Source organism: Cajanus cajan, chromosome 5, assembly GCF_000230855.2.
Source record: "Cajanus cajan strain Asha chromosome 5, NIPB_CcT2T_4, whole genome shotgun sequence".
NCBI lineage: Eukaryota > Viridiplantae > Streptophyta > Magnoliopsida > Fabales > Fabaceae > Cajanus > Cajanus cajan.
Window position 1 is genome coordinate 8,619,095 of NC_138521.1, and position 71,651 is coordinate 8,690,745.

The 71,651-nt window shown below is 30.9% G+C and overlaps 1 protein-coding gene and 2 long non-coding RNA genes across 3 annotated transcripts; 2 read left to right on the forward strand and 1 right to left on the reverse strand.

Annotated features, from left to right (window-relative positions):
- The first annotated feature begins 9,216 nt into the window (after positions 1-9,216).
- LOC114916336 (nudix hydrolase 15, mitochondrial-like) lies at positions 9,217-17,409 on the forward strand. Its single transcript, XM_083074875.1, has 10 exons — positions 9,217-10,787; positions 11,019-13,162; positions 13,750-13,821; positions 13,911-14,116; positions 14,192-14,229; positions 14,323-14,431; positions 14,516-14,539; positions 14,622-14,690; positions 16,080-16,199; positions 16,277-17,409. Exons 6-10 carry the CDS (start codon positions 14,423-14,425, stop codon positions 16,385-16,387), a joined length of 333 nt encoding a protein of 110 aa, XP_082931001.1. The 5' UTR covers positions 9,217-10,787; positions 11,019-13,162; positions 13,750-13,821; positions 13,911-14,116; positions 14,192-14,229; positions 14,323-14,422; the 3' UTR covers positions 16,388-17,409.
- Positions 17,410-20,223: 2,814 nt separating this feature from the next.
- On the forward strand, positions 20,224-26,008 carry LOC114916338 (uncharacterized). The gene is made up of 3 exons (XR_003804745.2): positions 20,224-21,496; positions 23,066-23,144; positions 24,212-26,008. It is a non-coding gene; the product is annotated as an uncharacterized LOC114916338 (long non-coding RNA).
- A 12,103-nt stretch (positions 26,009-38,111) lies between these two features.
- LOC145958214 (uncharacterized) lies at positions 38,112-45,249 on the reverse strand. Its single transcript, XR_014433861.1, has 3 exons — positions 44,360-45,249; positions 43,389-43,475; positions 38,112-38,365 (listed from the first exon to the last, which is right to left on the reverse strand). It is a non-coding gene; the product is annotated as an uncharacterized LOC145958214 (long non-coding RNA).
- Between the last annotated feature and the right edge of the window lie 26,402 nt (positions 45,250-71,651).

Below are 71,651 nucleotides of genomic sequence, written 5' to 3' on the forward strand. Positions count from 1 at the left end.
AGTAATTATTATTTTTATTATTATTTAAAATAATATTAATAATAATATAGTTATTTTTTTATTTTAGTCTTTAATTTCATTTTCTAATTATGATATTGATTTAAATTTTATCTATAATTTTTTACTTTTTCTATACAAATTACTCTATTATATTACCTTTTCAAAATTAAATCAATCTTTCAATATCAATTCAAAATTTGAAACTTATACCCAATAATTCATTCATTTATACAAAAATGTATTAACAAAATACTCAAAAAATAGCTTAAATAATTATATTATAAATTTGCTCATAATATTTATTTTAACAAAATGTAAATAAAACTAATCAATAAAACGTAAAATTTATTAGTGACGATTTTAAAATTAAACGTAAACTTTGTAAACATTAGTGTCAAATTTTTTTGTGACAAACATATTTTGGTCACTATTACTAGAATTGTAGTGATGACTTCTTTTTTTCTCACTATTATAAATAATACTAGTGGCAAATTAAAATTTAGTCACAAAAAATATATTATTAGTGACAAGTTTTACTTTCGTCACTTTATTTTAGTCACTAAAAACCATATTTGTTGTAGTATAAAGAGATGTTGATATAATTTGGAGTGAAATAATGTGAGGTAAAATTTAAGCAAAAGTGTAAAAGTTATAAGAACAATTATGTGAAACAAGGATTAGACCCAGGAGTACTTGCTAACTCTTAAATTTCCTTAAAATAAATATGATTTCAACCTCATGACTTCCACGTTCAATTAGTAATTCAACAAGATCCCTCAAAGTTGAATCCTAAAGTAATTAATCTAAAACATGATTCCTCTATGTTTTGAGACTAACACTTTGCATTAAGAATAATGACTTGAACAAAGGTGACTAACCATATCGAGTCTATCCCCCAAAACAAGAGATGATTAGGTGCAAAATTCAGTTCGGGTTCTCAAAAACATTTTCCAACAGGATTCAAAAACCAAAAATTCATACAACGGGTGATCAAGCCGATATAAGAATTGAAAATAGAACCAGGCACAAGTAATGAGACTGAAATGCATAGAGTTAAGAAATAGAAGAGTTAGTAGTTACACCGGGGCCAATCCTTAAAAAGTTTAGCCACACATGGCCATTACAAGATCAGAGAAGCAAAAGAAGAGATCACAAAGTGAAAGATGAAGACAAGGGGTTGGACTTCGTTCCCAAATGATCCAGCTTCCCAATCTTCTTTCTAGCTCTATTTTTTCTCTTCTCCGTAGTCTCAATCTTGTTTTTTCTCCTTGGTTACGTCCCATTTCCATCTGTTTTTCCCTTTTATATTAGCTTCAAAACAGGGGACAAAATGTGATTTTTCCCTCACTGCTGCAATTGTGGCTTCACAGCTATGGCTATGGAGAGTTCTTCATGGTGAAGTAAGTTTCACCGTTGCAGTTGTGATTTCACAGCCATAGCTGTGAAAATCCTTCAAGCTTAAGGAATCTCCAACGTTGTAGCTATGAATTTCACAGCTATGGCTGTGACTCTCAGTTGCTTTTGTTGGATCCTTGGTGCTCTATGGCTTTAGCTGTGAACTCACAACTTTAGCTTCAAGACTCTGTTTGATTTTTTTTGCTTTCCAGACTTCCACAACTATAGCTGCAGAACCACAACTATAGCTGCAACTTTCTGACTTCCTGATTTCTCCCCAAATTTCCATAACTTTAGCTCCAGAACCATAGCTATGGCTATGGAACTCTGTCTTCTCAAATTTTTTGCAAAAAGGGAGAGAAATCATTAAAAATTTTCTACTACTCTTCTATCTATTTAATAACTTGGTTCTTCCAATTTAAGGGTAAAATATCATATATATATATATATATATATATATATATATATCTACAATTTATCCAAAAAGAGTACCAAAAGTTGAGTGTAATTCATGAATAAAAGACACTCAACAACTACCCCAACTTAATTTTTTGTTGGTCCTCAATTTAGGAATGGCCCGTTCCAAACCAGGGTTTTAGGCCCTTTTTGTAAACTGGAACGGCCCGTTCCGGGCTATTAAAACTAACTTATTTGGGCTTTAGGCTTTCTGATGTCATGTCTTGTTGTTTCCATGCTTCGGGAGCTTCTTTCCTTCGATAATGGAAGTCCGTTTCCTTGATTGTATGCCCCCGAACGAAATTAGGTGTCTACAGAGAAAAGGGAGTGAGAAACATCTCACTCTGGCTCACAGTGTAGAAATATACGCCGGATAGCTAAACACAAACAAAGCATGTATAACATAGATAAATTAATAATAACATCACATCTCACTCATCCAAGACATATCAATTCTTCATATAACATTAAAATGCACATGTATGGACACGAACTACATTTTATCATGCATGTGGTGCCAATAACATATCACATGGCATATTGCCGTTAGCAATACACGAAGAGTAGTCTAGGAGTACCTGCCGGGTTACACCCTCTGCACACTCTCACTAGAAGGACATACTACCAGAGTCTCGTCGGGATAGCTAAGCCGCACAAGATACATCCCATGCACACAATGGGCGAGACTGGGACTTACAAACCGAGCTATCCCCAAGGACTAATCCCCAAAGCTTTTACACTAGGGGACCTTCTCTGGCGGTGTATTCCATATCGTACCCTTAAAAACATTTATGCACATGATGCATGTCAATCAAGACGCAATGCTTTTCTCATATCATATCATCATGTCTCATTATCATATCACATTTCATCATCACATTTCATCATCACGTTTCATCATCACGTTTCATCATCACGTTTCATCATCACGTTTCATCATCATATTTCATTACCATATCACATTATCACATGTCATTCACAATTTTCACAGAGCACTTTAATCCATATTAAAACTTGTCTATTTTCAAAATTAAACACATATTTACACTCCATAAACATCAAGGAACACAACAGAAAACTCAAGGGATAAAACAGAAAACATTTAAAATTTGTCTATTTCTCATAGGGTTTTCATAGGAACCCACAGAGCACTCTAATTCATATCAAAACTCGTTTATTTTCAAAATTAAACACATATTCATTCATCTCATTCAACAAGGAACACAATAAAGAAATCAGAGAGCGAAACAGAAAACATTCACATTTTGCCTGTTAAAATTACAAATTCATTCCCTTAGGGTTTCCCATAGGAACCCATAGAGATCTCAAAATTATACATTTATATTTAGATAACATGCAAAATTTGTCTATTTCTCATAGGGTTTCCCGTAAGAACCCACAAAAATCTCAAATCATACAATCAATTACATACAAGAGGAACAATAAATGAAACAGATACAATTGGGGAAACCCCCTCATACGTGAGCATACAAAAAACATAGGATTGGAGGTCAATCCCACTACCCAACATACATTCCCACACTCAAAGCAAGGTTTCTCACTCCCCCTTACCTCGATAAGGAGTTGAAACTAAAGTCGAATCTTGCTGATCTCCTCCTCTAGTTTCCCCCTAGGTCTTCAGAGAGTGTAGAAGAAAAAAGAGGACAAAAGTGAAAAAATGCGTTTTGAAGTGCCAGAACAGTTTATTTATAGGCATCAGATGTGGCCAGAACGGCCCGTTTCGAATCCGGAACGGCCTGTTCTGGAATCATTTATCATGTGTAAATTTCATATCTAGAATGACCTGTTCCAAAACTAGAACGACCCGTTCTGAATTTACATTTTACCCACAATGGCCATGATTGGAACGACCTGTTCCCAAATCGGAACGGCCCGTTCTGGGTTCGAGTTTTACTCATAAAATTCTGTGTTGGAACGATCCGTTCCAACATAGTCTTTATAGGCCATTTTCTTAGTTTGGAACGGCCCGTTCTAGTTTGAGAACGAACCGTTCTGGGCTGCTAAAAATTAAAATATTACAAAAATAATTTTCATAAATATTGATTATTAAAATACTAATAATTATTAAAAATCCTTTAAAACATTCTATAAAACCCATTAAAATATCTATAAGAAAAAAACCTCCATAAATATTAAAATAAACAATAATTATTATACTAGTAGAAAATTCAGGATGTTACAATATATATTACATTAATTTTGTTTTATAAGAAATCATCTTCGATTAATATAAAATTTTGTATATATGATTTAAGAGTAAAGAATTTTTAATTTAACGGTTGGATTTACAAAATTCTCATTGAATATAAAGTTATTGACCGGTGTAATACTTAGCAAAAATTATACCGGTATTATTATAACCCTCCTCATACACACACACACACATATATATATTTAAAATATTATTATTTTTAATATATGATTGTCAATTTTTGTAAATAAATTCTTACATTTTTTACAAATATAAATTTGTCGGAAATATTCTATTAGTAATATAAATTTTCTTACAAATTTTTTTTTCATCAAAAATATAAATTTTCCGACGGAAAAATCCGTCGGTAATTTTCGACGAATTTTTTCAGTCACAAATTTTTGACGGATTTTTCGTCAAAAATTTCTAACAGATTTTTCTGTCAAAAATTACCGAAAGATAAAATTCCATCAGAAATTTTTGACGAATTTTTCCGTTAGAAATTTCTGACGGAGTTTTTCGACATATTTTTTTGTCAGAAATTTTTTACGGAGTTTTTCGTCGGAAAATTTATATTTTTCAACGGATTTGTATCCGTCGAAAATTTTCTGTTGAAAAATTGCATTTTTCTTGTAGTGCTTCAAGCTTAAGGAATCTCCAACGCTGTAGCTGTGAATTTCACAGCTATGGCTGTGACTCTCTGTTGCTTTTGCTGGATCCTTGGTGCTCCATGGCTTTAGCTGTGAACTCACAGCTTTAGCTTCAAGTCTCTATTTGAATTTTTTGCTTTCCAGACTTCCACAGCTATAGCTACAGAACCACAGCTATAGCTGTAACTTTCTGACTTCCTGATTCCTTCCCAAATTTCCACAGCTTTAGCTCCAGAACCACAGCTATGGATGTGGAACTATGTCTTCTCAAATTTCCTACAAAAAGGGAGGGAAATCATTAAAAATTTTCTACTACTCTTTTATCTATTTAATATAACCTGGTTCTTCCAATTTAGGGGTAAAATATCATATATATATCTACAATTTATCTAAAAAGAGTACCAAAAGTTGAGTGTAATTCATGAATAAAAGACACTCAATAGGTTATAAACAACTTTTAACTTTAACAACTTAAATCAATGTACAACTTCCAACTTAATCAACTTCCAATAACAAGCAACTTTCAAATTAAACAACTTAAATCATCATCATACATCATCATAGATCAATGTATAATGAACTAAATTCATCCTTCATCATACATCATGTAAAAAACCAACTTAATAAGATTAGTTGAGAAAATTATAAGTTCAAATGCGAAACAAGAGCTTCAAGTTCCCCAGAGTTCATTATGACATCCTCTTCCCTACATGCCATAACATATGAATAATATAAAACTAAATAACCTCAATATAATAAATGAACTCTAAAGCTATACAAATAGAAAATTTCACATTATTAATGCAAATTAAACATAAAGAAAATAATAAAATTATAAAGGAATTAAAATTGAACTACTCAAATACTAGCTAGTCCTAACTAATCCCTAGTGTCACATATTCTATCAGAGAAAAAACCAACATTGAGGTATAGGTCTCATCACCAACATCTTCAGCACCATAATGATGATCACCTGTAGAAATTACAAGGAAACAACACAAAAGGAAAGGGAGTGAGAAACATCTCACTCTATCTCACAGGAATGCAAAGTGGCTAAACAAACACAAACAACACAAATAATAAGATATAAGATACACAGTTACACATCATCTTATTTAACTCATTCATAGCATAGTAAGCAAAACATATAAGATTATAATGCATATGCAATGGGCACGAACTACATATTACCATACATTTGGTGCCAATAAAAAATCACATGTCACACTTGTACATTGTCGTTAGCAACACACTAGAGTAGTCTAGAAGAACATACCAGATCACACCTTGTCTGGACTCTCACTCAAAGAACATACTATCAAGGTCTGATTGGGATACCTAAGCTGCACAAGATATATCTTATGCTCACGAGGGCAGGATTAAGACTTCTAAATTAAGATATCCCTAAGGTTGGATCCCAAGCTTTTACTCAAAGGATCTTTCTTTATAGTGTATTCCACATTGTACCCTTCAAAAAAATACTTTTATGCACATGATGAATGTCAAACAGACTATATGCATAACATTTCATATGATTTCATTAATTCACTGTGAACTGATCTCATCATAAAATCATCAACCATTGTCAATATTATAATTAACAATTCAACTATATCAATTAAATATTAGCAATCAATGGCATAAGGGATCACATCACTACAACTCATACATAGCTCACAAGCTTATCAATAACACACTCACATACTATTTTTCCATAACTTAATCTTCTACGATATCACATGGTCCAAACACCTTAGCTAGAGCTATATATATGCTATTAAGTTTATCTTAATTTTATTAGAAAGTTAAGATAATTATATCTCCAACTTCTATGTTGACCTCAAGAGCTAATTATGTCATCTACTATTTTAAATAAAAACAAAATTGCAACATTTCAGACTAAATCTAATAGCTTGACCTTTGCTGACTAATTTGATAATAACTTAAGTTTTAGATCTTCTTTTTAGGTGATTTTAACTGTATTTGAAAGCTAACATCCAAGGATAAACATTTTATGAAGATCACAAAAGCCAATTCAACCATCTACTCACTTAACCGAGCCATTCTTTTCCTTAAGCGAGATTAGCTCACTCAGAGTGTGCGTTGAGCGAGATTAGCTTACTTGGAGTGAGATAAAACTTGATCGAAGCGAGCATCACCCGAAACTCTCTGTTAGGCCTCGCTTGAGTGAGCCTGAATTTCCTTAAAGCAAGATAAATTTTCTTAAAGTGAGACTATGGTCTCTTGAAGTGGGATACAACGGTCCCAAACACGAAATTACATTGTTTATGGGTTTCTAACCTTTCTTACACCATTCTGTAACATCTCCAACACAAATTCAATCTATAAGAACTCTCTATAAGTTACGTTATACTTCTAAAAGACACAATTTACACATAGATACATACTCACGCCATCCCCACATACAACCACTAATGCATTCTCTTAGGATTTCCATATATAGGAACCCTTATGAGCACTAAAATAAACAATTACAAGCCAAAATCGAAAATTACCAACACCTTCATAGTAATTACATCAATTAAAACATATAAGGAGAAACAAAGAAGATAAAGACACATTTGAGGATAACCCTTTCATACATAAACATACCACACAGATAGGATTGGGCTCACTACCTAGCATACATTCCCACACCTAGACCGAGATTTCTCACTCCCCATATTGCATGAATAAGCACTACATGATGAGTACATGACTCTAGGGTGATTTCCTTCTTGCTCTTATTCTTCGAGCTTTGAAGCACAAATGCGTCCGTGAAAAAAAAATAAGGGAATGTAAAAATTGATTAGAAATCATAATCTTTCAAACCTTAATCTCCCTTTTAACTTCATAGTTAAAAGAATTAACTATTGTTACAAATCCTTTCTCTTTTAATAAAGTATTATAACCTTTTGATAGAATATATTATATTATATATCAAAACATATCAAATAATTAAATAAATATTAAACAACTCCTATTAATAAAAATAAAATACTAAAATTATTAATAAAATAATATTATATTTTATGAAAAAATGGGGTGTTACATTCGCTCATACCCACAAGAAATTCACTTGAAGCACCCAACAATTAGCTCAGAGTGATTGGAATTCAGTCAAAAAGGAGCTCGACATGTTTTGAGCGAGTAAGTTCTCAATCTGAACTATCAAAATTCGCTCTAAGTGCCCACATCAAGTGCTCAAAGCGAGATAGGTCAAAGACTACTCTTGAAATGGTCTCACTTGCTCACTTAAGTGATCCTGTGGACGTTTTAAGCGAGCAAGCCCAGAAAACCTGCATGAAACCAAAGGCAAACACAACAACTCTAGAACAGTATAACAACTCTAATTTCTCTCGCACAATATAATAATCCATGCATGCAACTCAAAATCCAACATATATTAGCATCATACAACTTAGAGTTGGAAAGAAAAATATATATTAAATATGCAACCCCGAAATGTTAAAAGATCATCGCTTCCTTCATCTTTCACCAAGAACAAAGAAAACCTAATTTCTACTTTCCAATCTCAACTTAAATGCCTATAAATTATGAGTCAATAGATTAAAATAAACATATACAACATGAAAGATCAAACAACAAGCTTCTCTTATCTCGAATCACTCAGAAATCAAGGTAAGAAGAAGAAAAACCCAAAGTCTCTAGGGTCGTTGTACGACTTTCTCCAACTCAGATTCTCAACTCTCAAGGCCTTGAATCACTACTCTTTACTCTACTCAGCTACGGAGAAAGGGTTTGATGCTCTCCAGAATTAGAAAAAGAAGAAGTTAATCTCCAACTCCAAAGTCCATCTTTTTAACTTCTCTCTAAGTTTCCTTAAGATATGAACTTATGAAGTTCATGTCTTAAGAAAAATCTTATATACCTTTTCCTAAACTTGGTCAACTTGAACTCAACTAAAACTACTTGATCAACAACAACTTAACTCTCCAGGATCTCATGACCCTTAGAACTTTAAAATGACAACAATTACAACAATTACAACAATTCAACAATTAACAAACATATATCATATAATTAATCAATAAAACTTAAAATCATTTAGTGTTATATATCACACATGTTAAAATACTAGTTATCTAAGTTAAAACGGTATAATTTTCAATGATGAAAATTAGGATATTATAGATAGTATATTACCTTTTATCATTAGGTTAACAAAGTTATTATATTTTAAGAAAATATAAAAAAATCAAATTATTACAATTATGGAAATGATATATACTCATATGAGTTAATAAACATAATTAAAATAATGTGAAAAATATATCAAACGTGAAACTAAAAAAATATTGTGAAATTGATTTTTTTTTTCAGTTTTTTAAAATTATTTTTATGCGATTTTCACCAAGTTTATAATATTTTTTTTTCTGAATTTCAGTTACATTTAATAGTTTCATATAAATGAATTTAATGAGATAAGTTTCAATTCTTGAATAAGTCAAACAAGGATTCAACATCATGTCTCAAAATTAAAAATCATTATTGTCTTAAAAGAATCAAAGCAATTCAAATTTAGGAGATAAAGGATTAAAATAAAAAAATTAAGAGATAGATGACCAAAATGAATCTAAAATATAATATAAAGAATAAAAATATAATTAAATATACAATATTTATTAAATAAATAATTAATAATCTTTGTTTCTTTTTAATTATCATTTATGAAAAGAGTTTTTTTATATAATTTATTTACTATTTTTAATGTTTAAGGAAATATTAATTTTTTTTTGTCAATTGTACCCTAACTTCTATCTAAATTTTAATTAATTTATATATTTACAAGTATGCACTTACTATTGAATCAAAATGGAAAAGTTATTCCCTCAGTCCATATTAACTACAGTTTTCACATTTGAAAATTTTTCAAAAATGATTATGTTCTCAATCTTCAATACAATATTATTTATTTATTTTCTCTTTAATTTGCTCTTTCATTAATTATTCAACTACTACTATTAAAAGTAATATTTTGTTTTTGAGAGAGTAAGGTTATTTTAATGAAATTGTATAAAAAATAATATATTTAATATTATTCTTAATCTATATGTAAAAATCTTAAATTACAATCTTTGTGAGATGGGGGAAGGATATTACAACAAGTATAGATTTAATTTATATATTTATAACAAGTATGCATTTATTGTGGAGTACAAAATCTTTGTGAGACGGGGAAGGATATTACAACAAGTATACATTTAATTTATATATTTACAACAAGTATGCATTTACTGTGGAGTACAAAAAATTGCATGTTTTGGTTTGTGAATTTTAAAAACCTTAAACGACATCTAAAAAAGAATTTAATGATCATACATTGGTACCATAAAATAATTTTATAGCATTGACTAATTAAAAATTATTATTAATATAATATTTAAGATAATTTTTAAAATGTTAATAAATATATTATATATAATTTATGATTAGATGATAATATAAAATTATTATTTTAAAACAAGAAACAAATGTAGTAATAATGGATGATTGGTACAGTTTAGGGAAAATTTCTTTAAATAAGACTTGAAATCTGAATATTATGTATGAAAAAGAGTCAAATTCATTGTATAATGAATATTTCTATTGTTTTAAAAAATAAATTGGTCTTATGAAATAATGTTGTCTTAGATTCTTTTTATACAGATCCTATTCTATATATAAATGTCAAATACTTAATTTTACTAATTTGATCCAATTTGATCCTGCAAATATTAATTCCGAGTTGCATGCATTGAATAAAAAAGAAAAAAAACTCAAAACATACCATTTCTTTTTTATTTTTTTTGGTAATGAAAACACATACCATTTAAAACAGTGAATTTGAAGATTTCATTTTAAATGTAAAAAAAAATATATATTTTTTAAAATGTTATAAATGTACTGTTGCTGACATATGAATCAAAGTATTCTGTCACTCCATTCAAATCCTTTGCTTCTTCTTTGTTTTCTTTTCCGATAAAACAAAAACAGGAAACAAAGGTTTTAGTTATTGGAAATGGCTAGGATGTCTTTCATCCGATACTTTCTCTTATTCCTTATTATTTCAGGTTTGCAAATTCATTATTTATTTTTTTGAGTGTAAACAAAATTATATTATCAACTAGTAATTAACAATTACAGATCTTAAAAATAATTATTATAAAAAATCAATAAACATATCGTATATGACAGCAAATTCTACTAAATGGCTTTGTAAAAAGAATATATTGTGAGTGTATTCTAATTTTTTTTAATTGTCTATACATATTTTGAAAACCTTTTTTTTTTTGTTATTTTAGTTGTTTCAATGAGAAGTGAAGGTGCTCCACCGAAAATATGTACAAAAGTGGTGCTATCGGATTCGTGTGAGTTTAAAAAGTGTGACCTGCGTTGCAAAGAGTTTTTCGATATCCGATTGCTGGTCTCTTCAGAATGCGTTCAGAAGGAGGTGGGTTCAGATATTCTACAATGTGTTTGTTTCTATCACTGTTAAACTACACATTATAATAACACATGTACCCTAAATTCTTGGTTAACATTATATGAATAAGATGGGGCTTGATTGTTTACTCAAGTTTGATCCAAATTTATGAAATCTTATATATAGTTTAATTAATTATTTTGTTTATGATTTGTTGTTTTTAACTTCATATTAGATATATACTTAAAAAGGTAATGAAATGTAATTTTATATTCATTAATTAGAATGACTTAAAAATTGAAATAAAGTATTATATTCATTTTGATAGGTGATATACCATGAAGAATTTTTTCATTTAATCTGGACTGTTGGATGTTTAAATTATGTCAGAAGTAATATATATATATAGTATATATTATATACTAACATCATTTAATCACATGTGCGGAAAAATTTTATAGCAAATATTTTAGTCATAAAGAAGTTAACGATCAGAAACGATGTCTGAAAAATTGATCAATCATAAATTTTATTTGATAAATGAATAAAATAAAATGGGAAAAATTGATAGAGATTATACACGTGAGTTGGGAATTTTCTCATTCTCTTTCAATTTGTTTTTCATTTTGCGTTTTTCCTTTTGTTTTAGGATGCAATCAAGATGTACTAATTTTAGTAGGTGGTAATTAGAAATCGTCAAAATGATATGACCAAGAAGACTTATTTTTAATGAAATTTGAATGGGACGGTATATCAATTGTATTTGCACAAATATTATAGAGGAAAAGGGTGAATTTATGGTTAGCAGTTAGCATCAACAAGACTTATTTTTCATGAAAATGCATGGACAAACTTGTTTTTGGACCGATGAAGATGCTTACCAAATGAATAAAACAAAAACCTTATTGTCATAAAGATGTTAAGCGTAAAATTGTTGTTAATAAGCACAAGGTTATTGGAAGCACCTGTCTATAATTCAATTTATTGTCTATAATTGTGCTACATTTAGATCCTTACTGCTATCATATCATTGTCCGTCGTGACGTTGTCGTGAGTCATGACACCATCGTGAATTCATTTCCATCATTGGAAGTGTGCCGCAGAAGAAGAAATCATTTGAGTTGCACCGCCGAAGAAGAAGAAAAAGAAGAGCACTTGTGTGTCGTGCCGCGTGCGTCCCTTCGACACAACTTTTCTTCTTTTCTTTTTCTTTGAAGTGTTTATTATCTTTTTTTTTTCTTTTTTTTTTTTTTTTTAAGTTTACGGTGTCCTATTTTCTGTTTCTTTTTCTTTTTTTAAGTTTCAAACATATTTAAAAATATGACAGTCTCTACCTTTAACAATTTATTTTTTATTTTCTTAATTATATAATTTTTTTCTTTATAAACACTACTAAAAATATGTCATTTATCCAAGGATTTTCATGCGAAAAAATATTTGTAGAAAATTATTGCAAAAATTCTTGCAAATATAAATCTCCAATAAATTATTGCAAATATTTTTATGATTTTAAATTTGCAGAAAATTCTTGCAAATTTTACTACAAAAATATTAATTATATAAATTTTTTGTTGCAAATAAAAATTTTTAAAAAAATTGCAGATTTTTTTTTATTTTCCTACAAATTTTTGTTTTAAATATAAATTTGCAAGTAATTTGTTTTTTTTGTGAGTAGTATTTCCTGCCAATTCTTTTTATTTATGATTATTTTTATTAATTTAAAAATTGAAAATATTTTTGACTCCTCCATAAAAGTAAACACATTTCTGTCTTCCTTCACTGTACTGATTACATTCACCTCCGCAACTGTATTTTTACTCATCACCGCCGCACAACACTTCTCAAGTAAGTCACCTCCGTATCCTCCGCACCTCCGTAAACGTAACCTCCGCACACTGCTCACTGTAACACTTCTCTCAGCTCCAAACCAGGCCGGACTCCTCCCTAGCTCCGCCAAGCGCCGCCGTACGCTCTGAAATCTTTCGTCGTATCTGCCCTCTCCGCTTCCGGCCTTCCGATCTGGTTTGTTCTATCTGTCCTTTGCTCTGAACTGTGAAATGTTGGATTTAGTTCCCTTGATGCTGATTTTGGTTACGTTGATCCTCTTATGAGGAATTTCAGAGCATAATTCATTTAAATCACTTTAAACAGAGGGCAGATTTTTGTACGCCTGTTTTCAATTCGCATTTCATTTCACCCCTAATTTATAGATCTTTTGATTGGGATCAATGACGAGTAAAGGGATCATAATTTCAATTAGTCACGTGTAAAGGATCTAAGATCTGTGATTATTTACTATTTAAGAGCACTCGGATTGACTTAGATTTACGATCTTCGAGTCGTGGTTAGTTTGGTATCCTCACGAAAAATTGTGGTGAATTATTCAGGGAAGAGTTTGTGTGAAAAATTCCTTGCTGATTCTCACCCCTAATTTTAAGGGGGTGCCAAATTGACTCGTAGTAATGAACAGATAATGTGCTTTAATGATGTATCATGTTTATTATTTGGAAGTGGATCATTTTATTGTTCAATACTACTTACAGTCTAATACCTATGGCTAATTGTCAAGCTCTCTGACGTTTATTGTTATTCTTGTTTATCTTCTCCAGTCATACCAAATGGCCAACAGAGTTCAAATTCCTACCAACAGTTCAGCACTTATTGCCATGATTGCAGATGAGGTAAGAGTGGCAATGTCGTGTGTGCATTCTTCTTTTCCTAATTTTTCTCACCGTACAACACTTTATTTTTTGTGTGCTTTTGAATGTAGATTTGAAGTACCAACTCAATGAGAGAGAAGACAATGCTTGTAATCTGAAAAATGTAAGAGCAGATGTTGGTTGGAGGTAAGATGTTTGTTGGATATGTGTCTCGTTTATTGATTGCATACCTTATTTTAAACCACAGTTTTGTTTGTTAAGAGCTAGCTAAGATTTGATTCCTTCCGAGAACAATTCCATTCAACAACTTCTGAAGGTACATTAATTTACTCTTTCACTTTTGTAATATCATTCTCTCTTTCTGTTTTTAATTGGATGAATTGTGATGCAGGAAAGGACGGCGTTGATCCAACTTCTTGCGGAAAGAAAGTATCCTCTCGTGCTCCTTTTAGGATCTGAATCGAAAGCATTAAATTGAAATGCTAATGTTAATTGAACTAATGTTGTTTGAAAATTGAACAGTAAGATCATTGAAGTGAGTGGCGCGGAGCTGCAGAGGCTGATAGGCGATGTGAAGAAGTTGCAGCTTCAAAACTGGAACCTCGCTCAGTCAAATAGCCACATGTTAGCGGTTAGTTAGTTTCCACCAAATTGAACAAATGCTTTGTTAATTGAAGGTGATTGTGATAGTAACTATTTCTGCTTGATTTTGCAGGAGCTTAACTTGGGGAGAGAAAGGGTGAGTTACTCAATGAGTTGGTTCATTTCCCTAACTCTATTTGTATTTGTGGATTGTCTAAGATTGTTTTGAATTGTTCCAGATAAAAACGCTGCAGCATGAAATTTTGTGGAGAGCTGCTTTGCTTAAAGGAAAGACCATGGACGTGCAGGTATGTCATGCTTTGACATGAATAGTGTACTTTTTATGGCTATGAAGCCCCATTGTTCAAAAAATTAGAAAGTATTACTGATATAATTGGTTTTAGAATACAGTCCAGGATCACATGTACAATTTTAGCCACAATTTCAAGATTTTTCAAACCTCAATTCTACTAAAGTTGAAGCGACATCAACTGTATTTAACTGCAATTTCTCAATATTAAAAACATGTAACTAAATTGATGTCGCAATTTAAAATCTTTAGTATTGTACCCTATCTGGTACTGATAATTATATAACTAATCGTCTAATCCAAGGAGTATCATTCAATTTTTATTAATTTTATTAGAATTCTATTGAGTAATACATGTTCGGGATAACGCTAACATATTTTGCACAAGGCTAAAATTAGAAAGGGCTGAATCTTTTTCTTTATATCCTTAATGGGTAATTCAATTATACAGAGCCAAGTTTATTGAGTGTAGAACAGATGATTTTTTCTGGTTTTTAGTCATGAGTTGGCGAAAAATGTTCAACTTTATAACGTGTATAGGAAAAGTTATCCATTGGTGATCCTGTTTTTATGCCATCTCAGTCTTCAATACTTCCTCAAACAATGCACAATATGTAGTAGGATAGGCCATAAACAATGCTTTCCCTTCCTTTTTTCCCCCTTAATCTCTCTTATCGTCGTATGTGAACCGGACCTCTTCATTTTTACAGGAAAAAGTGGAGATTACATATGTGAGTGACACTGTTTAGTGAAAACTGGAACTGAAGAGAGTCAAGTATAGATTAATGCATCAAAAGTGGAGATTGTTGTTCATTTTGGATGCTTACTGTGATTTCCTTTCAACATTTTCCCAAACTAAGATAGTTTTGGAAATGCATGTACACTTGTGTTCCTTCCAATGAGTAGCACTATGTCATATATATAGTAGTCAAAGACTCTTAGTTCTAAGTAGTAATTAGACACTGTATAAGTGTATATGTTACCTATTAGAGTGCCACTATAAACATGATAATAACAACATTACTAAATGTTGAAAAGTTTGAATAATGTAATAATATTTTCCTTGGCAAACATTGCATGGAAATAAGATCTTATTAAGTTATTAGCAATAATTGGTATATGATTGGTCAATAGAGGAAATGATTGGAAATTTATTTGATGGATAATCACCACAGATTGAAAACTGTAAACATTTCTATAAATGAAAAAATAAACTCTAGCCAAGTCTGCCATCTCATTATGCTGATGATGTTGATGTTTAGACTCCCAGATGTTATATAATTTGGACACCTGTTTGTTAGTCTATTTCACATAAGCTTCATATAATAAAGGGTTGAATGGAAAATTTCACTCCAGTACTTGAAATCTATCACTGTTTGATTTGCAGAACTTCCTAAGAGTAGTTCCAGTCATTGGCATACTTCATGACAAGAAAGCATTCAAACCTGTTCTAGATCCACCTGAAGTGGAAGCAGTATTTGATGCACCTTTGGAAATGTTTCTCAAGGTTCATGCTTACTTTTATTTTGATTTTTGTGTTCTTCATTCTTAATATCTCTTGTTTGATATCAATACTTTAACCAGGATGAAAATCGAAGAGAGGAGGAGAGGGAGTGGATGGGAGAGAAGTTTTTGGTACATTTCTTTGACTATGGCATCAGGCATAAAAAATACCTCATGAGGTTTAACTGCTAGCATCTTAATTAGGGCTGCGTCTGTTGTGTACAAAAGGCCACCAGCTTTCGTTGAGCAGAATCCTGAATTCAAGATTCCATAAGAAGTATCCAAAGATACTGTAATGCGTTGAGCTCGTTATTTATTGTATTTTTTGTCCTTGATATTTGTTCTTCATTGTGCAAAATATTCACTACGTCTAGAATTATAGAATCCATAGCAATTGTCTTGGGACTTTGGGAAGGGGGAGATAGTTAGAATATTAGTGAGTCAGAGACATATATAAATAAATAAGAAGAATAAGAAGACTGAAGGGGAGGTTAATTGAAGTGTACAAATTACCCATATCAGCACTTGCTGCCACGAGTGGCTATTTTTTCCTTTGGTGGCCCAGGTTTGGTAACATGCTAACAGCCCAAAACGTGAAAGTTATAAGAATTGTGAACTTGCAGGGCATCATAATATTAAAAAAAATTATAAAAAAATTACCTGCGATTTTTTCTAGGAAATTTACTTGCGAATTTGAAATTTTGCAGAAAATTTACTTACAAAATTTTAATTTTGCAGAAAATTTACTTGGGAAATTTTAATTTTGCAAGAAATTTACTTGCAAATTTTAAATTTTGTGGAAAATTTCTTGCAAAAATTTTGTGGATTTTAAAATTTGTAGAATATTTTTTGCAAATTTTCTAAGAATTCTTTTTCCACAAGAAAGTTTGCTGCCATTTTTTTTTTGCAATAAAGTATTCTATAGATTTTTTTTATAGCAAAAATCATAAGAATTTTTTTTGCGAATTTTGAAATTGGCAAGAAACAATTATCCACGAAGATATTAGCTGCGAAAATAAATTTGTAGAAAAATTCGCAAAAAACTTATTTCCTACAAATTTTAATGAAAAATTCCTAGGAAAATCCTTAGATAATAGAAAAAATTCTAGTAGTGAAATATATTAATCTAACATTTTCGAACCAATAATTTTTTTTCCTAATAACTAACGTATTAAGCATCTTATTTTTTCTTTATATAATTAAGTATTATATAACTTTTTAAGAACTTTTAAAAATAGTGAAATATGTTAAGTTTTTTTTTAATTCAATCCTAAATAAATATAGTAATTCAACCTTTTTTTTCATTTTTTAATATTAATTTTACGAATCATGATTTTTTTTTTGAAGTATTCGTGTATTACTTTTGAAGTATTATTATTTTTTCTTTGCTTATGTAAGCATTATATAATTTTTTAATATAAGCTTTTAATAATTTTTAAAAATAGTGAATTACATTATTTTTTTTAAATTCAATCTCAATAAAATTGAGTTATTCAACCATTTTTTTTTAATTTTAATTCTATGAATGATTACTTTTTTATTTTGAAGTGTTAGTGTATTACTTTTGAAGATTATATAATTATTTTAGTATATTTTTTTAGTAATTTTTAAAAACAATGAAATACATTAATTCTTTTAAATTTAATATAAATAAAATTGAGTAATTCAACCATTCTTTATTATGTCAATTCAATTAATTTCTTTTTTTTAATTTCTTTCCCCCCTTCACTATTTTTTTTCTCATTTAATTTTTTTATTTTATTAGTGTTTGTTTTTAAACTATTGAAGAAAAAATGGCATCAAGAAAAGGAATTCAAGGAAGTGAACCGCCACAAAAATTGCATAAAACTGTTGCTAGAATGAAAACTGATGTGACATGAAAATATTGTGTTTCTATTGATAGGGATGCAAGAAAAGTCAGGAGCAAATTTTGTGAAGACATTCATAGGAGGGGTTTATCATTTGAAATATCATTTGGCAGGAACATCCAAAGATGTTGGAGCATGTAGATCGATTCTTGAAGATGTTAAGAAAGAAACGTTGGATAAAATTAAATATTCTAAAAAAAACTTGGTGATACTAAAGGAATAGGTAGTAGTTTTGTTGCCCAATCAAAAGGTGGTGATATTGGTAGTCAAAACCTTTTCAAGAGAAAAGTTGGTTCTCAAATAACAATCAACAAGATCTTTAAGAAGGATTTGAGAGAGGAAACATGTTAAGACATTGCTTTATTTTTTTTTCCACTTGAATGTTATCCTTTTTAATGCAGCCAACAGTGAAACATATAAGAAATTAAATGTTTGAATCAGTTGCTCGACATGGTCCAGGATTTGACCCACCATCCTACCATGAAATTAGGGTGAAATACTTAAAGTATCATGTTGAAATGACCAATCTTTCTTTAGATGATCATAAAACTTATTGGAAGAAATTTGGATGCACAATATTGATAGATGGATGGACTAATAGGAGGAGGAGGAATATATTAAAAAATTTAGTAAATAGTCCACTTGGAAATTTTTTTTGTCTATTAATGCATCCAAGATATGCAAGATAGCTAATAAAATTTTCAAGATGCTAGATGATATAGTTGAAGAGGTTAAGGAAGAAAATGTTTTCCATATTATCATAGACAATGCAACAAATTACAAGGCAACTGGGGAAATGTTTATGGCAAAAAGGACTAAGTTGTATTGGACACCTTATGCAACTCATTGCATTGACATAATGCTTGAGGATTTTGAGAAAAAGATACCATTTCATAGTGAAACAATTGCCAGTGGTAGAAGGATCACATCATACATCTATGGTAGAACAAGTTTTATTGCTTTATTGCATAAATTTACCAAGGGGGTGACTTGATTAGACCTGACTTGACTCATTTTGCTACTTCCTACTTAACCTTGGGATGCTTGAATGAGAATAAGGATCCATTAACTAAAATGTTCACATCTGAATAATTGACATCTAGTCAATTAGCAAAGACCAAGGATGAAAAGTTTATGGAGAATTTGGTTACAAATAAGGGATTTTGGAAAATTGTTCTGAATTGCATGAGAGGTGTTTTTCCCTTAGTTAAAGTGTTGCGCTTAATGGATTTAGATGAAAGGCCAACCATAGTTCATTTATGAAGAAATGAAATGAACTAAAGAAAAGATACAAGACTTTTAGAGGATATGAGAACAAATACTATTTGCTATGTGCTTCATTTTATAAATTATAGACTTTGGCTAAAAACTTTTTTTTTTCAATTGTAGCTACATTCCCTTATGGGAAATTATTGATCAAAGATGGGACAAACAATTACATAGGTTTTTGCATACTGCAGGCTACTACATTAAGCTCATACCGCATTATGCTCCTAATTTTAAGGTTGATTAGGAATTTAAGAAAGGATTCATTGATTGCATGGAAAAGATTGTTAGAGACTTTAAAATAATAGCAAATATTGATGACCAACTTGTGGGTTTCAAGAAAAATAAAAAAAGACCTTTTTGGTCATCCTATAACTCAACATGCTCTTAATACCAAAAGTCTAGTAGATTGGTGGGAATCTTATGGAGATAAACATCTAGAATTGTAACAATTTTCAATTTGGATTTTGAGTTTGAGTTTGAGTTTGACATGTAGTTCATCCGACTGCGAGCGTAACTAGAGTGTCTTTAAGATGGTAAAACTTCTAATTTAAAATGGTATATCCGTATATGTATAATGTATTTCAATTCCTTCTTCCTGTTATATGATAATTGATTTTTCATTTAAGTCCATACCAAGAAAAGGAATCGTTTGTTGCAAAAGACCATGAATGATGTAGTTTATGTCATGGCTAATTCCAAATTGAACAAGAAGCGAGTTAGGAAGGAAAAAAATGGTATTAAAGACCTTTTCTTATGATGATTATTGGATTGTGGAGGAAAATGATCAAATTTTATATTTGAATTCCTTGGATGAAGACATACTTAAAGTTGGATAAGATGTTGGAACCAATGGTGGTGTACTTGTGGACGATTTGGATATTCCTCCTATTGAAGAGGATGAATTAATTGGACTTGCAGTGGTGGGAGATGTTAATGCCATTAATAAGAATGAAGATAATATGGATGATGATTGTCAAGAAGAAATTTATGCTCTCCTAATTGACTAGAATGCAAGATTTCATATGAATTTATGAAGTGTTATGTTTTTAGTTATTAAGTCTTGTGACTTATTTCTAATTTCTATTAGGAGTTGTTTAACTTCTTTTTTATTTTTTATATTTTCCTATTTCAAATTTGGATATTATATTTTTAATAACTTATTATTATAACTATAAACTTGTTTATTAATATCATGATTTATAGATTTTTTTTATCTATGTAGTTTTCTTTCTACATGTATTGCATATAAGTTTAAGTAGAAATGTAGGATCTTATGATCTGATTTATGATTCTTAAGTTATGATGTTTCACTCTCTTTCCAATCCTAAGTAAAATCTCGATTTTAACAACATTGTCCTCGCCTCTTTCACTTTTCACATACACTTAAACTGTAGAAATGGTACATGACAATATTGTAAGTACGTGCAACTTTCTCGATAGTTTTTATTGAACTAGACGCACAATTTTTCTTCCAATACTTCCTTTCCTTTCACTCCTCCCTGTAGACACCCAATTTCGTCCGGGGGGCACACAAACAAAGAAATGGATTTCCGTTATGAAGGGAAGGAGCTTTCGAAGCAGGCAAACAACAAGACAGGACATCAGAAGGCCTAAAGGCCAAAAAAAAGGTGGTTTTAGTAGCCCGGAACGGGCCGTTCCAAAATCGGAACGGGCCGTTCTAAAGTCTGGAACGGGCCGTTCTGGATTTGGAACGGGCCGTTCCGAGACTCATAAAAAGGCATAAAATTGTAGGTTGGAACGGCCGTTCCAAACCCCATCAAAGGCCAAAATTTTGTACCCCAGAACGGCCCGTTCTGGTCCCCAGAACGGGCCGTTCCGTTTTCAGAACGGGCCGTTCTAGGGTACGAAATTTTCCCATAATGATTGGGCCAGAACGGGTCGTTCCGAATCTGGAACGGGCCGTTCTGGCCCCTTTTGGTTCCTATAAATTGAAGCTTCGGGCACAGTTCTCAGGGCGGCCAGAGAAATTTCGAATAAGACTCCTTTGAGCACGAAAATTCTCTATTTCTCTCCCTTCTATTATATTTTTTACTCTCTCTCCCCCTATTGTATTTCTTGAGATTTGTGAGACATACTGTAGTGTGAAAGGTCGCCATAACGCACCTTTTTCATATTTGAAGATTCAATAAAGCTTGTTCAAGAGGTATTTCAGCTAATCTTCTTCTCTTCCTTTTATTTCTTATCTTTATCTCTTTTTTTTGTTATAATAAACGTCATAATGTAGATATTTTAGGGTTAATCGCTTAATTTATATTTTAAGCATGATTTATATTTTAAGCATGTAAATAAAATATTAATAAAGGGGATTCAATATTTAATTTATTAATTCTTATAATGTTAACTTCATCATAGGGTACCAATTGAGGGCGCTGTAGGGGTGCTTAATACCTTCCCTACACGTAACCGACCCCCGAACCCAATTCTGGTTATCAAGGCCATAGTTGGATCTTTAAAAAACCTTTTCTTTTTCCAATGTTTTGAGTAAAATATTGGTGGCGACTCCATGAACCTATTTTCAAAAACCATTAATTAAGGATTAGTCTGGTGTCCGGGCATCCCTTAATTAATGAGACTTTTAAAAGGATGTCTAAACCATACGTCGCGAGATCGAAAATTTTCGGGTTGCGACACTCCCAAAATCTTAATATTAAATTTAGTGTTATGGAAAAAACATTTTGAAACACTAATTTCACTTTTCTAGAGTACTTTTTGAAAAAGTAAAATTAATATTCCAAAAAATATTTTTGAAAATTATATTTTCTACATACTTCTGGAGAGTAATTTCTAGAACATTAAATTTAGTATTCTAGAAATTATTTTATGAAAGTATGTAAAATAATAAACTTCTGGAAAACATTTTTCAAAATACTAGATTTACTGTTTCTGAAAGAACTTTATAGAATTATGTAAAATAACACATTTCTAAAAAATACTTTTTTTTAAATTAATGTTCCATAACGTACTTTCCAGAATAATAAGCTTAATGTTCCAAAATATATTTTTTGGAAGTGTGTTTTACATAATTCTAGAAATTTCTTTCTATAACTATAAATTTAGTATTTCGGAAAATACTTTCCAAAAGTATGTTAAAAACACAATTTTGAAATACTTTAGGGAACACTAATTTTACTATTCTAGAAAATACTCTAAAATACTAAAATTATTTGATGTCACATTTTTTAGACATATAAATGGGGCAAAGTGCTCAAAGAAAAAATGCACTTTTGGCTCGATACCTTTGACATTGTCGAGAAAGTCACACATACTTATAATACTGTCAAAAACTAGCACAGTAAAACTAAAAGAGGAGAGAGAGAGAATAATAGTATGAAAACTGAAAGAGGATGGGAGAAAGTAGTAATGTAAAATTGAAAAAAAAATTACCTATTAAAATAGGTGGAGAGTTTTTATGTAAGGGGGTTTACATGAGAACCGGAAAGAAGAGGAAAGGAGGTGTAACACCCTAGGATTTTTTCTAATTAATAATAATAATTAATTAGGGAGATGAGGATGATTTTTTTTTTATATTGTGATTAATAATTTTTTATTTTATACATTTTAATATATTTAATTGGTTAGAGGAATATTAGAAATAATTAAGATAATAGGGGGTTTAGATAAATAAAAGCTATATATTAGAAGAGAAGGGAGAAAGGGAGAGATTATTATTCATTTTTCATCTCATGTTCTCTGACACTTGGGTGTTTTGAAGAGAACACATCTGGAGAACAAGGAGAAGGGATCACCAGAGAAGAGGAAAAATATTAGAGTCATACATTGCATCACTCCAGGTAAGGGGGAGTGAGAACACTCATTTCTGGGGATTGGGTGTATGGAAGAAGGGTAGAGGAATTGGCCCCCAATCCCATAAGTTTTCTGTTTAATGAAATGATGTGTGCGTTTGGTTGAGTAGATTCCGAATATGCACTAGTGGAAAAAAATCTTTTAAAATCGATTATTTTCAACTTTTAAAATTCGTTCCATAACCGATTTTAAAAGAGCCGATTTTAAAAGTTAGACTTTTAAAATCGATTAAATAACCGATTTTAAAAATTAAATTTTAAGATCGGTTGTTTTATAACCAATTTTAAAAGTCTTGGCTTTCTAAAAATTAAACTGGAACAGGCTGTTCTAGGTTGTTAAAAGGGCCTAAAATTGTAGTTTGGAACGGGCCATTCTAGCATATTTTGGCATGAGTTAAAACCAGTCCAGAACAGGCCATTCTGATTGCAAAACGGGCCATTCTCATTGCAGAACGGGCCGTTCCAGATTAAAAATTTACCCAAAATGAACCTACAACGAAATTAGAGACACGAGAAGAGCATGAGAAGACGAAAATGAAAATGACAAGAAATTTACCTTATGGGAGACTTTAGAAAATGAGAGCGCGAGAGAGTAAAAAAAGGAATGGAGGGAAAGATCAAAGAGAATGAGAATGGAGGGAAATATAAAATGTTTCTGACAATACTTTTAAAATCGGTTATTTAAGAGTGTTCACATTATTTACAAAATTGTCACCGCGTGACTTTTAAGATCAGTCACCTTTTAACCGATCTTAAAATCCCAATTTTAAAACTAATTTTTGCACTAGTGATGTAATTTATTTGATGATCAGATGCTTTATAGTAATTAATTAAGTGCTCTGTAGAAATGGGTTAGAACCCTAGAGCGATTGGCCCCCAATCCCATAAGTTTTCTGCTTGATGAGATGTTGTTTATGTTTGATGTAATTATCGAGTAGATTATGAATATGTGATTTATTTGATGATTAGATGTCTTAGAATAATTAATTAAGTGAGAACACTTGATTATTATTCATTTTTCATCTCATGTTCTCTAACGCCCGGGTGCTTTGAAGATAACACATATGGAGAAAAAAGAGAAGGGATCAGCAGAGAAGAAGAAGATTAGACTCGTATGTTGCATCACTCCAAGTAAGGGGAGTGAAAACATTCATTTTAGGGGATTGGGTGTATGGAAGAAGGATAAAGGGATTGGTCCCTAATCCCATAAGTTTTCTGTTTAATGAAATGATGTGTGTGTTTGATGTGATTGGTCAAGTAGATTTTGAATATGTAATTTATTTGATGATCATATGCTTTATATTAATTAATTAAGTGCTCTGTAGAAATGAGTTAGAACCCTAGAGGGATTGACCCCCAATCCCATAAGTTTTCTGTTTGATGAGATGTTGTTTACGCTTGATGTAATTGTCGAGTAGATTATGAATATGTAATGTATTTGATGATTAGATGTCTTAGAGTAATTAATTGAGTGTTCTTTAGAAAGGGGTTAGAACCCTAAGGGGAGAAATTTGATGAATTCAAGGGGGGTAAAAGTTGTAAACGCTAAAATTGGTGAATTTCTTGGATGTGGAATGAGCCCTAAGTGTTTGTAAATTGTATGATTGTTTGTAGTAATGTTTATTTTGAGAGATATTGTTTCGATGCTGGTGATTGGGTAATGGATCACGAGCGACACCAAGCTCGAGTACTTGATGCTAGGCATGTTGGCATCAGGCATGGAAATGACCACGTCGAGCGTGAGATGTTTTGGTGCTCTTTATCGTAGCTTAAAGCCAGGTGCGGCCCAGGGAAGCAGAGCACGAGAAAGAGTAGGTGTTCTCTATTGTAACTTAAAGTCGGGTGTGGGTTTTCAAACCCGGCGTGGATTGCCAGGAGGCTTATTATGATGGTTATGACTGTTTATATGATGATGAATGTATATACATACTTCATGAATGATGATTTCTATCTTGGTGGATGATAATTGATGTGAATGAGTATAGATGTTTATGAATAATGGATGATATGATGATCACGATATATTTATATAAAAGCATTGATGGATAATAATTGATATGAATGAGTATATATGTTTATGAACGATGGGTGATATGATGATCATGATGAAGTTATATAGAAGCATTTGTATGATTGTGACATGCATTATATTTGCATAATTTTGTGGTTCTAGTGAGAACCTATTTCTATGGTTCTGGTGGAAACCTGTTATTGTGATTCTGGTGGGAACCTATTGGTGTTCTGGTGGAAAAACTCCTATGTCATGTTGGTAGCCTAAGATTAACGCGTGACTTAGGTACCAACTGTATATTTTTTATGATGATGGTCGAGTATCCCATGCATTTAGATGTAGATACACATCGCATTGCATTTATGTGTGTGCATTGATGAATTGATATGATTTTGTCTATGATTACTATAGTTTAAAGTATAAGATGTTGTTATTATATTTTAAAGTATGAATTGTTATTATTATATTCGTTTATTGTGAAGGGATGGGATGCCGATGGTTGCGACCCATTCTATATAGAGTGAGATTATTCTCACTCCCTGTTTGTTGTTGGTGTGTTTTGTTTTGTATGTTTTGTAGATGAGGATCCTCAGTTTTGGGATGAGTAAGGAGAGGTCTAGGTGTGTGTGAAACTCTAATGTTAATGTGACATCGAGGATTTGGAGTAGTTTATGAATTTTATTACTTCTTTCCTATTTCAATATTTTTGAATTACAATTTGTTTATTACTACTCTTATTTATTTTTCCAATGACTAGATTATTCTATTTTTAAATTTCATATGAAGATGAGTTGAGATTTTTATGAGTTTCAACATATCTCTTGGGTGTAGATGAGTGTCACAAAAGGTATGTAAAAAAAATATTATATTATATATTGGGATGTAAAATTAAAAAATTAAAAATTAAAGATATTTTAATTTGTTTAAAAAAAAAAGAGCGATGTATAATTTCCACTAAAACATAGGCCTCAAGCAAAGAAATCCAGCCCATCATTGTTCCTACAAATACTAATAGGCAGATGATAAACACACCTCCACTCTCGTATAAATACACCCCCTTTTTTAAAAAAAATATATAAAATGTCTAAATTACCCTTTTAAAAAAAATAAAATTCCTAAATTTACACCTCCTTTTCCCGCACCCCCCTTCCCCGCACCAGAACGGCACCAGAACGGGCCGTTCTGCAAGAAGAACGGCCCGTTCTGATTGTAGAACGCCCTGTTCTGCTTGCAGAACGGCCCGTTCTGCAAGTAGTACAGGTCGTTCTTCTTGCAGTACGGGCCGTACTGAAAGCAGAACAGGCCGTTCTGTTTTCAGAACGGATCGTTCTAGTGCCGTTCTGTTGCAGTACAGGCCATCGCATCACTTTTAAAATGGCTACCTTATGACTGATTTTAAAACTCCGATTTTAAAAGTCATTTTTGTACTAGTGTGTCTTTCCATAGAACAAGTAAGAGTCTTTCTCTTACAAGACCACTTGCTGACATTGTGCACCCCTCTTCTTTCTCTTTCTGGCACTCTCCTCTTCTTTTTTTTCCCGCACCTCACACGCCCCTCTTCTTTCTCTTTCTGGCACTCCTCTTCTTCTTCTTCTTACTGTTACGGAAAGTTCTTTCTGGAATTATATAAAAATGTTCCGGAAAATACTTTCCATAATATTAAATTCTTATTCCGGAAAGTATTTTCTGGAAATGTTTTGTTACATAATTCCGGAAAGTACTTTCCATAATATTAAAGTTACTATTACGGAAAGTTCTTTCCGGAATTATATGAACAATAATTTTACTATTCCGGAAAGTATTTTCTGGAATGCTAATGACTGTAAAAGTACTTTTCGGAATGCTAATGACTGTAAAAGAACCTTTCTTATGCTGGTTATGGTGGGGCTAGTCCTTTTTTTCTATTCAGAATGACTGTAAAAGTATATTGCTTAATGACATTGAGCGGAAAGAGGCTTTGGGAAGAAGAGGGATATGGAGTGTGGGGTGCGGGGAAGGGAGGTGTAAATTTAGGAATTTCATTTTTTTTAAAAGGATAATTTAGACATTTTATATATATATTTTTTTAAAAAAGGAGGTGTATTTATACGAGAGTTGGAAGTGTGTTTATCATCTGCCATACTAATAGCATCAGCGTTACACATATACGCATATTCATTACTACTGCTCTTCGTGTACGCGTCGGGTTCATAATTCACTTGGGCGATAAATTGTCTTTGCAATTCATAGAGTTTCATATACCTAGATTAGTACCACTAAAGGGTTCGGAGCTTCATTTCTCACGCTTCAGAAAAAGTCAAAAAACACAAATCTTCAATTAACAAGGATTTTTTTTTTCCTTAGGAAAGAGACTGCTTATTTTTCAATAAAAAAAAATAAAAAAAAAATAGAGATACTGAAGAGGGTATTAATTAGATAGTGTAAGAAATTTGAAAGTGAAATTTTGGGAGAAGTTTTTATTTATTATTTTTAAATTACGTGTATTTTTCACTGAAAACAAAATGTTCAAGTTTAATAAAATTATTATAAATGATAAATCTCTCCCTCTAAACATTTAACACAGTATCCAAGATATGAACCAAAGACCATTACAGTGAATAGTAAAAAAGAAAACTAAAGATATAAAATTAAATAAAAGAAAAGATAATGAAAGAGAAATGCTATACATTTCGACTTGAAACAGCTGAATAATCCTCCATGCAAATAATTAAAAGGTTGGGGGAAGGAAGAGGGTGGAGTAGTAGAAGAATGAGGAGTTAAGTTTGATCCAATTACAACTATATATTTTTGTAATTTTTTTAATTTTACCAAAAAAATTAAAAGGTTGAATTAAATGAATATTTTATATTCAAGTGTGTTGACAGGTGCCACTTTATAAGTGAATCAGCTGTTTTTACGACTAAATATTTTTGGAGGCTAAAACATTTTTTGGTTTGTAAATAAATATAAAGATAAAATAGTAAAAAAAAATATGTACACAAAAGAAAAGATATTTCCATTATTATATCTATAAATATCTCGACTTGACCAAGAAATGAAGTAAAAAATTGTTATCACGAGCCATTTGTCCTATATAAACTTATAAACCTTGTTGAAGTTTATATTTTTCCTATAGTATTAAAAGATTCAGGATTTCAAGTTCATTGGTTTCAAGGTTTTAGTTACCGGAGATAGCTAAGAAAGATGTCTTTCACTCAATATTTTGCCTTATTTCTCATTATTTCAGGTGTACAAATTTCCGGTATCTATGATTTTCATGATTTTATTTGTTAATTATGTGTTTTATAGTACTACTAACCAATAAAAAAATCATCTTTAAAATAACTTTTAAAATAGTTAATTTAAAATTTAATAAACTTAACCACATATATTACAATCTCTATTGAATGACTTCGTAAACAAAAATGATATTTTGCAAAACTTTTCAGCATTTGGTGTTTGCTAACTTAATTATTGTGGTTAATTTAGTTGTTTCAATGAGCAATGCCAATGAAGCAGTTGCATATAGGGTATGCATTCAGCAAGCACAACCGAGACACTGCGGCTACAATGAGTGTGCACTGCTTTGCGAAGATATGTTCAAACACTCACAACTAATCTCTGCTCAATGCGTAATTCAAAAGGGTTCAACAAAACAATGTATTTGTTTCTATCGTTGTTAATCTGTAATTACAACACCCATGTACTCAAAATTATATCAGTTAACATGATATAATCTATAAATAAGGTTGGGCTTGATATTATACTCGAGTTTGGTTAATTCTTTTAAGTCTTTTAGTTTAGTTTATTAATTAGTTTGTCTTTGATTAGATTATTCTTTATTCAATCTCACCTCAAATAATTTGTTTTTCTTTTGTTATTTTAGTATTTAGATGTCTTTACATTAAAAAAGTAAAATGGTAATGGATTTTAATTTTTATATTCATGAAAATTAACTAAAAATTAAATAAAGTATTTAATAATAACAATAATGTTTTTTTTTTTCAAGAATAAGCCATGTTATAATAATTTTAAACAAATATAAAGAATAAAATTACAACTATGTTAATGATATATACACATTCCACCTATTAATAAATACAGTATTATGTTTAAAAAGTTTGGAATTTTTAAATTTAAATAATTATACCTAATTATAAATTTAGACTTATTTTTTCAGTTACACAAATAATCTTGTATAAATATTCAATTAATTAAGCTTAAATAACTTATTAATAACTCAATCAATTCACGCACTTAATAAAATTATAGAGTATATATGTTTATTTAAACAAAAAACAAGAAATACTTTTTTTTTTATGAAAAAACCAATTATAAAAACTTATAAGATGTTTGGCTAATTATTTTTAGAAGCCATATTTCCATGCTTTTCTAGATAATCACATGTAATAAAGGAAGAAATTAAAGATCATGTTTGAAAACACAAGAAATAAGGATTTCAAATGAAAGAAACAAAATTTCAATCAATCCCAACTAAATACATGCATAAAACAAGTAAAGTTGTTGAAAAGAAGATGGGCAGAAGAGATATTTTTAGTGTGTTGACATCATGTTTTTGCTTTTATTTCCTGAAAATGTGCCAACATAATACCTGCAAGAAATAAGGAAAGTTATTGAAAAGAAGATATTGAGTAAGATATTTTTAGATGTCTTAGACAGTAAGAAAAATAAAATCTTAGTCTATAACTTATAATAGAAGCCATATTTCCATGCTTTTCTAGATAATCACATGTAATAAAGGAAGAAAAGATCATGTTTGAAAACACAAGAAATAAGGATTTCAAATGAAAGAAACAAAATTTCAATCAATCCCAATTAAATACATGCATAAAACAAGTAAAGTTGTTGAAAAGAAGATGGACAGAAGAGATATTTTTAGTGTGTTGACATCATGTTTTTGCTTTTATTTCCTGAAAATGTGCCAACATAATACCTGCAAGAAATAAGGAAAGTTGTTGAAAAGAAGATATTGAGTGAGATATTTTTAGATGTCTTAGACTGTAAGAAAAATAAAATCTTAGTTTATAACTTATAATAGTATAAATATATTTTTTGTAGTTATTACTATCAAACTATTAAATATGTAACAATATTTAGATATTTAGAGTAATAGAGATAGATTTTCTAGTCTTTATCTTTCCTTAAGTCTATTAAATAATGGAACATCACAAACCTTTTTATAGTCAATACTATGGACTCTCTATCTTATTATTATAATAGTCTTCTATTAGTTCTTCCATTAAAAACTAATAAAATATGTTTATTATAACTCTTAATAACACTTATTATTATTATTATTATTATTATTATTATTATTATTATTATTATTATTATGTAACATTTTCTTATTATCAAACAATTAATTAGATTAATAGCATAATTAAATCAAACATGAGCCACATAATATTTCTTTTCCAATATTCTCCCATTTGGCTCATATACTCTTTAGAGATTATTCCTATCAAAGCTTGAAATTCTTCAAAATTATATAGAAATTATCATAGATGAATCATGACGATTATGTTTCAAGATAAACATTTTCTTCCATGTATTACAATGCATAATACTTTCTAATACTTTATATAACAAACTTAATGTGCACACAAAGTCATAAAATCAAAAAGACAAACTTTAATGCAAGCTTTTAAGTATATGATCCTAAAATACGGTAGCTAACAATCTTATACCATATCATCGATTTTGCAACAATAAATATTAGCTCTCTTTTGATGTCCATTATATGTCTATTTGCTTGCCTTGACTTTCACCTTTAATGTTCTTTAAAAATATACTTAGCTGAGAATTCTTAATTAGTTTTCAACAGAATTGACAACTTTAAGACCAAAAATATTATACATATAATCTCAAACAAACAGGAAACAAAGGTTTTAGTTATTGGAAATGGCTAAGATGTCTTTCATCCGATACTTTCTCTTATTCCTTCTTATTTCAGGTTTGCAAATTCATTAGTTATTTTTTTGAGTGTAAACAAAATTATATTATCAGCTAGTAATTAACAATTATAGATCTTAAAAATAATTATTATAGAAAATCAATAAACATATCGTATATGACAGCAAATTCTACTAAATGGCTTTGTAAAAAGAATATATTGAGTGTATTCTAATATTTTTAATTGTCTATACATGTTTTGAAAACCTTTTTTTGTTGTTGTTATTTTAGTTGTTTCAATGAGAAGTGAAGGTGCTGCACAGAAAATATGTTCAAAAGTGGTGCTATCGGATTCGTGTGAGTTTAAAAAGTGTGACCTGCGTTGCAAAGAGTTTTTCGATATCCGATTGCTGGTCTCTTCAGAATGCGTTCAGAAGGAGGTGGGTTCAGATATTCTACAATGTGTTTGTTTCTATCACTGTTAAGCTACACATTATAATAATACATGTACCCAAAATTCTTGGTTAACATTATATGAATAAGATGGGGCTTGATTGCTTACTCAAGTTTCATTCAAATTTATGAAGTCTTATATATAGTTTAATTAATTAGTTTGTTTATGATTTATTGTTTTTAACTTCATATTAGACATATACTTAAAAAGGTAATAAAATTTAATTTTATATTCATTAATTAGAATGACTTAAAAATTGAAATAAAGTATTATATTCATTTTGATAGGTGATATACCATGAAGAATTTTTTCATTTAATCTGGACTGTTGGATGTTTATATTATGTCAGAAGTAATATGTAGTAACCAATTTCGTCCAAAAAATATTAATTTTGTTTTTAAATAATAACAAAAAAGGTATGTACAAGAAAGAATAAAAAAGACAAAAAATATGGAAGCTAAATGTAACACCTCATTTCTTATATTTTTATGGGGTAATTTAGTAATTTTTCATATGATTTTAGAAACCCAGAACGGGCCGTTCCAAAACTGGAATGGGCCGTTCCAACCTTTTCCAAAGAGTCCTAAAAGTTCTAGCCCAGAACGGGTCGTTCCAAAACTGGAAAGGGCCGTTCCAGCCTTCCAAAATGCCCTAATATTTCTAGTCCAAAACGGGTCGTTCCCACAACTGGAACGGGTCGTTCCCACAACTGGAACGGGCCGTTCCCAAACTGGAACAGGCCGTTCCAATTTTCAAAAAGACCTATAGTTTTTAGGCTAGAACGACCGTTCTCGAACTACCAAAATACCTAAAAAAAATTTGGTCTAGAACGGGCCGTTCCGAAACTGGAACAGCCCGTTCCGAAAATGGCCGTTGTGAGTAAAATTGAAACCCCGGAACGGGCCGTTCCGGTCCCTCCGGAAAGTCTATAAATAGCGGCCCTTGCCCTTCCCAAAGGGCACCCACACACACATCTCCACCTTGGACCAGAGGGAGCTCAGAAGGAGAAACCAACAAGTTATCACTTCTTGAGCGAAGAATAGTGAGTATATCGAACTCACTTTTATTTATTTATTTATTTTTATTTTTATTTTTTTATTAGTAATATCTGTTATTTTAAAAAGTTTATTTATCATCTTAAAGTCTTATTTAAATTCAAAATGTCATTAAATATCAAAATATAGTGTTACAATATTCAATATAAATATTTAAAATTATTGTATTAAAAATTTTATTTGGAGGAATGGTTAATTAGATGTGACATCTTTTTAACCTTTGAATTTAAAGTACAAGTTGTGACAGCTTATCTTTAAATTTTTTCTCCAAAAACAAAAATATCCAATAATCAATAAATTTTTTAACATCATAACATCTCTAGTAATAATTATAATTAAAATTTTATTGAATTGACTTTGGTGTACACCTTAGTCAATTTTATATTTTTAGAATGAATGAGCTGAGACAGTTCAAAAATCTTATATTTAACAAAAATAAAATTTAATTTAAAAATATCAACACACAAATATTTTCTACAAAGAACTACGTGACTCTGATTCTTCATTACACATGGAGATACGTAGGAGCAAGAAATAAATCTTGTCGAGCCAAAAAATAAAAAATATTATTTTCCTTTTAATATAACAATAATAATTTTAACCCTTATATATATATATATATATATATATATATATATATATATATATATATATTCAATGATAGTTTAGTTAAATAAAATATATTTGATCATTTTAGTGAGATAAATATTTTATAAAAAAATTAATAATTAATTTAATTAATTAAAGGTAATCGTTTTAGGACGAACGTTGTGAGGTGCTAATACCTGTCTCACACGTAATCGACTCCCGAACTCAAAAATTTGGTTTTCGTAGACTATTTTCTATTTTATGGTTTTTCCAATGTTTTTCCGTAAAAAATAACATTGGTGGCAACTCCTCTTTTTCAATTTATTTTTTGCCGTCTCGTCGCGATCTCGGTTGCGACAGATGGCGACTCCGCTGGGGACATTTTTGAGAGTCAAGCCTATAATAATTAGTTAAACTAATTAATAATTTTTAAAAATGTTTATCTCACTTTTATTTTATTTTATTATTATTACTTTTTTTTGTTTACGTCTCTTATTTGTTGTTTGTATTATTTGCATGAATTATATAAATATGTGTTGTGTAATTTGAACTTTAGGGTAGAAGAATTTTATTTTCTATATCATATGTGTTGTGTTTTATAGATTGGATAGTGTAGGATTGCTCCCTTCACACACTTCACTTGCACAATTTCACACACGTTTATGAGTGGGGTCCTATGCCCGGACTTGAGTGCAACTTAAGATAGTAAGAGGTTGAGTAATGGTAACCTTCTTGATGTACATCTTGTTTGGTTATTATGAAGGCCTCACCTAGAGTTTGATTCTTTCAAGGGTATTATCACCTCTAATAGTTTACATATTATTGTGACTAATATCCTAAAAAGGGTTATTGGCTCTAGGAACCTGTTTTAAAACTATAGTCCCACCCTTTTGAGAGGAACACATATTAGTAGTTTATAGAGTTTTTAACTTAGGGATGCCCTTATTAAGTATCACACGAGCAAATTCTACCTCTACGTTCGAATGACGCAAAAAAAAAATTATTCCATTTCATAATACACATCATACATTTATCTTTTAACTTTTATCATATCTCACGCTCCTTCAATATAACACTCATCGCAAAAAAACTATTCATGCATGCATGCATTCATCTACATTTCATAATTCATTCATGATATGCATTTTACATCTTTGCATAAAAAATAATACTCTATGAAATCATTCATACAACTTTAAAAGATTGCAATTGTCATCATCATTGACACTTGTTTCTTAAAGAAAATGAATAAAGTTCTCTCTTGCATAATTCAAAGTAAGATCATTATTCCATTTGAACATTTAGTCTAAAATGTATCTCATAACATTCAATATTTTCATAATTTTTTCATGACATTCACGCATAAACATTATTTAGATTAAGTCATGTTAGGTATATTCATTAGGCATATCCATCGTCTTTTCTTGTCATTCTCCATAATTGCATTCATTCTCACTTTATTATCGCGAATCAAAATGCATTTGTTTCTCTATAAAAAAAATCAAAATAAAAAAAAAACAAAAAACATTTTTTTCATTTCAAATTCTCATTCTAACATTTTTCTTTTATACGTGCATTTTATAGTAAAATAAAGGTCTAATTGATTGCTCATTCATGTCATTTACAAAAAAAAATAACTATCTAATTTGATTATTTTCTTTTAAAGAGGATGCCAAGCAACAAAATTATGCAATGTCTCAAAAGAAAAAGAAAAAAACAGGAAACAAAGAAAAGTGAGGAATAAAGTGAAATTATTGTTCTCACATACATTTAATTCTCAATCAAGAAGATGAGCTCTTTGACAAATTAACTTGTCAATTGACATGGTTTTGAAACTATTGTTAACCTTTTGAAGTACTTATTTCATTAACTTGCATAACAAGTTGTGTTGTTATCTTCATTGTCATAAATTGTCTTTGTCCCATTACATCTCATAGTTTCCTCATTATTCTTCCAAAAATAAAGAGTTTGTCTTCATAAAAAGTCAAATCTGATGGATGATTCTCAATTAGAAAGTTTAGCAATAGAAATTTGAAGATTTCTTATCAGGGAAAATTTATCATTTTATGAGTATTTGTCCAACCATCTACCACATTTAATGGAGACAAGTCTTATGAGCAAAAAAAAAGTGAAAAAATGTAAAGTCTGTTAGACTGAAAACCCAAAAGGGCGGTCTAAGCAAAAGTTAGGACAAACAAAAAAGAAAAGATAAAAAAAATGGAGTAACATGGAGTCCATTAAGTTTTGTCTTAGGATTAACCTTTAAAAAATAAGCAGTCAAGATTTGAAATGATATATGACCATGTTTCTCTATCTCCAAAATATATATATCACTTGCCACCTAAATTTGAGCTTAAAAGTGAAAATTTTCTTCAATTACCTCAAACAAGGCTCACCCTCAAAATAAGGGCAACACAGTGTTCACATTTAATTCAGTTTGTTCATGATACCAAAAAACAATGAAAAAGGAAAAGAAGAGAAATGAACCAAAGGCAACAAAAAGGCATTGTTTTATCCTTGATGTCATTGGTTAAGGTAGCTTCTTATGCCAGTGTGACTAGAAACGTGGTGGTCAAATTCATTAAAAGAGATTTAATATGCAGATATGGGTTACCCAATCGTATCAAGTAACAAGATGATGAAAGAGTTGTGTGAAGAGTTCAAAATTCAACATCATAATTCTTCACCATGTCGTCTTAAGATGAATGGGGCAATAGAAGCAGCAAACAAGAATATTAAAAAGATTATTCAAAAGATGATGGTCACTTATAAGGATTGACACGAAATGCTTTTGTTTGCTCTACATGGATATCACATTTTTGTTCGCACCTCTACTGGGGCAACTCCGTATTCTCTGGTTTATGGTATGGAAGCAGTCATTCCCATTTAGGTTGAGATACCATCTCTAAGAGTATTGGCCGAAACCAAACTTGAGGAAGCATAATGGGTTCAGGCTCGCTATGATTAGTTGAACCTAATTGAAGAGAAGAGATTGAATGCATTAAGTCATGGTTAATTATATCAAAAAAGGATCAAGAGAGTTTTTGCCAAAGAGATTTGGTATTGAAGAAGATCTTACCACCTCAACAAGATCATAGAGGGAAGTGGACGAGAAGATCTATTGAACCCAATAAACTCTGATGCAGTCCAGAAATTCTATGCAAAATAATAACAAAATAAAAAGCTCGCTAGGCTGAAAACCTGAAAAGGTAGCTTAGGCAAAATTTAGAGCGACCTGGTAGGCTGAAAACTCGAAAAGAGCAGCCTAGGCAAAATTCAAGGTCTAAAAAGAAAAATGAAAGCAAATAAAAGAAAGAAGAGCTCGCTAGGCTGAAAACCTCAAAAAGGCGGCCTAGGCAAAAGTTAGAGCAACCTGTTACGCTGCAAACTCCAAAAGAAAAACCTAGGCAAAAGTCGGGGTGAAAAAAAAAGAGGGGCGAAGAAAAGAAATCGAATAAAGCATTGAAGCCAACACCATAGCAAAGATCCTTGTTTCAAATAACCTTCAAACACATATTTGAGCCTTTGTATCCTTTCTTTCATATCCATCTCACTAACTAGTGTTACAACCCGATAAAGTCTATACAGATCAAAAATTGGTTGCTTTTTTTTAAATTTTAGTCTTAAGACAAAATAATTGAACTCATCTATCATTGTTAACACGATTGCTCCAAAAAAAAATAAAAAATACAAATGCTCGTAAGACTTGCACATCCATTACATCATGGAGAGAAACAAACATCCAGCGCAAAATCTTCTATTCATCAGTGTTCATTGATTACTACGCTCAATAATTATGAGAATTATTCAAAAGGATAGATTGGGAACAAATCACAAGTCATGCCTTCCTTTGATTCCCCCTTATCCAATTAAATGAGACATTTGTTTTATGTCTCATTCCTCCATCAATTCATACATCAATATTATTTCCTTGAGTCAGAAAACAAGGCAATCCCATTCATCATTGTCTCCTATTCTACCCCTGCCTTTCAAGACTAAATTGGGACAACCACTTCACACTGGGGCAAAGGATCTCATTGTCATTTCATCACCTTAACTTTCAATTGGAATAATTGTCTAATCCAACTTTGTTCTCTATTTCTTCATAAACTGGGGCAACTCAAAGTACTCCTTTTATACCGGGACAAGTTCTCAACTATCATAACGTTTTCATCCCAACCATATAATCCATGTGTCTCAAGTTTAATCAAGTCAATGCGTGTATCATCCATATTCCGCCATTCTAAATACATCCTTCCCATATGTGTCACTGTTTGATTCTATCCACTCGAGTCTAAAGTGATGTAAATCATTTGTCTCACTTGTTCAAAGTCCAAGTTAGTCTAAATTCTTCCACTTTTCACTCCATTAATTTGACATCAAACTGGGGCAATTGCTCGATCTCTTGTTTCCATCAGGTTCTCAATTTTTGTCATATCTTGGTGTAGTTTGCTTTATTTTCTCTACATCAAAATAAAGTCACGTTCAAATATCTTTTTTGAATAGTCTTTCAAAAAAATCATGTGTCATTGTTATGCATGTTGGTTAAATGATGTTGCAAAGGGAATAACAAGATGGTGATAATCACTTAATTGATAAGTTAGGCCAAATGAGTCTCACTTGATTCTAGGTGGGATAAGCTTGAAAGGATAAATTGTGAGATCATTTTTCAACGATTGACAAAGAAGAAAATATCAGGATTTCATGGATTTGAAAAAGGATAAAAAAGGTGAAAGGGCTTTGCATGGATTTTCTTTCTCTAAAGAAAATAATCATTTTATGATTTTCTTTGAAAAAAAAAACAAAAAAAAGACAAAAAAACAAAAAAAAAACAAAATGAAATGTGTCTATGACACCTCATAAGCATCCCAACACCGAATCAAGTATTATATCATCTGTATTAATATGTTTGAAGTGTTCGTTCATGTCCAATGTGTGACACCCTCTACCCCGCATATCATAAATCAATAAATTTAAATAATATAACTTTAATAATCAAACATGTTTAAAGAGTATCACATTTTTAACAAACATAATCAGCAGAAATTACAAAGAAATAAATCTCAAAGTTTTCAAAGTAATTTAAAATAACATTAACAACCTAATCTAATCTTATCTATACCCCGATGTCACATGTCCTATCAGAGCATAGCCCATAAAGAAGCCTAAGCTTCACCACCAACATCCTCAGCCTCATGCTGATAATCACCTGTATAACGGTTAAAGAAAAACAACACAAAGAAAAAGGGAGTGAGAAAACATCTCACTCGGCTCACAGTGTAGGAATATATATACTAGATAGCCAAACACAAACAAAACATATATAACATAGATTAACAATATCACATCTTACTCATTCAAGGCATATCCATTTGTCATATAATATCAAAAGACACATGTATGGACACGGACTACATTTTATCATGCATGTGGCGCCAGTCACTTATCACGTAGTATATTGCCGCTAGCAATACACAAAGAGTAGTCTAGGAGTACATGCCGGGACACAACCTCTGCGCACTCTCACTAGAAGGACATACTACCAGAGTCTCGTCGGGATAGCTAAGCCGCGCAAGATACATCCCATGCACACAATGGGCGAGACTGGGACTTCCAAACCGAGCCATCCCCAAGGACTGATCCCCACAGCTTTTACACTAGGGGGCCTTCTCTGGCGGCGTATTCCATATCGTACCCTTATCACTTTATGCAAATGATGCATGTCAAACAAGACTCTATGCATTCTCATATCACTTTATCACTTTCCATGGTCATTTCTCTTTATCACATTTCATATCTCATTGTCACATTATCACATTATCTATCTCATGGTCAATCATATCTCATGGTCATTTCACATCATATTTCATCATCACATCATATCATTAGAAACATCACATTCACATTATCATATCATATTCATAACTTTCACAATCATAATCTCAACAGAATTTCTATTCATACACACATATTAACCAAGCAATTAGAACATACAAACAATATAACATACAACAAACACAGGATTGGGGGCCAATCCCACTACCCAGCATACAATCCCACACCCAGAGCGAGATTTCTCACTCCCCCCCTTACCTGGATAACAGGCACTGAAACTAAAGAAGAGCTTCCTCCTCTAGGCTCCTTCTACTAGGGTAGAACCACCTCCTATGGATTCCTCTAGGTCTTCAAAGAGAAGAAGAGGAGAAGAAGAGAGTATAAGAGAAGAGAGAATGAGAATTGAGGGATGGTTTGCAATGGAGAAGTGAAGGCCTATTTATAGCCTCCAAAACACATTAAAAAAATGTAAAATAATGGAGAAAAAGATAGACAAAACTAAGTGGAATGAATTAGTGGAATGAATTATAGAAGTTGGTGGGATGAATTAATGGAGTTGGTGTGAATTAATGGAGTTGGTGCCATGTTCTTTTCCGCACCGACTTTGGCTACTGATTTGGACCTTATAGACAGCCGAATCTGAAAATATTTCCTTCATGAAAGTTGTAGGATTTTCTCTTATCTTTCCATAGCCACCAAGTTTGTATCATTTGAACAACCACCGACCAAGTTATACCCCACAAACCGAGGCTTGCCAATCAGTCCAGCGAGAAACAATTGTATCAATCAAATTCCAATTTTGACCTCCTAAACGACCGATTTTGCAAACGGCTATTTCTGTAAAAGTTGTGCGTTTTTCTCTTAGATTTCCATTGACACCAATTTTGCATCATTTGGACCATCACAGCCCAAGTTATGCCCTAAACACCGAGGCTTGCCAATCAGCCCAGCGAAAAACGGTTTTAATAAAGAAAATCACAACTATCTAATTAAGCCCAATAATACACATATCTTTCTAAAGCCTACAATTAAGCATAAATGGAGTGTGAATTAGTTACAATTGAAGTAAAATATAATCACCAAATTATGACTAAATAATAATAATAATAATAATAGTAATAATAACCATTTTGAAAACTGGGATGTTACAATACTTCCCCCCTTTTAAGAAATTCGTCCTCGAATTTTTGAAACGAAGAGGTTTGATTATGACTCGTTCAAGATTCTTCTTAAATTTCCTTGGAAAATCCACAACAGAGTCTAGACATATTATTTCACTTCCAAACAGGAACATCTAAAGGCTACAAAAGTCCTAAAAGGCTTCTGATGTTCTGTCTCATACTTATACCATACTAAATATAAGTACATAATATCCTCTACTCCTCTCTTTACTTAAGGCCACCACGCTTCCGCTGCGCCACTCTGATGCACCTTAGTAGCTCTTAAAACTCCCTTTAAGATCATCTTCCTAAATTCAAGATTACTAGGCTATAGATCCTATCATTGAACCCCAAAATACCATCAACTTCTACTCATAAAGGGCTATTTATACCTCTACCAATCTTCTCCACTTGGTTCACTAAGAAAGAATCTAACTCCTAAGCTTCTCTAATCTCGTCCATTAATTCATTAGTCATTTTCAACATACTAAATTCAATGCTCCTAAGGGTGAGCTCACACATCACGCTTAAGTCGCTAAGTTCTTTAATCAAATACAACCCTTAAATCGTCAAATATGGTAGGTGAAAGATCATCCTACTCAAGGTATCTGCTAGAATAATAGCTTTATTTCTACGACCTTCTCCAAAGATTAAGCACTTAAGCATAGGTTCACTAGATACATATACCAGATTTCTAATTTCACCATTCTAGCTATACCCAAGTCAAATTCTTATCCACCTCCTTATCCTATAACCTCATACCAAATAAATCATCTAATCAATCCTTTCGTTACTCAATTTAAATTTTGTCTTACACTACTAAGAATAACCTTATCAGAAAAACTTAAATCTCTAAGTTGAGCTAAAAGATCTATCTTTCTAATCAGGAAAAAAAAAGGTAAATATAAAGGTCTCATACTCAGAGCATCGGTTACCATAATGGTTTTGGCCACATAACTTAATAATATCAAGATCTTATTCCTTAAGGACTTTTAACTATTTCCTCTGGTCAATAGGTATTTAAAACTCTTATGATCGCTAAATACCTCAATCTTAGAATCATATATGTAGTGTTTTCAAATCTTAGTATACATATTAAAACTGCTAACTCAAAGTCATGGGTAAAGTAATTCCTCTCAAGAATTTTCAATTGCCTAGAATCATAAGCTACTACCTTTCTTCTTGCCACAACACTCTTCCCGAACCTATCTTTAGAAGCATAACTATATACCACAAAAGTCTTGCTAAAATCTAGTAGTATTAACATTAACCAATCTTTCCTTAAGAGTTTGAAAACTACCTTCTCCTTTGTTATCCCACACAAAGGCAACTATTTCTTAGTCAATCCAGTCAAAGGTAATAGTAAGCGACCTAGAGAAGTAGGCGATAAAATGTTTTGGGTACTTAAAAATAAACATAGGTCCAGAAATTCCTGATATGGGTTAGCCTTTCAAACTACTGTTGAATTCATGGGTAGGCAAACGAAAACTTAGTGAACTGAAACATCTTAGTAGCTAGAGGAAAAGAAAGCAAAAGAGATTCCTGTAGTAGAGGTGAGTGAAATGAGAGTAGCCTAAACCTCTAACTGTTACCTTAGACATTTACTTAATAAATCTCCTATAAATTATCCTAAGAAAACTCTTAATTTTACTAATTGAATTAGGTATCTCTCACTTAAGCACAACTTCTACCTTAGATAGCTCTATGTTATACCTTCGCAAGAAATTACTCACCTCATACAATCAAAATCATAATCTAGCTAAGTTTATCTTAGATATATCTTCACACTTAACTCTAATATGATGGTATCACATCCTAAGGTCAAAACCTCTCATTAACACACAAATATCCACTAATTGATCCATAAGGTCACATACTTGCATATCAATTCATATTAGAATACCTCCTTCACATATATCATCCCTAAATATGTATGAATTTATCACCATGAACCAATCATATCATTTGAATCAACCTTTCAGTGACCAGACCTTAAAACATCATCAAATCCATTTTTATCCTTGTTATGCCTAAAATCTCAAAAACATCATGATAGCATATATCTACCTGACACACAGAGTTATACTCATACAAATGATCTCAAACCTATCTCAAACGAAAGGTAAATGAATAAGCTACAATTCTTATGAAGGCATAAGATTTCAAAAAGATCACCTTCCTAACTAAAAATTCAGAAATCATTTCAAGTATATTTAGCTCTTATAACTAAACTTCTGATCACCAAAGTAGTCATAACTAAGGTTCTAGACCTCTGTTTTATCTTATTCTGGTTCCATTGGAAAAATAATATCCCAAGCCACAATTTTCATGAAGACCACAAAATCTGATTCTGTCATATGATACTCATACTAGCACAACAGAATTTCAACGAAAATAATCCCCATATCATATAGCATTAGTGTACTAACATTTCACAAAATACCTTAACCATTCCAAACTCACTCCTTTCCACCTTAAACTCATATTCAAGCTTTCCATTACAATCTTAGACCAAAACAGCTCACAAAGGACTTAGAAAATAAAATTCACATACTATCTAAACCATAAAAGTTAACATGCACGCACCAATACTCAAGGAACATTCCAATCTCTCATCAAAATATCAAAACTCCAATTCTCAGATACAACCACCTTTGATTCAATTGCTTACTACTATAGATTCCTAAATTCCATTAACCGTAAACTCTTGAAAAATCATCCAAATCTAAGGTCTCAATAATTTCTAGTTGATTATCAAGGCTTTGTCCGTACTATTGGTACATAAGCTCACCATACAAGTGATACTACTCAACCACTACTTCTTACGTAAGCAAGAAGTATCAAACAAATAAGCAATTATGAAAAGAGCAATCAAAAATAGCATCATCAAATTATATCATGTCTATCAAACAAATCCTGAGAACACAATGCACACAACATAATCAATCATCATATTAGCACATCAATCAACTCATCACATTATTAATCTACCAAACAAGCATAGTAGACTCATAACTCACGGTCGATTAGATCAACCAGGCTCTGATACCACTAAATGTGACACCCTCTACCCCGCATATCATAAATCAATAAATTTAAATAATATAACTTTAATAATCAAACATGTTTAAAGAGTATCACATTTTTAACAAACATAATCAGCGGAAATTACAAAGAAATAAATCTCAAAGTTTTCAAAATAATAACATTAACAACCTAATCTAATCTTATCTATACCCCGATGTCACATGTCCTATCAGAGCATAGCCCATAAAGAAGCCTAAGCTTCACCACCAACATCCTCAGCCTCATGCTGATAATCACCTGTATAACGGTTAAAGAAAAACAACACAAAGAAAAAGGGAGTGAGAAAACATCTCACTCGGCTCACAGTGTAGGAATATATATACTAGATAGCCAAACACAAACAAAACATATATAACATAGATTAACAATATCACATCTTACTCATTCAAGGCATATCCATTTGTCATATAATATCAAAAGACACATGTATGGACACGGACTACATTTTATCATGCATGTGGCGCCAGTCACTTATCACGTAGTATATTGCCGCTAGCAATACACAAAGAGTAGTCTAGGAATACATGCCGGGACACAACCTCTGCGCACTCTCACTAGAAGGACATACTACCAGAGTCTCGTCGGGATAGCTAAGCCGCGCAAGATACATCCCATGCACACAATGGGCGAGACTGGGACTTCCAAACCGAGCCATCCCCAAGGACTGATCCCCACAGCTTTTACACTAGGGGGCCTTCTCTGGCGGCGTATTCCATATCGTACCCTTATCACTTTATGCAAATGATGCATGTCAAACAAGACTCTATGCATTCTCATATCACTTTATCACTTTCCATGGTCATTTCTCTTTATCACATTTCATATCTCATTGTCACATTATCACATTATCTATCTCATGGTCAATCATATCTCATGGTCATTTCACATCATATTTCATCATCACATCATATCATTAGAAACATCACATTCACATTATCATATCATATTCATAACTTTCACAATCATAATCTCAACAGAATTTCTATTCATACACACATATTAACCAAGCAATTAGAACATACAAACAATATAACATACAACAAACACAGGATTGGGGGCCAATCCCACTACCCAGCATACAATCCCACACCCAGAGCGAGATTTCTCACTCCCCCCCTTACCTGGATAACAGGCACTGAAACTAAAGAAGAGCTTCCTCCTCTAGGCTCCTTCTACTAGGGTAGAACCACCTCCTATGGATTCCTCTAGGTCTTCAAAGAGAAGAAGAGGAGAAGAAGAGAGTATAAGAGAAGAGAGAATGAGAATTGAGGGATGGTTTGCAATGGAGAAGTGAAGGCCTATTTATAGCCTCCAAAACACATTAAAAAAATGTAAAATAATGGAGAAAAAGATAGACAAAACTAAGTGGAATGAATTAGTGGAATGAATTATAGAAGTTGGTGGGATGAATTAATGGAGTTGGTGTGAATTAATGGAGTTGGTGCCATGTTCTTTTCCGCACCGACTTTGGCTACTGATTTGGACCTTATAGACAGCCGAATCTGAAAATATTTCCTTCATGAAAGTTGTAGGATTTTCTCTTATCTTTCCATAGCCACCAAGTTTGTATCATTTGAACAACCACCGACCAAGTTATACCCCACAAACCGAGGCTTGCCAATCAGTCCAGCGAGAAACAATTGTATCAATCAAATTCCAATTTTGACCTCCTAAACGACCGATTTTGCAAACGGCTATTTCTGTAAAAGTTGTGCGTTTTTCTCTTAGATTTCCATTGACACCAATTTTGCATCATTTGGACCATCACAGCCCAAGTTATGCCCTAAACACCGAGGCTTGCCAATCAGCCCAGCGAAAAACGGTTTTAATAAAGAAAATCACAACTATCTAATTAAGCCCAATAATACACATATCTTTCTAAAGCCTACAATTAAGCATAAATGGAGTGTGAATTAGTTACAATTGAAGTAAAATATAATCACCAAATTATGACTAAATAATAATAATAATAATAATAGTAATAATAACCATTTTGAAAACTGGGATGTTACACAATGTTCACTTGGCATCCACTTTATTTGCATCAAAGTTTGGTACTTTCCTAATACATGCATTCAAATTCATCACTTGCATATAAAGTCTCACACTTGTCTAATATCTATATCATCTACGTTTGAGTTTGACACATGTTTGACATTCATTACATCATAGTTTGGTACATCCATTCAAATCCAATATTTGTCCAACAACCACATTGTTCACATTAATGTCTAATACTTTGTTTAACACATTCATTCAAGCCCAATGCATACTTTTCATTTGCATCACCAAAAGTTTGGTCCATCTCTAACTCATGCATTCAAGTTCAATACATGCTTAGCATCCACAACATTTGTACCAAAGTTCAATACTTACCATGCACATGTAATCAAGTAATGTACTTGCATAACACATTCATTGAAGTTTATTATCTACTTGACATCAACATTGTTTCCATCAAAATTCTCACTCTTTTAATTTTCAAGCCTCTATCAATCTTTCGAGCCCCCGTGCTCACTCTTTTAATTTTCAAGCCTCTATCAATCTTTCGAGCTCCCGTGCTCACTCTTTTAATTTTCATGCCTCTATCAATCTTTCGAGCCCTCGTGCTCACTCTTTTAATTTTCAAGCCTCTATCAATCTTTCGAGTCCCCGTGCTCACTCTTTTAATTTTCAAGCCTCTATCAATCTTTCGAGCCCCTGTGCTCACTCTTTTAATGTTTCATGCCTCTATCAATCTTTCGAGCCCCTGTGCTCACTCTTTTAATTTTCAAGCCTCTATCAATCTTTAGAGCTCCCGTGCTCACTCTTTTAATTTTCAAGCCTCTATCAATCTTTCGAGCTCCCGTGCTCACTCTTTTAATTTTCAAGCCTCTATCAATCTTTTGAGCCCCCGTGCTCACTCTTTTAATTTTCAAGCCTCTATCAATTTTTCGAGTCCCCGTGCTCACTCTTTTAATTTTCAAGCCTCTATCAATCTCTTGAGCCCCCATGCTCACTCTTTTAATGTTTCATGCCTCTATCAATCTGTTGAGCCCTCGTGCTCACTCTTTTAATGTATCATGCCTCTATCAATCTTTTGAGCCCCCGTGCTCACTCTTTTAATGTTTCATGTCTCTATCAATCTTTTGAGCCCCCGCGCTCACTCTTTTAATGTTTCAAGCCTCCATGATCACTCTATCAATCTTTCAACTTTCAAGCCCCCGTGTTCACTCTTTTTATGTTTCAAGCCTCTATCGATCTTTTGAGCCTCCCTGCTCACTCTTTTAATGTTTCAAGCCTCTATGATCACTTTATCAATCTTTCGAGCCCCACGCTCACTCTTTTTATGTTTCAAGCCTCTATGCACTCTATCAATCTTTCGAGCCCCCGTGCTTATTCTTTTAATTTTCAAGCCCTCTCACTCACTCTTTTAATGTTTTGAGCCCCGCGCTCACTTTTTTAACGTTTCGAGCCCCTCGCTCACTTTCTTAATGTTTCGAGCCCTTGCGCTCATGTTTTTTAATGTTTCGTGTCCCTCTCGCTCATGTTTCTTATTGTTTCTTAGATGAAATTGGTGTTTTCTTTAATTATATATATTTTACTACGATAATATGAAAACAAGAGTTGTTTATATTATCTAGTAAAATCAAGTAAAGAGGGCCAACTGTAGTAACCCAATTTCGTCCGAAAAATATTAATTTTATTTTTAAATAATAACAAAAAAGGTATGTACAAGAAAGAATAAAAAAGACAAAAACATGGAAGCCAAATGTAACACCTCATTTCTTATATTTTTATGGGGTAATTTAGTAATTTTCATATGATTTTAGAAACCCAGAACGGGTCATTCCAAAACTGGAACGGGTCGTTCCAACCTTTCGAAAAGACATAAAATTTCTAGCCCGAAACGCGCGGTTCCGAAAATGGAACGGGCAGTTCCAACCTTCCAAAGAGCCCTAAAAGTTCTAGCCCAGAACGGGCCGTTCCAGCCTTCCAAAATGCCCTAATATTTCTAGCCCAGAACGGGCCGTTTCCACAATTGGAACGGGCCGTTCCCAAACTGGAACGGTCGTTCCAATTTTCAAAAAAGACCTATAGTTTTTAGGCTAGAACGGCCGTTCCCGAACTACCAAAATACCTAAAAAATTTAGTCTAGAACGGGCCGTTCCAAAACTGGAACAGCTCGTTCCAAAAATGGCCGTTGTGAGTAAAATTGCAACCCCGGAACGGGCCGTTCCGGTCCCTCCGGAAAGTCTATAAATAGCGGCCCTTGCCCTTCCCAAAGGGCACCCACACACACATCTCCACCTTGGACCAGAGGGTGCTCAGAAGGAGAAACCAACAAGTTACCACTTCTTGAGCGAAGAATAGTGAGTATATCGAACTCACTTTTTTTATTTATTTATTTTTATTTTATTTTTTTATTTTATTTTTTTTATTAGTAATATCTGTTATTTTAAAAAGTTTATTTATCATCTTAAAGTCTTATTTAAATTCAAAATGTGATTAAATATCAAAATATAGTGTTACAATATTCAATATAAATATTTAAAATTATTGTATTAAAAATTTTATTTGGAGGAATGGTTAATTAGATGTGACATCTTTTTAACCTTTGAATTTAAAGTACAAGTTGTGACAGCTTATCTTTAAATTTTTTCTCCAAAAACAAAAATGTCCAATCAATAAATTTTTTAACATCATAACATCTCTAGTAATAATTATAATTAAAATTTTATTGAATTGACTTTGGTGTACACCTTAGTCAATTTTATATTTTTAGAATGAATGAGCTGAGACAGTTCAAAAATCTTATATTTAACAAAAATAAATTTTAATTTAAAAATATCAACACACAAATATTTTCTACAAAGAACTACGTGACTCTGATTCTTCATTACACATGGAGATACGTAGGAGCAAGAAATAAATCTTGTCGAGCCAAAAAATAAAAAATATTATTTTCCTTTTTATATAACAATAATAATTTTAACCCTTTTATATATATATACAATGATAGTTTAATTAAATAAAATATATTTGATCATTTTAGTGAGATAAATATTTTATAAAAAATTAATAATTAGTTTAATTAATTAAAGGTAATCATCTTAGGACGAATGTTGTGAGGTGCTAATACCTTCCTCACACGTAATCGACTCCCGAACTCAAAAATTTGGTTTTCGTAGACTATTTTCTATTTTATGGTTTTTCCAATATTTTTCTGTAAAAAATAACATTAGTAGCGACTCCTTTTTTTCAACTTATTTTTCGCCGTTCCGTCGTGATCTCGGTTACGACATAATATATAGTATATATTATATACTAACCTCATTTAATCACATGTACGGAAAAAATTTATAGCAAATCTTTTAGTCATAAAGAAGTTAACGATTAGAAATGATGTCTGAAAAATTGATCAATCATAAATTTTATTTGATAAATCAATAAAATAAAAAGTGAAAGATTGATAGAGATTATACTCGTGAGTTGGGAATTTTCTCATTCTCTTTCAATTTGTTTTTCATTTTGCGTTGTTGCTTTTGTTTTAAGATGCAATCAAGATGTACTAATTTTAGTAGGTGGTAATTAGAAATCGTCAAAATGATATGACCAACAAGACTTACTTTTAATGAAATTGAATGGGACGGTATATCAATTGTATTTGAACTTTTATTTCATGAAAGCACAAATATTATAGAGGAAAAGTGTAACCGTCATGGTCCCTACACTTACTGGAATCGTACTAATATACTAGTGAACTAAAATAAAATATTAGTGTTAGATAACAGAATATACATGTATAAGAAGAGGTAGGAAAAATAAATATTTAGATACACAATATCGTACTATGCATATACAATCATCCAACTAATACTATCCTAATGTCGATCAAGTACCAACAGACAGTTACCCAAGATGGTAACTTTGACACTAGGAAAAAAATTCCACTTCTAGCAGCGGTCGCAACAACCAGCTCTAACCTAGCCCTGATCTGCTCTCATACACAGTATGACCATTGCAGTCCATCCACATGAAAACAGAAGGGTAAGCTAGAGTTCAATAAACAACCATACAAGTATAGGGTAATAACTATACTACTCATTCGTCCAATCATCATCACAACACAACCACACAGTTTATCATAATAGCTCAACTATCAACTCATTCATACAACTTTACATGCAATTTGAATGCAACAACATATGTAACATCAACTAATGTGTTGTCACGCATATACAAATAGGAGATCTCTAACAACTAAGGTTGAGCAGTCTAGGTGGTATAAACCCTACTGAATCCAATGTTTGACTATCTTAATCAGGTCAGGTATAGGGCATCGTTAAGAATTCCGAAGAGAACCAGGTATAGACAACAATAGGCAATTGCTCAAGTGTGCCTACCACGGCCTTGGCTTGCATCACCAATCTACATATGGAGTTAGCCCACCCACTGCTCTCCAAGTACCACGCACCCTCCAGTACCTAGTCAAAGGCTACATCTATAACTAGATACCTTACTCAAATCAGTCATTCAACCATGACATGGATCGACTACTTTCATGTCGCCCACACAGTACTAAGAAATTCAACTTTAAAACAACTTTCAACTAATCACCTTAGTACCATGTATCTCAACATAGGACATATATCTTCACCATATGTCCCAACTTTACAACTTTACAACAATAAGCATCTTTAACAACTTTACAACAATAATCATTTTTACAACAATAAGCAACATAATAATATCTTGAATAAACAATTTAAGCAACTATAGTCATCAAAATCTCAACTTCAACAACTTTAAACAACTAAACAATTTTAAGCCAACTTACAACTTAAAAGTAGCTTTCGACTATAGACATCACATACCAACTTGACAACTTTCTATACAACTATATAACTTTAACAACATAGCAACTTTTTCGCATACATTAAGCATACTCACGCCCAGCGCAATCAACTTGCACCCGACGTCCTTCAAACAGAGACTCACAAGAGTCTCCATGCCCGACGCGCTCACTCTACGCTCGACGTCGTCTACATAGAGGCCTACAGAGGTCTCCACACCTGATGCACTCGCCCTGGGCCCGACGCCATATCAGCAAAACACCATCCAATTAGCCACTATCTTATATCGCGCTTGGCGTGGCTCTCCTCATGCCCGACGTGATTCATCTAAAGACTCCCATTTCAAATCGCGTCCAACGTGACTAACCTCGCACCCGACGTGATTAGGAAATGGCTGCCTCTGATGAATACAAGCCCAGTGCCAAGAACATGTGCCCGGCACAAATTCAAACAGCAGCATCCCAAAACTTCCAAAATTCCATCCAAACCTGAAAATCAAAAGATTTCACAACATGCAATCCATGAAACCACTAGTGGAAAAAAAGACTTTTAAGATCGGTTATTTTTTACTTTTAAGATCGGTTAAAGAACCAATCTTAAAAGAGACGATCTTAAAAGCTAAGCTTTTAAGATTGGTTATTTAACCGATCTTAAAAGTCCAGTTTTTAAGATCGGTTACGAAATAACCGATCTCATACTTATACTATTTTTGGATCCCTCTCATTTTGGTGTGTCCAGACCGCTATAAAAATATAATAATTATATAATAATTATATTATATTTAATTAATTTTATTTATATATATATATATATACTTACTTGTATAATTAACAATCTACTTATTTCTACTTAAAATTAATATTATGATACAATTTAAATTATTTATTATAAATTTAAAAGTTTAAATAATATTTTATATATTTTAAAATGATAAGGGTTATAATAACACCGGTGTAACTTTTACTAAGTATTACACCGCTCAATAACTTTATATTAAATGTGAATTTTGTAAATTCAACCGTTAGATTGAAAGTTCATATCACTTTATATCTTCATATCAAATTTTGTTAAAATTGAACAACAACTTGAAGGTAATCAAAGTGTTCATATTTTAGTATATTTTGAAATGTATATATTACGTCAATTTTGTTTTATAAGAATGAAGTATCAAATCATCTTGAATTAATATAAAATTTTGTATATATGAGCTAAGAGTAAAAAACTTTTAATCTAACGGTTGAATTTATAAAATTCACATTTAGTATAAAGTTATTAAGCGGTGTAATACTTAGTAAAAGTTACACTGATATTATTATAACCCTTCTCTTTTAAAATATTATTTTTATAAATTAAATTTTAACATTTTAAATAAATTATTAATTAACTTAATATATTTATTCATCTTAAAATATGACTAAGGGAGGCGAATGCGAGGAAGAATGACTAAGGGAGAGCGTTGCATTTTTTAAATAGTTACAGTACTTTTAAGATCGGTTCTTCTATGACCGATCTTAAAAGTTATGTCTGACACAACTTTTAAGATCGGTTACAAAAGAACCGATCTTAAAAGTGGTTTTTAAAATTGGTTCTTTTGTAACCGATCTTAAAAGTACATTTATAAGATCGGTTAAAATTTAACTGATCTTAAAAGTATTCACATTATTTACAAAATTGTCACCGCGTCACTATTAAGATCGGTTACTTTTTAACCGATCTTAAAACCCCGATTTTAAAACTAATTTTTCCACTAGTGAACCCAACACATAGGCTTCACACAATTCAAAAACAACCTCAGATTCAACATGCATCTAATAGACGCATCAAAATCACCCAAAAACCCCATTTTTTCCAAAACCCCGAAAATGAGTAATCCTTCAATTCCACCCTTTGATTCTTAAAATTCGTGCACCAATTGAGTTCCTAAACTCACATGCAACTAAACAACCTATATTTTAGCTTCCCTCACCTGAAGATTAGCTCAAAATAGCCAAGAACTGAGAAGAAGAAGAATTTCTCTCGAAGCGCGACCTTGCGGAATTCAATCCCCCAAAATAAGCATTCTAGCCTGAATTCCAAGAAAAGATAGAAGAGATTAGTAATCTAGAAGAGAAGAGGAATCAAACACAGAAATTTGAGAGATAAAGGAGCTTAAGGTCCTAGAGTCCTTCTCTCTAAAACTTCTTCTAAGTTTCTTTGAAAATGAACTTATGAGGCTCCCTTCTAAAAAAAAAATAATCCTTATATACTCTTCTCTCTAGAGTCAATTAAACTTTAAACCAACTTACTACGTTACAAAAAGGGAGAATTTATGCTTAGCAGCTAGCATCAACAAGACTTATTTTTCATGAAAATGCATGGACAAACTTATTTTTGGACCAATGAAGATGCTTACCAAAATGAATAAAATAAAAAATAAAAACCTTATAGTCAAATTGTTGTTGCTAAGCACAAGGTTATTGGAACTGGAAATGTTCTTAATTGCCTTATTCATGCTATGATCTCATATTATTCCTAATTACGAATACAAAATTATTGTTATTTATGTATCAAATTAAGATGAAACGTCTCTTTTCATCGGGAAAAGCGTAATAACCATTTTGTGTTTGTATTTGTTTTTCTTGTTTGCGTATTTTTGGTTCAGACCCAGGGCCCAACCTAGATTGGAGGCCCACTCCTTTTTCATGATATGACTAAATGATATTAACGTCACCTTACGCTCTTTTAGGGAAGTGTTTAATATACAAAATATTTTTTCATCTTAAATCAAGATTTTTTTCCATTAATATAACTTAAGATTAAGAGGCTAAGAGTAATATATAACTTTTCGTTCATGATATATACATCTTTATTTTTTTCTTTTTTTCCTCTTTATTATAAGTTTAATACAATATTATAAAGTTAGATTAATAAATACAGTATTATGTTTAAAAAGTTTGGAATTTTCAAATTTAAATAATTAAACCTAATTATAAATTTAGACTTATTTTTTCAGTTACACAAATAATCTTGTATAAATATTCAATTAATTAAGCTTAAATAACTTATTAATAACTCAATCAATTCGCACACTTAAAAAAATTATGGAGTATATATGTTTATTTAAATAAAAAAAATAGTTTTTTATGAAGAAACCAATTATAAAAAACTTATAAGATGTTTGGCTAATTATTTTCAGAAGTCATATTTCCATGCTTTTCTAGATAATCACATATAATAAAGGAAGAAAATATCATGTTTGAAAACACAAGAAATAAGGATTTCAAATGAAAGAAACAAAATTTCAATCTATGTCAACTCAATACATGCATAAAACAAGTAAAGTTGTTTAAAAGAAGATGGGCAAAAGAGATATTTTTAGTGTGTTGACATTGTTATAAAAGAAAGAAGAATAGAGAGAACAAAGAAGACAATATAAGACGGAGAAAAAAATCTGACTAGTATCATCTTTGGGAGAGGACTAACCTATTTATAAGTACATGTAGTAACTGAGCAATTACACAATATAGGGAATAATACATAACAGAAATATAAATGGTAATGATTGGTAATGAATATTGGCATCCACTAATTAAGCCACTAATTACTATTTATAACACTCCCCCTTGAATGTCTAATATTTAGAATGTGTCTTGTTAAAACCTTACTAGGAAAAATCCTATGGGATAAAAACCTAGTGAAGGAAAAAGAGTACATCATTCATAAATATTTATTTCTCCCCCTCATGCATACAATCTTTAAGATGACGGAGTCCAATCTTGTGTATCAATTGTTCAAAAACTTTTCTTGGAAGTGACTTTGTAAAGAGATTTGTTAGGTTGTCACTTGAGTGAACTTGTTGAACATTTATATCACCGTTCATTTGAAGATCATGAGTAAAAAAGAATTTTTGTAGAATATTCTTTGAATCACAGTTCTTAGCCAAACACATTCACGACTTGCCTCATGTAATGCTAATATGGTTTGTTTTACAGATCGTGATAAAATGGTTGTACCACCACTTGTAAACAAATATCCTATTTGTGATTTACCATTATGAGGATATGACAAATAACCTGCATCTGCATAACCATTTAGTTCTGATTTGGGAACATTTGAATATAATAACCCCATATCCATTGTACCTCTAAGATAACAAAGGATTTGTTTAACTCCATTCCAATGTCTTCGTGTAGGTGAAAAACTATATCTTGCTAAAAAATTAACAGAAAATGTTATATCAGGTCGTGTATAATTAGCAAGGTACATTAGTGTTCCTATAGCATTTAGATATGGTACTTCGGGACCAAGTATTTCTTCATCCTTTTCTTGGGGTCTAAATGGATCTTTGTTAACATCTAAAGATCTTACAATCATGGGAGTGCATAATGGATGTGATTTGTCCATATAAAACCTTTTAAGCACCTTTGTTATATAAGCTTCTTGATACACAAGAATTCCATTTGCTAAGTATTCAACTTGTAGTCCTAGACAAAACTTTGTCCTTCTTAGATCCTTCATTTCAAATTCTTTCTTTAAGCAATCTATTGCTTTTGAAAGCTCTTCAGGAGTTCCAATAATGTTTATGTCATCTACATAAACTACAATTATGACAAATCCATTTTCAGATCTTTTTATAAATATACACGAACAAATTGAATCATTTTTATATCCTTCTTGTAACAAATATTCACTAAGTCAATTATACCACATACGACCTGATTGCTTTAGCCCATATAGGGATTTATTCAACTTGATTGAATAATCTTCTCTAGAAATTGCATCATTAGGAAAATTAAATCCTTTTGGGAGTTTTACATAAATGTCAGCATCAAGAGAGCCATATAAATATGTTGTAATTACATCCATTAGGTGTAAATTAAGTTTTTCATGTACAACCAAACTAATTAAATATCGAAAAGTACTTGCATCCACTACAAGTGAATATGTCTCTTCAAAATCAACCGGGTCTTTGTGAAAAACCTTGAGCAACTAGTTTTGTTTTGTATCTCACAATTTCACCATTTTCATTTCGTTTTTGCACAAAAACTCATTTGTATCCATTTGGTTTTACACCTTTTGGTGAACGTAGTACTGGTCCAAAAAATTTTCGTTTAGCAAGCGAGTCTAATTCTGCCTCAATTGCATCTTTTCATTTTTCCCAATCATTTCTTTGTCGACAATCGTTGATGGACTTTGGTTCTTGATCCTCAATATCATTTATTTCATTTAGCGCTATATTATATGCAAACACGTTATCAATATTGACATTGTTTCGATTTTATCGTATTCCATTCGTGACATAAGTTATTGAGATCTCTTCATTTTCAATAATTTCATGTACATGAGTTTCTTCTAGAACTGGAATATTAGTTATGTCAGAGGAATCTTTCTGAGTTTTTACATCCCCAATTTAGTTATTTTGCTCTTTAGCTCCCTTTTTTATTCGATGATTCTTATCCTTGGAACCAATTGGTCTACCACGCTTCAGGTGTATTTGTGACTTGTTTGTAGTATTAGATTTTCCAACAGGGACTTCGACTCTTATTGGAGCATTAGCCGCTGGTACATATGACTTAGTCACCCTTTTTGGATATGTGAATATATTTGGTAATTGGTTGGCTAGATTTTGCAAATGAATTATCTTTTGAACTTCTGGTTCACATTGTTTTGTACGAGGATCAAGATAAGATAGTAATAATTCATTCCAACTAATATCTTTTTCTATTTGTTTTTGTTCTTCCCCTAATGTTGGGAAAATCAACTCATTAAAATGGCAATTGGCAAACCTAGCCGTAAATAAATCTCTTGTTAATGGTTCAAGATATTTTATTATAGATGGATATTCATACCCAACATATATTCCCAACCTTCTTTGAGGACCCATTTTGGTTCTTTGAGGGAGGGAAATTGGAACATATACAGCACACCCAAAGATTCTCAAATGAGAAAGATTGGGTTGCTCACCAAAAACCAACTATAAAGGAGAGAATTTGTGATAACTTGTTGGCCTGATGCAAATTAATATTGCGGCATGTAAGATCGCATGCCCCCAAGTTGGCATTGGAAGTTTTTGATCTCATGAGTAATGGTCTTGCAATTAGTTTTAAACGTTTGATAAATGATTCTGCAAGTCCATTTTGTGTATGAACATGTGCTACTGGATGTTCAATATCAATTCCAGTGGATATACAATACTCATTAAAAGCATGAGATGTGAATTCACCAGCATTATCCAAATGAATTTTCTTAATTGGATAGTCAGGAAAATGAGCTCTTAATCTAATTAGTTGAGCTAATAATCTCGCAAACGCCTGGTTGCGAGTTGATAATAAACAAACATGTGACCATCTTGTTGATGCATCAATTAAAACCATAAAATATCTAAATGGTCCACACCGGGGTGTATTGGTCCACAAATATCACCTTGTATCCGTTCTAAAAATAAGATAGATTCATTCCCATTTTTTGCTAGTGATGGTTTAATTATTAACTTCCCTTGGGAACAAGCAGTACATTGGAAAATATTTGATTGAAGAATCTTTCGGCTCTTCAATAAATGTTCGCATGAATTTTCAATTATTTTTTGCATCATGATAGTCTTAGGGTGACCCAATCGATCATGTCAAACCTCAAATTTATTTTCATTTGTAAACTTCTAGTTTACAATAGTATGAGTTTCAACTGTATTAACATACGTGCAATACAGTCCATAAGAGAAAGCAAGTAATTTTTCCAATACTTCCTTTTTATTCAAGTAGATTTTTGTGATACAAAGATATTCTACATTCCCTTCATTGTTTGTTTCAATATGAAACTCATTTAAACGAATATCCTTAAAATTTAATAAGTTTCTATAAGACTTAGAAGAATATATAATGCATTTTTTATATGCAACTTCGTTCCTCCTAGTAACAATATGTTAGCTCTTCCGGAGCTTTCAATTATATTTGTAGTACCATAAATAGTACTAACATTGATTTCTTGCATCACTAAATTTGAGAAGAATTTATTATTCTTGAGAATCGTGTGAGTCGTTGCACTATCAGCAAGACACATATCTTCATTATTGATGCTATTGTCAATATCCATTATTGATAAAATAAAAAATATATATAAATAAGCAATATGATAATATTTTAAATGATAACAATCTAACAATCATTTTTATATTAAAAAAATTCATAGCCCAATAACAATAAAGCATAAGAAATACCCAAAATCCAATAAATAAAACATAAAGAAAAAATTATTTCTAGACACTCCCATCACCAATAAGGTGATCAAATTTTCCATTTGGATCAGCAAAGAAATAAGCAACATCTAAGTGCGTAACATCCATACGACCATAATTTGAATCTTTGTCTTCATAAGAAAAATGTGTCTCTATCTTTTTCTTCTTATTAAGTGATTCTTGGTAAAGATCAACAAGATGTTTTGGTGTACGACAGGTACGTGACCAATGACCCTTGCCACCACAATGATAACATTTGTTTTCCTTGTGTTTGTTATCATGTCCATCCATTTCCTTCTTATTTTTTCCATTATTTTTCCACTTTTGGTGTGACAATTTGTTTCTTTTACTTCATAACCATGACCACGACTGCCTTTACTACCACGACCATGATTATTTCCACGACCATGACCATAACCACGACCACTAGTTTGTTTATCATGTGTTGCAACATTTACTTCTGGGAAAGGAACAAAGCCAGTTGGTCGAGCCTCGTGATATTTTAATAAAAGCTCATTATTTTGCTCAGCCACAAGAAGGAAGAAAATTAATTCAGCATATTTTTTAAACCCCTTTTCCCGATATTGCTGCTGTAGGAGCACATTAGATGCATGAAAAGTGGATAATGTTTTTTCTAACATATCTTCATCAGTAATTTTTTATTCACACAATTCCAATTTAGAAGTAATTCTAAATATTGCATAATTATATTCACTTACAGATTTAAAATCTTGTAACTGTAAATGCATCCAATCATAACGAGCTTTTCGGAGAATCATAGTTTTTTGGTGGTGATATCTTTCTTTTAAATTGTTCTAAAGAACAAGTGGGTCTTTTAGGGTAAGATATTTAGCTTTTAACCCTTCGTGAAGGTGATGACGAAGAAAAATCATAGCTTTAGCCTTATCTTGGTTAGATGTTTTGTTTCCTTCTTTAATAGAATCTCCAAGACCCATTGCATCTAAATGTATTTCAACATCTAATATCCAAGCTAAATAATACTTTCCCGTAATGTCAAGAGCAACAAATTCGAGTTTCACAATATTTGACATGTTCAATACTATCATAAAAGAGAGACAAAATTAGGATAAAGAAATAAATGAATCATAAATAGCCATAAAATTCAAATTATAAATTAATTATTAATAGTGATTTAATTAAGGAAATCAAATTGTCTCTAATTTAATATATATTATCACACACAAAATAAATAGAATATATGGTATATATATATATATATATATATATATATATATATATATATATATATATATATATTGATATGACTAGTAGTATCTTTGGGAGAGGACTAACTTATTTATAAGTACATGTACCAACTAAACAATTACACACTAAAGGGAATAATATATAACAAAAATATAAATGATAATGATTGGTAATGAATATTAGCATCCACTAATTAAGCCACTAATTATTATTCATAACATACATCATGTTTTTGCTTTTATTTCTTGAAAATGTGACAACATAATACCTGCAAGAAATAAGGAAATTTGTTGAAAAGAAGATAATGAAAGAGACATTTTCAGATGTCTTAGATAGTGAGAAACATAAAATCTTAGTCTATAATTTATAATAGTAAAAATATATTTTTGTAGTTATTATTATCAAACTATTAAATATGTAACAATATTTAGATATTTAGATATTTAGATAATATAAATAGAGAGAGTTCTTTTAGATTTTATCATTCCATAAATATAATAGAGCAACTCCAATAGGAGTTGCTTTGTGACACCCTTACTACCCCAACACATATATAAATAATTCTTGTAAATAAACTAAAGAATAAAATATTCAACGTTGGTAAAAGGGTTCACATAAAACCTTCAAAAATAACCAAAATAATTAAAAATAAAATTTAGAAAGTAAAACTTGAGAGTTTACAAATTGCTTTCAAAAGAGAAGGTATAACTCTAAATACATATACAAATTTAGTCTAGAATTCTCTGCCCCAATGTCACAATATCAGAGCACATCCACAACTCAATGGTTGACATTCTAGATGTCACTCATAGCCGGATCTTCCTCACCTAAAACATCCACAAGTTATACGGTGAGAAAAGAAAACATCTATATGTAAAGCACATACAAACACACCACAACATAATCTCTTCATAACTCATTACATAATGAAATATTTACAAACATCTATATATATATATATCATAATTTATCAATCATTCATCGTCTTCACATTTCAATTCACAATTACATCAATCCATCACAATTCACACAAATCTTACAATTAACACTATGTCAAGGTCACGCCACAACTAACATAAGTGATACGGGTTAATTGTCTCACTCATCCCACACCACGTCAGGGTCATGCCCTCCCTGTAGCATCACTTACCCAGGGGTCGTGCCATCCCTGGTCATTGATGTGAGGAACCACAATCACATCACAATCCACACAATCTCTTGCAATTAACTCTATGCCAGGACTGTCATATTTGACATAAGTGATACGTGTCAATTGTCTCACTCATCCCACACCATGCCAGGGTCATGCCCTCCCTGTAGCATCACTTACCTAGGGGCCATGCCATCCCTGGTCATTGATGTGAGGAACCATAATCATAATCACATCCATACAACATCTCATCTCATAGCTCAATACCATACACACATCAAATAAGTCCAAAATAATGGGTTTCATACACATCAAGCAATTCACATCTAAATCATCAATTTTGTCAAGTAATATAACAATAACATTCATAAATTAATATAATACTCAACGGAATTACCAATTTAATATAATTTCAACATAACGGTAAAACTCCCAATTGTTCCAAAACTTAGCTCACAAGCACTTTTCTACAGTTTCGTTCTCCCTCTCAGATCATCATTCATACAAATTAAATATATATTTCTAATCCTCAACACATACAGAATCTAATGGGATCATTAATTTCTCAAACAGAAATAATCTAATTTTTCCAAAACTTAACTTACAGGAACTTTTCTATAATTTCGTTCTCTCTCCCAGAGCATCATTTTTACAAATAAATCATATATTCATAGTCCTAAATATATACAGAATCACATGAGACCAATAATTCTCCAAACAGAAACAATTATAAAACTTCTCATAATCCTAAGGGCTCTTCCTCTACCCAATTCCCTCATGTAACTTTACATATAAATAATCCCCTTTTCCCCCGTACCTTGATATGTAGAAGCTGAACCTACACAAGATCTGATTGGTCTCCCTTGCTGGGTTCCCCTCGATCTGAAGCAGAAAGTAGAGGGAAAGAAGAGAGAGCAGAAAAAAAGAATTCAGAAAATGAGAGGTGTGCTTTTTGGGAGTGGCAGAGCGCCCGATTTATAGGCATCAGGCTTCGCCGGAATGGCCCGTTCCAAATCCGGAACGGCCCGTTCTGGACCCTTAACTCACGACTAAAAACCACATCCAGAACGGCCTGTTCTCAAACCAGAACGGCTCGTTCTGGGGTGCATTTAATACTCACAACGGCCATATTTTGGAACGGCCCGTTCTCAACTCTGGAACAGCCCGTTCTCAATTTGGGAACGCCCCGTTCCCATCTAAAATTTGTAGCTGATTTTTTTATTTTGGAACGTCCCGTTCCAGTTTGGGAACGGCCCGTTCTGGGATACAAAATCACTCTCGTTTTAGTCATTTGGAACGGCCCGTTCTGATTTGGGAACGGCCCGTTCTGGGCTACTAGAACACCCTTGCGAATTACTAAATTACCTTTATTGAGCTTCTGGGCCCTCGTACATTCTATGAAAATTGGGCTGTTACATGCTTGGCTTATCAAGCAACTCCAACCTCAGTTTCTTACCATTGGAGAGGTGTGACGTGGCAGCAAGAGTTTCTTGCAGAGGAGAGACGGTTGCTTAGTAAAGCAACCGTTCCTTACTTTTGTGAACTTGAGGAGGCACGGTGGTGAGGCGCGCGGTTGGACAGCGTAGGCGCGCGGTTGCACAGCAGAGGCGCGCGGGTGGACGGCGAAGGCGCTCGGTTGGACAGCGGAGGCATGCGGTTGGACAGCAGAGGCGTGCAGGTGGACGATGGAGGCGTGCAGGTGGACGACGGAGGCGTGCGGGTGGACATTCATGAGCTTTGTGCGGGTGAACGTTCTGGCTGGACTTGGCGCGCGTCATGGCAGTGGCGACGGCAAAAGGAGTTTGAAAGAGGAGTTAGAAGAAAAGGAAGGAGGAAAAAAATGAAAAGAACCCCTAAGGAAGAAGAAGAAAAAGAGACGTTTTAAAGAAATAAGAAATAAAAATTAAAAATTAAAAAAAATTCCATTGATTGTATTGTGTATTTTTTCTCATAATTTATTTTCTTTTATTGTAGTGTAATTGTCCTTTTTAATAAAAATTTTAATTTGGTTCATAAATGATTTGAAAAAAAAATTCTAAAAGTTGAATTTCTTAAAGTTTCTTACTATTGGAGTAAATTTCTGTTTGAGTTGCTTAATGCTGACATGACACACTGGGGACCACTTTTTTCATTTTTCAATGCATGAAGCAACATGAGTTGCTTCCATTGGAGATGCCTTAAATAATGGAATATCATAGACCTTTTTATAATCAAGACTATGGACTCTATCTTATTATTTTAATAGTTTTTTATTAGTTCCAATAAAAACTAATAAAATATGTTTATTATATAACTCTTATTATTATTTTGTAACAACTTATTATCAAGAAATTAATTAAATTAATAGCATAATTAAATAAAACATGAATTATATGAGCCACATAATGTTTTTTCCAATATTCTCCCATTTGGCTCATATACTCTTTAGGGTTATTCCTATCATCAACAACTAAACATGGCCATTTAACTTGAAGCTTGAAATTCTTCAAAATTATATAGAAATTATCATAGATGAATCATGATGATTATGTTTCAAGATAAACATTTCCTTCCATGTATTACAATGCATAATACTTTCTAATGATTGAAGTAGGTTCATACTATATTGATTCAAATGAATCATATCTTTATATGACAAACTTAATATGCACAAAGTCATAAAATCAAAAAGATAAACTTTAATGCTAGCCTTTAAGTATATGATCTTAAAATACTGTAACTAACAATCTTATACTAGATCATCGATTTTGCAAAAATATAGATTAGTCCTCTTTTAATGTCTACTTTATGTCTATTTGCTTACCTTGACTTTCACCTTTAATGTTCTTCAAAAGAATACTTAGCTGAGAATTCTTAATTGGTTTTCAGTACAATTGACAACTTTAAGACCGAAAACATTATACATATAATCTCATAACATCCAACAAATATTTTTTTAAAAGTGACATTTAAGAGTATCAAATACTCTCCCTATTTTCTCAAATTCCACTTGTTGATAATTCGCTTTCATTATTTGACACTCACTAACTTTTGAAATGTCTGTATAGGAGGATAAACTATATATTCTTTTCATAATATAATATTAATGCTATGATAATTCATAAATTAGTAAATTCAAAACTTTTGATGCAAAACATGCACAAAATTTACAAACTATATATATGGATAAAAAATATTATAATAAAATAAATCATGCCTATGGGTATAAAAATATCCTATCATGTCATTTACCCCATAACCTTAATTAATTATTTCCTCCCTGTGAAATAACTCTTTTGTAAAATTGTATGGGATGTTATGACTACTCCAAACATTTAATTGATATATTAATTCATCAATTAATCATTTATCATAATTTACAGGAATATTTTACAAATTACATAATTGCAAAGTTTAAATATGACCACTCATTTAATTTAATGAAATTCATAAGTTTTTGTTGTACTTTTTCTCTTATTTACAGCAAAATTATTAATCACAATTTTATATATATTCCTAATATTTCATTTCCGATATATAAAATCACAAATTCATTCGATTTATTCATTAACATAGTTAAATTAAATGGTGTTTTATTAAATTTAATTTAAAACATTACTTTCAACAATAACAAAAAATGTACAAATATTATTAATAAAAAAAAGTACAAATATTCAATGATGTCTTGAAAATAATGTCTGCGTTGGAAAAAAGAATGTTATTTCTTTATATAATTCAACACTTTTAAAGAAGTATGAATTTTTTTTTTTTTAAGTTTTATGAGTAAAATGATACATAAAGGATGACATCTCTTATAACTATCGAATCAGGAGTCAATGATATGTTGGGAATTTTCAGACAAAATATCATTATCCATTTAATAGTTAGTTGAAACTCAACAATGTCTAATTTAATTCAAGACTTTATTTTTTGAATTGAGGGTCAACAGAGAAAAGCTCTAGGTCATGTATAACCTATCAACAAAAGTACAACTAATTATTTCTCGCTATTTAAAATAATTATGTAAAGTAATAATTACTTATTATTTATAAAATATCACTCATGATATAATATAAACTCAATTAATTAAATGAAAATATTTTTATCAGCTCATGTTATGGGCTTAGCTTATTTGTGGCCTTTTGTAATTTGTTTCTTCCACTTGAAGTTTTTCATTAATAAAAAAAAACGTGTTTCTTTTCCATTCTAATGACCAAATTTGAGTCTAGAACCTCGAAAAACATTCCCTTATATCGCCATACAACCTCCTTTTATTAGAGGTTGACACCATCCTTTGAGGACCAAGAGAGACGGATAGACCTATCTCGTCAAAATGGATGCTATGATTTAAAATTTTAGTTTAAATATGTTTTTAGTCTCTCAAATCTAAGGGGGTATATTGGATTTGGATTTTAAAAGACTTTTTTAGTTAAAAAAAATCCTGCGGATTTTAAAAGACTTTGTAGGATTTTCATGACTTTTAAGATTTTGCAGGATTCTACAAGACTTAAAATCAGGATTTTAATGGATTCTGCAAGACTTTTAAATCAGGATTTTAATGGATTTTGTGGTATTTTGTAGAATTTTCGTGGATTTTTTATATTTGATAAGATTTCAAAAAAAAATTCATACATTCAAATTTAAAAAGAGTCAAAAACAAAAATAATAAAAAATAATAATGTCAAATAAATAATAATAATAATAATAATAATAATAATAATAATTCTCCATAATATCTTATCCTCTTAAATAGCATTCACCCACATATCCATAGCTATACTAGTCCTCCAAGCATTAGCGTCTTTTCGCTCTTGTTCCTGGGTTTGAATAATAGGTTCAAAAGTATGATCTTCATTAATTGGTAACGTTGAAGATGAAGGTTCATCTACTGCTTCAATTGGAAATTCATCAGAACGACATTCTTTACGTAAAAAAATTATGTAGTGCTACACATACTAACACAAGTTCTACTCGTGTCTTAAATAAAAATGGAGGTGCTGACTTAAAAATTGTGAACCTTGATTTAAAAATACCAAATATTTTCTCGATCACATTCCTTAAAGACGCATGACGAAGATTGAACAACTCTTTCTCATTTTATTTTCAGGGTCATTACCATGACCTGCAAAATCTTGTAGATGACATCTTACACCTCGAAATGAAGCTAAAAATTAGCGTCGATTAGGAAATCCAAAATCCACCAAAAAAATATTTACCTAATTACATATGCAATATATATAATATTAGTATAATAATAATTATTATTATTATTATTATTATTATTTAAAGAATAAGCATTTAGATATATAGAATATATATATATATATATATATATATATATTATTTTAGTTATATATTATATGATAATTTTTAACGATATTTATAAATGTAAATTATTCTAACAAATATTTTAACAATATTTCCTCTTTTAAAAAATAAGCTAATGAAGACATAAATCCTAAACCCTAAAAAATTAGATACTGCAACGTCTTATGTTAATTTTCTTTTTTTAAAATATAAAAAGTCCTAATTTCACAATATAAAAATAAAAAGAAAAATTCATAGTAAAAAAAATAAAATAATTGTTGAGTCATAAAAGAAGGGGAATAAGAGTAACAAACTTAAGGGAAGGAGATAAATCACAATTTTTATGCTAAGAGGGTTCTTCCCCCAACTAAGATCAATTTTCATCTCATTCTACTCACAGAAACCCTAACAAATTCATCTTATATATATACATATATATATATATATATATTGTAGAGATTATGATATCAATTTCATCTTTCACTTTTTTATTTTCTTGACGTGTGTTATAAAAAAAATTACCACTTAAAAGTTAAAATTTTAAGCATTTTTTTTGTGTTATATAAAGAAACAAATTCAACTACATAGAATAAAATAAAGCAAGTCAATTAAAGAGAACGAACAGAAAAATAGAGCAAATCAATGACACTATCATTTACATATCGGAGTTTCACAAAATAGTGGAATGGGATGAGAACAATACTACAATATTATATATGAGCAATGAATAATAGTGTAATATTATTAGTAGAGACAAAATGGAGAAGACAGGAGCATAGAAAAAAAGAAGATGAAAAACTCACTTGAAAATTCTTGAAAAGTCACTTCAAACAATCCTTCAAAATCCGATAGGTTTGGATGGGATTGTTTTATGAATTTGGTATTTATAGATAACATTAGAAAGTCTTTCAAAATTCCTCTCACACAACAATCCTTTAAAATCCTTATATTTTTTAATACCAATAGATTGTTTTTAAGTTGTAAAAAATCTCAAATGAATACCAATGGATTTTAATGGACTCTTTAAAAAATCTTGAAAATCCTTATTGAATACCACTAGATTGTTTTTAAGTGACATAAAATCCTGATTAAATACCAATGGATTTTTTTACTCAAAAAAAGTCTTTTAAAATCCTACGAAATCCTAAACCAATATACCCCCTAAGTTAAATTTGGTTTTGTTTTTGTAAATCTAAAATTAATTTTTTGTTTTTATAATTTTAAAAATATATTGTTTTCGTCTCTTAGGCCCGACATAACTAACATTGACAGATTGAATTAATTGTGCAACTTCAATCAGATTTAATATAATATTTTTACTAATAATAACACTAGTAGGTAAATTTTGTAGGATAGTATTTAACTAATTCACTAACGACATTTTAGTAGAAAAACTAAATTAAGATTCTTTTTTCAAATTATAAGAATAAAAAAAATAATTTATATTTAAAAGATCAAAAATTTAAGGAACAAAAATTATATTCAAGCATTAAAATATTTCTCTTTAAATTTAGTCATCCTTTTAGAGAAATCATACAAAATTATGTACAAAATTCATATCTATATTAATAAAAATTTACATACAAAATTCATTCGTATAGGAATGAGAAATTGTACAATATTCCTTCCATGGGGATGGAATGTTATTTTCATTGTCTACACACTAATATGACATACTCGCAAACATAAGAAACAAAATTAAAGTTTAATTAAACAATTTGGGGGAAAAAGGATCGTGCAAGGGTATATTGAATATGGTAGAAAAAATTATGCAAAGAGTTGCACTCACCTAAAGATGTGAGTCTTAAGGTTTGTCTTATGGTCATTTCGTTATCTTTTCTGTCCCTTTTCTTCTATTATTTCTTTTCTAGTTCAAAATGAGATGTTGTTTGTCTTAATATAGTGGATTAAGTCTAACTCAACCTTACAAAACTGGCTTGTAAAGTGAGGGTTATTTTCCACTTATATACTATTTAATTACCTAATTTATAGTCGATGTGGAACTTGGGTTTTTCCTAATATACCCCCTCACGTCCAGCACTATTGAACTTAATACGTGGATAAATGATAGGTGACCCTTTTTTAATGATCTGGGATTGGCGGGACTTGAATACACCCCCTCATACCCATGATGCATGTATCAATGAATGGTAGGTGGCCCTTTTTTTAAGAATTTAGGATTGGCAGGACTTGAATACACCCCCTCATGAATGGTAGGTGGCCCTTTTTTAAGAATCTAGGATAGGTCTGATACCATCTTAGAATAGTGGATTAAGCCTAACTCAACTCTATAAAATCGGCTTGTAAGGTGAGGGTTATTTTTTACTTATATACTATTTAATTGCCTAATCTCTAGTCGATGTAAGACTTCGGTTTTTCCCAATAGTCTGCTCCTATGTCTACTGATCTATTTTATTAGACCCCTTAATGGTTTTTTTTTTTATTTTATTTTATCGAATCTTTCCCTCTTTCGTGTTACTAAAACCATTTTAATTTATTAATTCCTCCATATAATCATGCATTAACAATATATAAAGGGTTACTTCCCCTTGATCTTCATTTTTTTATCAAAATATTTATATCTATTTATTATATTTTAATCTTTTTTTCTTACCAACATGTCTATTTAAAAATAACATAGAAGAAAAAAAAGGTTAAAATGTATTTTTAGTCTCTTTAATATTACAGTTGTGCAATTTTAGTCTTTAAGTATTGTAGTTATGTAATTTTGAATTTAGGGGGTGTATTGGTTTAGGATTTTATAAAATTTTAAAAGACTATTTTTGAGTAAAAAAGTTTGTTGGTATTCAATCAGGATTTTATGTCACTTAAAAACAATTCAGTGGTATTCAATCAGGATTTTCAATATTTTTTAAAGAGTCCATTAAAATCCATTGGTATTCATTTAAGTTTTTTACAACTTAAAAACAATTCATTGGTATTCAAAAATGTAGGGATTTTAAAAGATTGTTATATTAGAGGGATTTTGATGGAATTTTTAGTGGTATCTACAAATACCAAATTCATAAAACAATCCTATCCAAACCCATAAGATTTTGGAGGATTGTTTGAAGTGACTTTTCAAGTGCTTCAAGAATTTCCAAGTGAGTTTTTCTCTTTTTTTTCTATGCTCATGTCTTCTCCATTTTTTTTCTCTTGTTAATAATACTGGACTACTACTTATATATAATATTGTACTACTGTTCCCATTTCATTCCCCTATTGGGTGAAACTTCTATTCATAAATGATAGTGTCATTAACTTGCTCTATTTTTCTTTCTGTTCTCTTTAATTGACTTGCTCTATTTTGGTCTATTTAATTGAGATTGTTCTCAATTATATAACACAAAAAACACTTGAAATTTTAACTATAACACTTGAAATTGTTCCTCAGTAATTTTTTTTATAACACGCGTCAAAGGGGAAGGTGAAAGCTAAAATTGATATCATGATCTCTATAATCAACTATAGATCTTCAAGACCTTGTAATCAATTTAGATTTATTAGAACTATATATATATATATATATATATATATATATATATATATATATATATATATATATATATATGTGTGTGTGTGTGTGTAAAAGATGAATTTGAGTTAGGATTTCTGTAAGTAGAATGAGATAAGAATTGATCTTAGTTGGGGGAAGAACCCTCTCAGCACAAAAACTGCGATCTCTCTCCCTCTCTTGAATTTGTTATTGTTATCATTCCCCTTTTATGACTCAACAATTATTTTATTTCTTTTTTTTACTATGAATTTTATTTTTTTAATTTTTATATTGTGAAATTAGGATTTTTATATTTTAAAAAAGAAAATTAACATAAGACATTACAGTATTTTAGAATTTAATACTAAAAATATTTATTTACGAGTGAATAATTGAAAGAAACTAAAAATTAAAAAAAATATTTTGTACCTGTAACAAATTTCAGAAATTTTTTTTCTCCCAATTGATGTTTGTAAATTTCTACTTTAGTACCGATATAAAATGAAGGGACATATTTAGTTATAAGAGAGTAGGGTAATTATCCCACTATTTTTTTCATCATTTATAAAATTATAAATAAAATATTTTAAATCACAAATTATAAAAAATTTGAAATATTGTTTAGAATAATTTTTAGCATGTGTAGGACTACATAACTTTCTTCGTAAAGAATGTCATTATGATGAATTTTCAATTGAAATGATGGACGAACCTTCATCTTCAACATTACTGGTTAATGAAAATCATAATTTTGAGCCTATTATTAAAAAATAGGAGCAAGAATGAAAAGATATTAATATTTGGAGGACTAGTATAGTTATGGATATGTGGATGAATTTTATTTAGAACAACATGATATTACGAAAAATTATTATTATTATTTATCCAGACATTATTATTATTATTATTATTTTATATTTGACTCTTTTTAAATTTGAATGTATGAAAAAAAATCTTGAATTCTTATCCTATGTAAAAAATTTATGAAATTATGCAAAGTTCACAAAGTCCCGCAGAAATCCATTAAAATCTTAACTTAAAAGTCTTGTTTAATCCATTAAAATCGTGATTGAAAGTCTTGTGGAATCCTACAAAATCTTAAAAGTCATGAAAATCTTGCAAAAGTCTTTTAAAATCTACAAGACTTTTTTCAACTAAAAATGTCCTTTAAATTCCTAATCCAATACACCCCCCTTAGTCTCTCAAATACTACATTTATGGGATTTTTATCTCTCCTATTAAAAATCTAATAATTTTTTTTTTGATGTGTTAAAGAATAACATATTAATTAACTTTCTTTTAATATATTTATTTTATCTAATATATTCATATTTTTTTAAAAGTATATTAATATATATTAATTTATATCTATAAAATTATTAATTTATCTATAAATATACTAATAATACTATTGATATTAATTTATTAATAATATTATAATTATAATAATAAATATAAATTTTATTTTTTTAGTAATAATAAATATATATCATTTGATACATGAGTCAAAATTAAAATATATATGTAACCTAAATTGGTTAACAATGGTATAATTTTATTATTTTATGATAAAAAAATAATTTTAAATTTTAAAACATTATATATATACATTAAAATTTTAAAATTATTAAATTTTTAATATGAAAGACTAAAATCGTATAATTACTATACTTGAAAATTAATATTATTCAATTAAAATTTGAGAAACCAAAATCTCACAACTATAATATTTGAGGAACTAAAATTACAAAATTAAAACCTTGAGAATCAAAATTAAACAATTACAATATTTAAGAAATCAAAATCATAATTAAGCAAAAAAACATATGTATGCAAAAATTAATTATAGACTTTATCAATAATAGCTATTCACTTATTTTATAACCATATTTAATCACTATTTTTTATTTAACATTATTTTATTTCATTAATTATCCATTATTTCACTTGATTTACATATTATAACTTCTATTAATTTTAATTTTAATTTATTTTTAAACAAAATTTATAGAAATACGAAATACCTCTTTTTCAATAATTTTTAATAAAATTTATTTAATAAGATATTACATCGTGAAACTCACTTTTCATATGATTATTTACTATGTTGAAGGTCCTTTTAATTCCAACATCAATTGAGTTTCATAATTTTTTATGTCAATAAATTTAATAAAAAAAATTTCACCTCGTGAATCCATTAAAAAAAAAATAATTCGACAATGCAACCATGATATTGAATACAATACTGTTTTAGAAGGACAACTTTAAGTCAAATTTCAAAGTTAAATAACTAAAATTAATCTTTTAAAAGGTAAAGAACTTTTTTTTTTTAGAGGAAAAGGTAAAGAATTTAAAAATATATTTTAACTTATAATATTATATCTTTTCATTTTTGAGAGATAAAACAAAGGCATGATGTCAAAACATCCATAAATGTATTCTCAACTAGGCATGACAATCTAACTCGTCCCATGGGTACTCGTCCGAACCCGCCCCGATTTGGATGGAGAAAATCCGTGTTTATCGGGTTAGGATTCGGGTTTGGGTTTTCCCCAATTGATAAAATTGGGGGCGGGGGCGGAGATGTTAATACCCACCCCGCCCCCGCCCCCATACCCGCCCCCGTCCCCGCTTAATAATATAATTAAAAAATTATTTATATATATATATAAACCAAAATTATAAATATTTATATGTAAAAATTTATATTATTTTACTTTTTTATTATTATTTTTTTTAATTATTCATATTTATTTAAAAAAAAAAAAAAAAAAAAAAGGAGCGGAGGCGGGAAAACCCGAACCCTGCTAGTGGCGGAGATGAGGACCCAAATTTTATCCCTAAAAGATATCAGGAATGGGGACGAGGACAGTTACGAGGGGCAGTTTAAATTTACGGAGGCGGAGATGGAGAACGTAAAACCCGCCCCGCCCCGCCCGTTGGCATGCCTATTCCCAACATCTTTTCAACAACTTTCGTTAGTTTCATGCAGGAAGTGAGTTAGCACATTTCCAAGAAATAAAACAAAAGCAAGACATCATAAATGTCTCTTCCAAACTTCTTTTCAACAACTTTCTTAGTTTCATGCGAGTATTAAGTTGACACATTTTTAAGAGAAAAAAATAAAAGCATATGTCAATGTTGGGAAAAAAATATTATATAGTTCATATGTTTAATTTAATTATCCTATTAATTTAATTAATTATTA

Bases quoted from the DNA above. Each gene is read 5' to 3' on its own strand.
- LOC114916336 (XM_083074875.1), top strand. The intron at 14,540-14,621 runs GTGAGTTACTCA...GAATTGTTCCAG, and splicing joins TTAACTTGGGGAGAGAAAGG to ATAAAAACGCTGCAGCATGA. The intron at 16,200-16,276 runs GTTCATGCTTAC...TACTTTAACCAG, and splicing joins CTTTGGAAATGTTTCTCAAG to GATGAAAATCGAAGAGAGGA.